Source organism: Ovis canadensis, chromosome 6 (assembly GCF_042477335.2).
Source record: "Ovis canadensis isolate MfBH-ARS-UI-01 breed Bighorn chromosome 6, ARS-UI_OviCan_v2, whole genome shotgun sequence".
Lineage (NCBI taxonomy): Eukaryota > Metazoa > Chordata > Mammalia > Artiodactyla > Bovidae > Ovis > Ovis canadensis.
This window is the reverse complement of record NC_091250.1, coordinates 129,715,877-129,776,824: the sequence shown is the minus strand read 5'-3', so window position 1 is coordinate 129,776,824 and position 60,948 is coordinate 129,715,877. Positions and strand designations below refer to the sequence as shown.

At 51.6% G+C, this 60,948-nt stretch overlaps 4 long non-coding RNA genes and 1 other non-coding gene across 7 annotated transcripts; 3 read left to right on the top strand and 2 right to left on the bottom strand.

Annotated features, from left to right (window-relative positions):
• Positions 1-7,467: 7,467 nt before the first annotated feature.
• On the top strand, positions 7,468-7,539 carry TRNAS-GGA (transfer RNA serine (anticodon GGA)). The gene has a single exon. It is a non-coding gene; the product is annotated as a tRNA-Ser (tRNA).
• Positions 7,540-9,709: 2,170 nt separating this feature from the next.
• On the top strand, positions 9,710-11,325 carry LOC138442756 (uncharacterized). Its single transcript, XR_011257874.1, has 3 exons — positions 9,710-10,064; positions 10,198-10,409; positions 10,863-11,325. It is a non-coding gene; the product is annotated as an uncharacterized lncRNA (long non-coding RNA).
• A 2,481-nt stretch (positions 11,326-13,806) lies between these two features.
• LOC138442757 (uncharacterized) lies at positions 13,807-18,156 on the top strand. Of its 2 annotated transcripts, XR_011257876.1 has the most exons (4): positions 13,809-13,870; positions 14,570-14,644; positions 14,799-15,087; positions 16,982-18,156. It is a non-coding gene; the product is annotated as an uncharacterized lncRNA (long non-coding RNA). The 2 variants fall into 2 exon arrangements; XR_011257875.1 differs by lacking the exon at positions 14,570-14,644 and having other exon boundaries at positions 13,807-13,870.
• Positions 18,157-34,333: 16,177 nt separating this feature from the next.
• LOC138442755 (uncharacterized) lies at positions 34,334-35,113 on the bottom strand. Its single transcript, XR_011257873.1, has 2 exons — positions 34,993-35,113; positions 34,334-34,906 (listed from the first exon to the last, which is right to left on the bottom strand). It is a non-coding gene; the product is annotated as an uncharacterized lncRNA (long non-coding RNA).
• A 4,149-nt stretch (positions 35,114-39,262) lies between these two features.
• On the bottom strand, positions 39,263-50,810 carry LOC138442754 (uncharacterized). 2 transcript variants are annotated; one of them, XR_011257872.1, is made up of 5 exons: positions 50,727-50,804; positions 50,306-50,408; positions 42,926-43,102; positions 42,104-42,343; positions 39,263-40,224 (listed from the first exon to the last, which is right to left on the bottom strand). It is a non-coding gene; the product is annotated as an uncharacterized lncRNA (long non-coding RNA). The 2 variants fall into 2 exon arrangements; XR_011257871.1 differs by lacking the exon at positions 50,306-50,408 and having other exon boundaries at positions 50,727-50,810.
• Positions 50,811-60,948: the final 10,138 nt, after the last annotated feature.

Here is a 60,948-nt window from a genome sequence, read left to right as displayed (position 1 = left end):
GGCCTTGTAAGCTATGGCAAAGAGTTTGGAATTTATTCATAGTGCATGACTCTGTGATGAGTGTGCTAGGGAATAATTCATTCACCTTTTCAGTGCATTCAGATTGAGCCCATATTATATGCTTCATGCTATGGTTGGTTTAAAGCAGAGAAAGACTAGTTCTTGGGTTTGTGAGGAGTTTCCGGTCTCCCAGATGCCAGTTCAAGTATCAGTTCAAAAATGCCCCCAAAACAAGGCCACCATTCAGGAGCTGTGCAGAGAAGAAATCTGGAGAAAGAGCCAGGTTTCCGAGTCTCACCAGCTGGTGATCCTGGGTGAGTTATGTCCCTTCCTGGGGCTCCTGCCTCCTCCCTTGCAGAGCTGTTTGTGGGGTGTGTTCCTAGAACCTCTGAAAGAGAAAGAAAAGCTTCCTCTCAGTGATCCTCTGCCCTTGACTTCTAACCGTATCTCAGACTCCTGTGACGTAGCAAGTGTGTATCGTGCCAAGGGCCAGACTGTGGCCAATGCTGTCTGGGTGACCACTGAGCCTCAGTTTCCTCTTCTGTAAGAGAGGCTTAATAATATGTGCCTGGTGCAGAGAATGAGCATTCAGAACGTTTGCTACGCCTGGAATTACCTCCAGGAAGGCTGTACATATTTGGACTGTTGGCAATGGATGCTTTTACTGAGCCTACTATGTGCACGGTCTATGCAAAGACCGTTTGACTATACTATTTCCCTTCAGTCTCACCCACTGCCCCACGAAAGCCCCATTTTGCAGGAGAGGACACTGAGGCTCAGAAAGATGAAGTGACTGGTCCCAGGTGACTGGACCAAGCATCATAACCCATCTTCCCCCTTCTGGCGCTCCATCACTTTAAATAGCCACAGGGGACTTCCCTGGTGGTCCAATGGCTAAAACTCCAGGCTCCCAGTGCAGGGGGCCCCGGTTTGATTCCTGGCCAGGGAACTAGATCCTGCGTACCACAGCCAAAGATGCTGCGTGCTGCGCCTCAGACCCAGCACAGCCAAAAAACAAAACAGAAAATACAGCGTGGGTGTCCCAAGATGGGCCTGAGCTTCTGAGGGTTGGTGAGAAGCTTCTAAGTGGTGTCTGTATGCGGTCTGATCATTCAGCTGAGATCCTACAGGAGGAGCTACTGAAGCACTTGGTGTGGGGTCTGGGCTGAATAAGCCCCAAGGGCTCCTTCAGTCCTGCAAGTTTGGGACAATAGGGTTGAAGACTGGCTAAAGAGAGCACCAATTAAGCTACAGCCTGCGGAGGAGGCAGAGAGGGTTGTGGTTACAGCTGGAGTCTGGAGGCCTGGGTCCCAATCAGTTAGGATATAGCCAGAGGCCTGGAAACTTCTGACACCAGACAGGACACTGTAGAGTCTCCCGGCTGCACTTGGTCACTTCCAAGGCCACGTGAAAACTCAGTGAAAAGGGTGATGGGCAGGCGCCTTTGCCAGCTCACGCCTGTGCAAATACTTAGCGACGCTTCCCCACCTCTGTCCAGCTGAAGCTAAATTGACACTCTCGCCCAAGTTCAAAGGACTGACTCCTCTCTTTGTCAGATGCATGGCCTTGGGCAGAGTCCCTGCCCCTCTCCAAGCCTTAGCTTTCTCATAAAACAGGTATGAGGGTTGTCGTTTCCACTTCCTAAGATGTTATGAGTTTGGAGGGAGACAGATAATCTACCTAACTGCCTGCTCACGGTCTGGCTCCCAGTCTGAACCATAAGCAGATAATGTGGACAATGATAAGCAGGAAGGCTGGAGTCATTTCCCAGGGTTTGCAGGAGGCTTTGTTTGGCCGTAAGAGACTTGGGAGAGAAGGAGATCCAGTAGTCTGTCAGGGAAGCTCAGAAAGGAACTGAGAAGCATAAGGAGGAAAGCAGGGGCCTTGCTGGGCACTGTGCCGCGTAACTGCCCTCTGTTTTCCCGTCAAACCTTCCATAAACCATAAGGCCTTGCGATGCTTTTGGAGTTGTGTTTGACTCGGAGCTCACGTCAAGGGGGCTTCCACAGCCCCACTCCCTCAGTCTACTCTCATCTCAGCTGCCAGAGTGGTCTGATTACAAATCACACCAGCTCATGTTACCCCTCCTACCCCGAACTCCCCAGCAGCTTCTCATGTCACACAGTAAATCTCAGTCCTTTCCCCACCAGGCCACTTCTGATCGTCTCTGACGTCTCCCCCCGCACCCCCCACACCCTCTGCTGTGGCCGTATCAGCTTTTTGCTGTTCCCTCATTCTGCACAGTCAGCCTCAGGGCCTTTGCGCTTGCTATTCCTTTGACCTGTAATACTTTTCTTCCACACACTTGCATGATTACTTCCTCATTGCTTCTGAGCCTCAGTTAGAAATTATGCGTGTCCCTCTGCTGTGTTTGAAGTGGATAACCAACAAGGTCCTACTGTACAGCACCGGGAACTCTGCTCAGTGTCATAGCCTGGATGGGAGGGGAGTTTGGGGTAGAATGGATGCATGTATGTGTATGGCTGAGACCCTTTGCTGTTCATCTGAAGCTATCACAACACGGTTAATCAGCTAAATGCCAATATTAAATAAAAGGTTAAAAAAAAGGGAGTTAATTACATCAAGATCATACGCACATACACACGAGTGTATATAGCTGAATCGCTTTGCTCTGCACCGGAAACTAACGAAACTTTACAAATCAGCTACCGCTCAATAAAGAAAAAAATTTTAAGGAAAAGAAAAGAAATGATGTGTGTTTATTTCCTGTGGCTGCTGTGACAAATGATCACAAATGGGGTGGCTTTAAACAGCATAAATTGGTTCTCCCACAGTTCCGGAAGCCAGAAGTCCAAAGTCAAGGTGTCATCAGGGGCCATGCCCCCTCCAAGGCCTCTGAGGACAAGTGCCTTGTCTCTTCAGCTTCTGGGGGCTCCAGGCATCCCTTGGCCTGTGGCCACATTGCTCCAATCTCTGCCTTTGTGGTCACATGGGGCCTTTACATGGCCTTCTCTGTCTTCTCTTCTTCTTATAAGGACACTTGTCATTAGCTTTAGGGCCCACCTGGATAAGCCAGGATGAACTCATCTTGAGATTTGTATTACCAATTTAATTTCATTGGCAAAGACCCTTTTTCCAAATACGGTCGTATTCACAGTTTCCAGATGGACGTATCTTTGGGGGGCACCATCAGACTCATTACACTATGGCCCTAAAAATCCTTCATGGTCACAAAATGGCACAGCCCCTTTTCCTCCCAGGTGTGTTGTCTGGTTTTGTTCTTCACAGCGCTAATCATATGTGCTTTCCCGCATATGGATACGTGCATCTCTTGTTTTTTTTTTCTGTTTTGTTTTTAAAATTTTGGCCGGCTCACGGGGATCTTAGTTCCCTGACCAGGGGTTGAACCCATGCCCCTGCAGGGGCCACGTGGAGCCCTTACCACGGTACCTCCAGGGAAGTCCCCAGGGCTCTGTCTATGCTGAGCACGGCTGCGTTCCCAGCCCCTAGCAAAGGGCCTCCCACACAGCAGGTGCTCACAATAAATACCAGTTGAGCGAATAAATAAAGATCAGAGGATGCCAAAGATTTACAGTCCAGTTCGGGTCAATCCTAAGAGACAGAGCTGTCCCTCACAGCCCATGTGTTTATAGGGGAAACGAGTGTAATTGATGCCTGTTAAAATGGATATGATATTACAGCTTGTGTGCCATAATTATGTCACAGTCTGATGACAATGCTTAAGTACTCTTAGCAGAAGCTGGCATCTTCCAGAAAGTGGTGACCTGAGGTGAGAAGACATGTCAGGTAAGGCGCTTGGCACACAGCCTGCTGCAGAGCAAGCCGCCAGAGGCAGGGGTCTCCAAGTCTCGGAGCCTCTGCTTCCCACGTGGACAAGTTGGACTGGGCGGCAGATCCCCGAGGCCCCTTCCATTCAGCCTGGTAGACCTCGTTAGCAGGAGGTCCACCGGCCCTGCCTGTCCTGACCCCAAGCCTTTGGGGAGGCGGGCACTTCTCAGCTCTGATGAGCACATCCATCCTCCAAACCTTGGCTCACGTGTCTGTTTGCCCAGGAAGCTCTCCCATCAGACTGTCTGCCGCCTCCCCCCGTTCCCGCCCGCAGTTCTGCAGCAATGCGTTTGTTGCCGTGTCTGTCTGCCCCGAAAGACTGGGCCCCCGACGTCTTTATCTCTCGCACGTCCGGTTGGCTGGCACAGTCTGTGCTCAGTACGGGCTTGCGGAACCAGGTTTAAAGTTGGGGGCCCAAATGCCATCTCCTCCTGAACGCCTCCCTGGGGCCCCAGGGAGGGCCGCTTCCCTCCCCAGGAGCTCTGCTGGCCCTGCCAATGAAGACACCCTGCCGTCTTATTCATCTTTGTTTTTCATAGACCCGATTTCTGTTTATTTGTTTATCTAGCATCTGTTCTCCCCAATAGGACACCAGCCCCAGGGCAGGGACCTGGCCCAGAATGGTGCTTGGTATTAATGCATGGCAGGTTCCCCCGGGGGGAGGGCAGTCTCCAGCACCCAGCAAGGACCTTCAGGTGGGGTGGGCACTCAGGCCTGCTGTATCTGTCAGCATGTCCCTGGGTGTCTCACCTCACTCCTCCCTAGACCTTAGAGCTGGACACATCCGGATGCCCTCTGACCTAACCCTCATCCAGAAGTGCGGAGAGGGTGAGTGGTGTGCCCAAGCTCACGCAGAAGAAGTCGCCTGACACTCCACCCCCCTCATGTCATGCCCCCTGACTGCTCCTCTCTCCCAGGTCACCTTTTGTGTGTCTTTCCTCAGTAATATATTCAGCAGTCTGTCTTGGCCCCACCCTCTTCCCCTGAATTGTACCCACTGATCAGACATACGGCAGGGAGGTTTTGTGTTGGGGAGCCACTGGCTGGGTAGGGCGTCACTCTGTCCTGAGTCCAAACCCTGCCTCTCACACTTCTCAGCAGAGGAAGGGACCTGGGCAAGTTGGGTCATTTCTTTTTCTTTTTTTTTTTAAAGTCTGGAGGCTCAGATGGTAAAGAATCTGCTTGCAATGTGGGAGACCTGGGTTCAATCCCTGGGTTGGGGAGGTCCTCTGGAGGAGGGAATGGCAACCCACTCCAGTATTAGTGCCAGAGAAATCCCATGGACAGAGGAGCCAGGCGAGCTACAGTTCTACAAATATTTCTAACTGTAGTAAAATACACATAACATACTGTCTTAACCATTTCTAAATACACAGTTCGGTGGTGTTAAGCACACTCACAATGTCGTGCAACCATCACCACCAACCGTCTCCGTAATCTTCACCTGGCAAAACCGGGACTGTATGTATTGAACAATAACTTCCACCCCTCGCCCCTGGCCCCTGAGCCCTTGGCAGCCATCCCACTTTCCGTTTCTATGAGGGTGACTGCTCTAGGGACCTCGCGGAAGTGAGATCATACAGAGTTTCTCTTTGGGGAACTGGATTATTTCAGTTAGCAAAATGGTCTCAAGGTCCATCCGTGGAGCTAGTGTCGGAATTTCCCTCCTTTTTAAGGTTCTGTAACATTCCATTGTACGGATCCACTTTGTTTATCCATTCATCCTCAACGGACTGTTGATGGGATTCTCCTTGGCAGGAAAGTTATGACAATTCTAGAGAGCCTATTAAAAAACAAAGACATCACTCTGCTGACAAAGGTCCGTACAGTCAAGGCTATGGTTTTTCCAGTAGTCATGTACAGATGTGAGAGTTGGACCATAGAGAAGGCTGAGAGCTGAAGAATTGATGCTTTTGAACTGTGGTGTTAGAGAAGACCTTTGAGAGTCCCTTGGACTGCAAGGAGATCCAACCAGCCCATCCTAAAGGAAATCAACCTTGAATATTCATTGGAAGGACTGATGCTGTAGCTCTAATATTTTGCCCTCCTAATGCGAAGAACTGATTCATTGGAAAAGACCCTGATGCTGGGAAAGATTGAAGGCTGGAGGAGAAGGGGAGGACAGAGAATGAGATGGTTGGATGGCATCAACAACTCAATGGACATGAGCTTGAGCAAATTCTGGGAGATAGTGAAGGACAGGGAAGCCTGGAGTGCTGCAGTCCATGGGGTTGCAAAGAGTCAGACACAACTGAGCAACTGAACAACAAGCAACTCAATGGACCCTTGGGTTGCTCCCCACTTTTGGTTACTATGAGTAGTGGTTCATTTCTTTTTAAGCCTCTTTCCTTATTTGGAAAATGGTGTCCCTGTCCTGATATTTTAGATGAATTAATTTCCTCGACATTTGCTTAATAAGCCACGGAAGTCTCATAAACGGGGTAAAAATGCTTGTATTTGCCGAGTACTCTCTGCCTGCCTGGTGCCCTTCTGGACTTCACGTGTGTTGACTCATCAAATTCACACAACCCTGCAAGGCAGGTGCCATTGTTATCCCATTTTACTGAAGCAGAGAGAAGCAGTGACCTTGCCCAAGGTCGCAGCAGGGAAGTGGCAGAACTGAGACAGAAAGTCACGGGCTCCAAAGTCCAGTATCTGTCAATTACATATTCTCCCACATGATTAGGTTTTTCCTGTCCACGGTGCCTAAAGGCAGTGTGTCCACAAATTCACAGGGAACTGTCCTTATGACCCCTGGCTGCTGACTCCCTGGCTCATCCCAAGCATTCCTGGTGGTGGGGAGCAAGTCACTGAGGGGGTCAGTCCTGGAAAGGAAGATGGAGAAAAGCACCAGGGGTCTCTGTGGACAATCTAGTCGGCAGAAACGTACCGAGATGTTCCGAAAAGTAGAAGTGGTATGGAGCTAACAGAAGCAGAAGATATTAAGATATTCTTTTAACCCAACTTTTCTTTTAGTTTAAAATTAAAAAGAATTTTTTTTTTTTGCCATGCCACGTGGCATGTGGGATCTCAATTCCCCCACGAGGGATTGAACCTTCCCCCCTTGTGTTGGCAGTGCAGGGTCTTAGCCACTGGACCACCAGGGAAGTCCCTCAACCCAGCTTTTGGAAAGCAAAAGAACAACAAAACGCATTCCAGAATCCCGTAGAAACTTCTATTTCACGCATCTCCTTTGAATAAGAGGCTAAAAACCCATTCCATCTAGTTGACACCATCAAGGGGAATATCTAAGAATATTCTTAGGGAATAGCACATTAATTTAATGCCAAGAAACATAATACTCCATCATCTAACTTTATTTCCACTGTCAAATGGGAGGAAGAGTACACGTTTCCAGGGACGACTCACCTGAAGGGGAAAGTTGATGTACAGTCAGACATCCTTCCCATCTGGGGCTTCAAGAAGAGGCTTGGGATTTCTCCTTCAACACCATCTGGCCTAATTACTCTGCTGGCTGGCACAGGGCCCACTTTTAGGACAAAGGTGCCTGTGAGTCCTCTGAAGAGCCCTCTCCTTCTCCTGTGTTGGCCCAACATTTCAGCTACCTTCTGACCTGTTCTGGGATAACTGTCAGTTGCACCAAGCTTGGAGAAGTCAGCTGGTTCTTGGCATCCAGGAAACTAACATGCTTCTTCTTCCCTGGTGGCTCAGAGGTTAAAGCGTCTGCCTGGAATGCTGGAGACCCGGGTTCAATTCCTGGGTAGGGAAGATCCCCTGGAGAAGGAAATGGCAACCCACTCCAGTACTCTTGCCTGGAGAATCCCGTGGAGGGAGGAGCACGGTAGGCTTCAGTCCATACGGTCACAAAGAGTCGGACAGGACTGAGCGACTTCACTTTCACTTTCAGCCCCCTAAGCGGATTGGCAGTTCAGGGTGGTAGCAAAGCAGTTGTTTATTTATCATTGCTATTTTCTGGAGAGGAGATAGTAACCACCTAGGGCTAGAACCACCTGGTCCCTGACAACAGCTCCTGTTTCCTGAGAGCCCTCTGCGCCCTAGGCACTTTCCACTCTCTAATCTACTTAGTGACCCCTTGAGACCCCTCCCTCCTTTGCCTGGTGAGGACAGGCAAAGGGCAAGGAAGCTGCAGAGGCAGGATTTGAACCCAGCTCTGGCAGTGGGAAAGAATCCACCGGCAATTCAGGGGACATGGGTTTAAGCCCTGGGTCGGGAAGACACCCTGGAGGAGGAAATAGCAACCCCGCTCCAGTATTCTTGCCAGGGAAATCCCATGGACAGAGGAGCCTGGAGGGCTACAGACTATGGGGTTGCAAAAGAGTCGGGCACGACTTAGCCACTACACAACAGCTGGCAGTGACCAACCCTGAGCCCTTTTCTCATCTCAGGTGTGACTCCAATTCTCTGCCTGGCTTTTCACCTTGGTTGTCCTAGATTAAGAGAGACTTCAAGGGCTGTGGGCGAGGCCTTGGTCAGGGGGTGTGGACTTGGAGGAGGCAATTCATGGTGAAAGGTCAGCTAAACCCAGTGTCTGTTGGAGCTGAACTGCCAAGATTCTCAGAGAAGGGGGAGCAATGCCGACTAGAGCTGGGGTATGAAGAAGGGGGCCAGATGCCCTCAAGTAAAGTTTGGCATCTTTAGTTTAGGGCCCCCATTTCAGACCTTGGGGCAGGGGTTTAAGCGCAAGTGGCTTAGTATCGAGATGGGTCAGTAGAATAATGGCTCCCAAAGGTGTCCACTTGCTCCTCCCGGGAACCTGCGAATGTGTTAGGTTACAGGACAAAAGGGACTTTGCAGATGTGAATAAAGTGTGGACCTTGAGAGGGGGAGATTATCCTGAATTATCTGGCCAATAACCTAATCACATGAGTCCTAATATATTGACAGAGGGAGGGGGCTTCCCCGGTGGTCCCGTGTTTAAGACTCCCGAGCTCCCAATGCAGGGGGCCTGGGTTCAATCTCTGGTCAGGGAACTAGATCCCACATGCCACAACCAAGCATTTGCATGCTACAAAGAAAGATCCCGTGTGCTGCAACGAAGCTGGAAGATTCTGCATGCTGCAGCTAGGACCCCGCGGCAGCCAAAGAAATAAATAAAAATGAATCTTTCCTTTAAAAAGTGGAAGAGGGAGGACAGAAGAGTGGGTCAGTGAGAGGAACTTGACCTGCTGGCTTTGAAGATGGAGGGAGAGGCCACCGAGGCAAGGATTCAGGAAGCCTCTGGAAGAAAGTGAAAGTGTTAGTGGCTCAGTTGTGTCAGACTCTTTGCGTCCCCATGGACTGCAGTCCGCCAGGCTCCTCTGTCCGCGGCATTTCCCAGCAAGAACACTGGAGGGGTTTGCCATGCCCTCCTCCAGGGGATCTTCCCAACCCAGGGACTGAACCCGTGTCTGTCTCTTGCATTGGCAGGCGGGTTCTTTTCGGCTGGTCCCACCCGGGAAGCCTCAAGAGCTGCAGGTGCTGAGAACCAGAAGAGGCCTCCGCAGCGCCTGGGGCAGGTACACCAGGGACGGGTAGGGGACGGTGGAGTCTCAGCCTCCGAGAGGCTGCCTCACGGAACGCGGGAGCCCACAGCCTTTCTAAGATGCTGATCCGACGTCTCCTCCCCTGGTTGCACGTCCTCTCGAGGCTCCCTACTCCCCACAGTCCACCCCCAGCAGGCCCCCCACCCTCTAGATCTCGTGGCTGAGAGCACTTCTGGCCTTTGCAGGCGCTGTTCCCGCTGCCTGGAACGTGCCCCACCCCCCTTCCCCGCCTCCCCGTCCACACACCTCTCCTTAATCCCCGCGTTCACCCACATGACCTACTTCTGGAAACCTTCCCGCCCCACCCCCGGGGCTGGGCCAGAGGCCTCTCTTGCACAGTCTGCTGCACCCGGCCAATGCGGCCCCTCCCGGCCCCCGCCCCACCGCAGGGCGCTGCCCCGGACGTGGCCCGCCCCCGGGCAGCTGGGCCTGACTCAGCGCGGGCCCTGGGGCCTGGCACGCAGCAGCCTCGGGGAAGGACTCTGCTCTGCAGAACCCAAGTCATGGGAAAGGCACGCCTTGCTGCCCGCAGCCCGGTGGCTGGCCGCTCGGCCCGGCTATTTTTACTTCTTCCCCTGCAGAGCTGAGGCCGGCGGGGCAGGTTCTCAAACAGAACCCGCGAGACCTGCCAGACCCAGCGAAGACACTGCCCCCTCCACCGGGGAGGCCCCTCCTCGGGACGGAGCGACCGCAAGCAACCCGGAGAGCTGAAGGCTCCGAGCCGCCAACCCGAGGCCCCAGGAGAGTCCTGTAATATGGAGCTGGGTTCGGGGCCTGGATTAGCCATGTCTTCCCTGAGTGACCTTGAGCAAGTCATGGCACCGCCCTCCTCTGCCAGGTGGGCGGGAGCCTAGCCCACGCGCTCTCTCTCTCTCTCTTGCAGGTTATCCCGAGGACAGAATGATCAGAATGATAAACAGATCCGTCTAATTTGAATGAGACTTTAAATAAGCAAGTAGAGTCTTCCCTGGAGGCTCCGATGGTAAAGCGTCTGCCTGCAATGTGGGAGACCTGGGTTCAACCCCTGGGCTGGGAAGATCTCCTGGAGAAGGAAATGGCAACCCACTCCAAGAATCCCACGGGCGGAGGAGCCTGGTAGGCTACAGTCCATGGGGTCGCAAAGAGTCGGACACGACTGAGCGACTTCACTTTAAACAGGCAAAATGGTCACATGATTCAAAATTCAGAATATAGAAGGGCTATTTACTCCCAAGTCCAGACCTTGTGCCCAGACACACAGCTACCCTCCCTAGAGTCCTCTTTCCCTGCCTCCCTCTCTCCTTTTCTCTCTGTCTCTCTATAGATATACAGATGTAGTTAGATAGAGAAATATAGATAGGTACATAGATAGAAAGGCTCAGAGAGGGGTCTCCTTGGTGGTCCAGTGGTTAAGACTCTGCACTTCCACTGCAGGGTTCAAGGGTTCGATCCTCGGTTGCGGAAATAAGATCCCACATGTTGCACCATGTGGCCTAAAAGAGGGGGAAAAAAGGGACAGAGTCAGTCAGAGGTTGTTATGAGAATCCGTGTGTTTATGTTTATACACAGGTAAACAAGCCCCAACTGGGGTGCTAGAGAAGACTCTTAAGAGTCCCTTGGAATGCAAGGAGATCCAACCAGTCAGTCCTAAAGGAAATCAATCCTGAGTATTCATTGGAAGGACTGATGCTGAAGCTGAAGCTCCAATACTTTGGCCACCTGATGCGAAGAACTGACTCCTTAGAAAAGACCCTGATGCTGGGAAGGATTGAGGGCAGGAGGAGAAGGGGACGACAGAGGATGACGTGGTTGGATGGCATCACTGACTTCATGGACATGTGTTTGAGCAAGCTCTGAGAGATGGTGAAGGTCTGGGAAGTCTGGTGTGCTGCAGTCCTTGGGGTCACAGAGTTGAGCACGACTGATTGGCTGAACAACAGCGACGCGCACGCCTCGTTACTGGGGGAGCTATTCTGTGCCACGCGCTTTGGCACGTAGTTGCGCTCATAAATGTCAGCTTTGATGCTTCACCCTCTGACATCACCAGCTCATAACTGTCAGTGTCAACTACTGTTTATTTACTGAGCACCTACCAGACACTGTGCTGGGTTCCCTGAAAATATTCCCATTTTATGGATGAGGAAACGGAGGTTCAGGGAGGCTGGGTGACTTGACAAAGTCACATAGCTGGCTGATGGCAGAGCCAGGAATCAGCCCTGGTTTTTGATTCCAAAACCTAGTGCTCAGAGCCACTTGGCTTCTGATGACCGGGCTCCAGGCAAGTGTCCCAGGCTCCAAGAGTGTCAGGCACACCCAGGCTGTCCCTGTGAGGGCCCCACGTCTCTGGACAAGCTTTAGGGAGGAATGTGTCTGCCCAGCCACCCACACATCCAGTGGGGCCCCACCTTCCTCCTGAAGTCACCAGGGTCAGGCTGGAGGGCCCCGTGCCAGGCGGCCCACACCCTTGTGGTGCCCAAAAGTCCAGAGATGACAAAGCCTCGCCCCAAGTCACATAGCAAGGGAATGACAAGCCCAGAACTAGGTTGCAGGGCAGGCCCTGAACAGCCCTGTCATACGGGAAGTGTTTAATCAACACCAGTATGGAAAGGTGTTCACCCATGCCTTATCAGAGCACCCCCAAAGCATCACTGGGACGCTGGTTCCCATCTAAGGTGCCCTCATTAAACCCTGAACTTCTGGAAGGCAGGGCCACCCACAGCTTATTCCTCATGGTGGGTGCCCATCTCCACCCTGCCCATGCCAGGACTCCTGGGACAGGGCCTAGAACCGGGCTGGATGGGTGCACGAAAGAATTCTACTCCCCAGACATTAGGTATCGCTGATTTGAATCTTAAACTCAAAAAATAAGAACTCTCAGCATGTTTAAATCCTGTAACATCGTGTTCCCTCCACAATAGGATGTCCTAGACGTCTATGAATTCAAGTTGTCCCATTTACCAGCTGTGTGACATTGGGCAAGCTGCTTAACCTCTCTGAGTCTCAGTTCCTCACCTGCAAGATGCAGTTAATAAAATCTACTATATGGGTTGTGGGGAGGGCAAAATCAGATAGTACAGGTAAAAGCACCCGGCAGATAAGGCCAAAATCATATTAACCACAACAACCCTAATACACTTTGGGCCCCATTTCTGAGCAGATATTGTGGTGGGCTCTCGATATCCTTTCTGTGGAGGATGAGGTCATTCATAGAAACTTTGCGGTTTGCTCTGATGCTTTCTAACTGTGGTGCTGTAGAAGACTCTTGAGAGTGCCTTGGGCAGCAAGGAGATCAAACCAGTCAGTCCTGAAGGAAGCCAACCCTGAACGTTCATTGAAAGGACTGAAGCTCCAATATTTTGGCCACCTAATGTGGAGAGCCAGACTCATTGGAAAAGACCCTGATGGTGGGAAAGAGTGAAGCCAGGAGGAGAAGGGGGTTGACAGAGGATGGGATGGTGGGATGACATCCCGGACTCAGTGGAGGTGAATTTGTGCAAATTCCAGGAGATGGTGAAGGACAGGGGAGCCTGGAGTGCTGCAGTCCATGGGGTCACAAAGAGTCAGACGTGACTTATTGACTGAACAACAACAATGAGTATTTGCACCACAGACATTATCAGATGCTGCAAATCAGGGCTTCTCCCACCCTGCCCCTATCCTGCCTGCTCACTGGTGTACCGCTGGCTGTAAGAATACAACAAGGGACCAACTTAGATTAGGGGCTGAGGGGACTCAAGGAAGGCTTCTCAGAGTGACTGGCATCTGAGTGAGGCCCGAAGACGAATTGGGACTGAACTAGGTGGGGAGTGAAGGGAAGGGCAACTGGGCAGAGGGAACAGCATGTGAGGAGACCCTGAGACGAGAAAGAGCTTCCTTGTCTCGTCACCATCTCTCTCATCTGCATTTTCCTCCAGACTGGAGGCTCCTGGCACGGGCAGGGAACCTGTGGTGCCCGGCAGAGCTATGCTAAGCTAGGTGACCTTGGTCTCATCATCACACCCAGGTTCCTCGTCTGAAACCTGGAGGAGTGGCAGGAGCTGAGGGTGGAAAGATCAGCTTGAAAGAAAGAAAGTGAAAGTCGCTCAGTCATGTCTGACTCTTTGTGACTCCATGGACTATACAGTCCATGAAATTCTCCAGGCCAGAACACTGGAGTGGGTTGCCTTTCTCCAGAGGATCTTCCCAACCCAGGGATTGAACCCAGGTCTCCCGCATTGTGGGAGGATTCTTTACCAGCTGAGCCACCAGGGAAGCCTGAGGTCAGCTTGAGGTCAAGGAAGGTGTGCAGGTTCTTTCCCAAGGTCAGCGGGAAGTCACAAGGCGGAGACACGATCTGATTAATGTTTGTAAAGCAGCACTGAGGCTGCCGGGAGGGAAGCGGAAGCCAGGGGAGCAGCTAAGAGACCTGTCGCATCCCGGGGGGAGGAGCAGAGACTTGGTCAGATGAACAATGACGGGAAAGAGGAGAAGTGGTTGCATCAGGGATTTATTAACAGGACTGCTTGTGGGGCTCACAGATGAGAAAGGGCAGGTGGAGGATGTCACCCGTTTCTGGCATAAGAAACTGAGGGATGCTGGTAGGTTAACAGAGATGGGGAGGGTATGAGGGGATATGGGATTGGCATCAAGAGTTCTGAATAAGCTGGGCAAAGCTGAATGCTTTATGCTTGAGGTAGATAAAGGTTAAGCCACCAGTCTGCCTGACAGCCTTGGACTGCTGGCCACTGGCTTGGGATCAGGAACAACTGACCTATCTCTTTGCTCTGCTTGCTTGAGTCCTGGCCTCTAGCCTGGGTGTCACTTCAGGGTCCCAAATAGCTGTTGGAGCGCCAACCATCATGTCTTCATCCCAAGTGTGAAGCAGGAGAAAGAGGAGATGGGCAAAATAAGCCTTTACCAGCTCTCTGTCCCCTTTTCAATGAGCTTTCTGCAGAGTCCTACCAAATTCTCCTATGGCTCACTGGTCAGAACTAGGTCACAGGCCACACACCTGGATGCAAGGGAGGCTGGGAAATGTAGTCTTTGGTGGGACAGATTTAAATCAGGGTTTCATTGGAAGGGAGAAGAAGGATGCAGCCATCTCTGCAACACTGTCTTTCTCCCACAGCCCTCCCACTCCCTGGCTGAAGCATCCCCTCTGCCCCTCATGTGGACACGTAAAATTCAGACTTCTTGCTCAGAGCAGCAAGCTCTTCACTATTGAGCTTCTACTGCCATGCCCCACCTCTCCCTAGGACTTTCCTTTCCTTGTCCCCGGGCCTGATTTTCATCCCCAGGTGAAAGTCTCGTGGCGGTCACTCCATGTTATCTTCAGTGTTCTGGCCCGGCACTGGAAGCAGGCCAAGGCCAAGGTATACAGAAGGAACAGTGTGGAGGTGCTTTCCAGGGCAGTGAGTGCTCCCGGGGTTATTGGTGACGTGGAAGAAGCCGTTCTGTTCACTGTGGGGGAGTTGTCACCACGTCCCCTCGGGGTTCCCCCCTCCCCCCCCCCCCCGCCCCTTGCAGATGGAAGCAGCCGGAGGACTGTGAGAGATGGGGATGGAAGACCGAGCCACGAGCCCTGGAGCGAGGAGCGAGGAGGAGCTGCCGACTGCACGGTCCCAGGAGCTGAACACGGCTCAGCTGCGGATAGCTGTGAACTGCAACGCACACGTGGAGCGCAAACAAGGACCGTTCTCCGGGTCGATGTGGCCGGGGCAGGCGGCGCGATCCAAGGCTGGTTTGGGGCAGATGATCCTTGCGGAGCCCACGGGGGCCTCTCTTAGCTGCCATCAGCCCCTCGTCCCCATTCACGGTGAGGAGGGTGTGGTTCAGAGAGGAGGGGAGGGAGAAGCCAGAAGGGCCCTGGGCACCAGGCTCTGTGCAGGGATCAGGTCTTACGGATGTAGCAGCTGGGGTTCAGAGAGACTAAACGGCCTAGCTGAGGTCACTTGAGGCCGACTCCTTCCATTTCTTTCTCTTTTATTTGTTTTTCTGTTTTTGGCTGTGCTGGGTCTTTGTTGCTGCCTGAACCGTCCTCTAGCTGGAGAGAAGCGGGGCCGCTCCCCGGCTGCGGTGCGCAGGCTTCTCACCGTGGTGGCCTCTCTTGCTGTGGCGCGCAGGCTCTAGGCTCTCGGGCGTTAGTAGTCGGGGTGCGTGGACTCGGTATCTGAGGCTCCCGGGCTCTGGGACGCCGGCTCAATAGTTGTGGCCCTCGGCCTTAGGTGCTCCATTATCTCACTGCCTTTTTCTTCCCTCCCTCCCACTTTCCGTCTCTCTTTCCTTTCTTTCTCCCATCCTTCGCCCTCTCCCCTTCCATCTCTCTCCCTTTTATTTTGCTTTTAATTAATTCATTTTTACTTGGAGGAGAGTTGCTTTATACTATTGTGTTGATTTCTGCCATACAGCAACATGATTCAGCCATAGGTGTACATGTGGCCCCTCCCTCCTGAACCTCCTCCCCACCTCCCGCCCCGCGTTCCTTTTTGTAGGAATAATTTTATGCAGTAAAATGCACAGAACTTAGCTATTTGACAAGTCTCTCCAAACATATGCACTCTGTAACCTCCGCTCCCAAGAGAAAGAGTGTTTCCACCACCCGAATGACTCCATTGCCCTCACACCCCTCCTAGTGGACTCCCCTCCTTTTCCAAAAGCCACCCCTGTTCCGATTCCTGCCCCATGGGTTTGGTTTTGTCTGTTTCTGAACTTCATATGCATGGATGTAGGCTGGCTCTTCTTTTGTTTCCTGGCCAAAGCCTTGGGGAATAGCAGGGTTTCTGCAGAAGGGCTGTGGTCAGGGATGGTCAGCTAAGGGCACAGTGTGGTCTGCCCAGAGCATCCTTCAGGCCCGGCTCCCCCAGGACTGTGCGTCCACATCACGCCTCTGCCTCCCTGCCAGCCGGGCTCCTGGCCTCCGCAAACACACCGCCCCACTTTCTCTCTGGGAAGCTTCCCTGACCGCCCGCCCGCTGCTGTTTGCTTCCCTCACCCAGAAATTTCCTTCAGGGCCCTCGGCACAATCGTGATAATATCACTGTGTTCATTTTTTTTGAACACCTGTGTCCCCCACGCGAGGTCAGATGTGTGCTGGTCAGATGTGCCTAGGTGGAGTTGCCCCAGTGCTCACACACGCTCAGTGAAGATTCATCGAGCAGTTGATTGTAGGAGAAGGTGTGTATGTGTGTAAGGGGCGTTCCTGTGTTGTTGTCGTTGTTCAGTCACTCGGTCGTGTCCGTCTGTGACCCCACGGACTGCAGCCTGCCAGGCCTCCCTGTCCATCACCAACTCCCAGAGTCTACTCAAACTCATGTCCATTGAGTCGGTGATGCCATCCAACCATCTCATCCTCTATCGTCCCCTTCTCCTCCCGCCGCCAATACACTTTACCCTCTGAGCCACCAGGGAGGCCCTACTGTATATCAGATTGCTGAAAAAATATCTAAAACTGTATTGCCTGCTCACTCAGAGGCAGGCTCTGGGCTAAATCTACTTGCACAGATCATGTGATATAAAATGTACATTTATATTTGACATTTAAAATGAATAAATGCAATTAGGGTAAAATCTGCAAAAATACTGAATCACTACGCTGCACGCCTGAAATTAATATTGCTGTACCCTTGAAATTAGTATAATACTGTAAATCAACTATACTTTAAAAAAAGTAAACAAATATGGAAGTAAAATCACGCATATAACACTTACAGGAGCTGGGCTTCCCTGGTGGCTCGGTGGTAAAGAATCCACCTGCTGATGCAGGCGCCTCGGGAGACGTGGGCTCCCTGGTTTGGGAGGAAGCCACGTGCGGAGGAGCCGCTAAGCTCGTGAGCCACAACTTCTGAGCCTGCGCTCCCCAGCAAGAGCAGCCACTGTAGTGAGCAGCCAGCTCAGCGCCACCGGAGAGCAGGCCCCGCTCCCCACGCCCAGCGAGAAGCCCAGGAAGCAGCGAAGACCCAGCGGCACAGCCAGAAATCCACAAACGAGTACAGTTACTTCTGAAAAATGACAGGAACTGCTCTTCCTCTACTGGACATGCTGGTCATGGGGACATAGTGTTTGGGGAACCTTCTGGTCCCCACATGTGCCTGTGTCCAGGGTGGCCCAGCTCAGCTCAGCCCAGCCCAGCCCTGCCCTGCAGGACACTCTATTTCAGGTGGGCTGCCCAGCTCTTGATGAATCAGAGCCTCAAGCCCCCAGCCTGCATGTCCCCCTCCTGGCCCCTCTCCCTGCTGACTGCCAGGCCCGGCTTGGGGAAACTCTGAAGGCTCTTGGTGCATTCCTGATGCCGGAAATGGATCAGCTGCCTGAGTTCAAGGCTCACCCCAGCCTCGAGGCCCGGAGGTGGGAACCGGGGGCTGGGTGGTTGAGAGGTCAGGGCTGCACAGTGAAGCCGAGTAGCCACTGGGCTGGGGGACAGAGCTGCCTGTGTCCTTGGCCTGCCAGGAGGTGCCGCCCCTTGGAGGCTGGAGGACAGGTGGAGTTTCCCTGTCCCCAAAGTGGAGAGGGTGGGGACAGTGGGGTGGCAAGAACCACAGGGAGGTTACAGGCCACTAACACTAGCCACAGGGAGTTACCTAGTCACAGGCAGGTCAGTGAGTAGAAGGTGTCACGGCCATCTGGGCGTGCCTAGGAGTGGGTGTGGGTAGAGAACACTTGAGCCATACTTAGGTATATCCAGCATCATCTACCCCAGCCTCCCTACTTAGCCGTGAAATTTAAAGATGCTTGCCTTTTGGAAGAAAAGCAATGACAAACCTAGAGAGTATATTAAAAAGCAGAGACATTACTTTGCCAACAAAGGTCTGTCTCATTAAGGCTATGGTTTTTCCAGTGGCCATGTATGGATGTGAGAGTTGGACTATAAAGAAAGCTGAGTGCCAAAGAATTGATGCTTTTGAACTGTGGTGTTGGAGAAGACTCTTGAGGGTCCCTTGAACTGCAAGGAGATCAAACCGGTTAATACTAAAGGAAATCAGTCCTGAATGTTCATTGGAAAGACTGATGCTGAAGCGCCAATATTTTGGCCACCTGATGCGAAGGGCTGACTCATTAGAAAAGACCCTGACGCTGGGAAAGATTGAGGGCAGGAGGAGAAGGGGGCGACAGAGGATGAGATGGTTGGATGGCATCACTGACTCAATGGACATGAGTTTGAGCAAAGTCTGGGAGTTAGTAAAGGACAAGGAAGCCTGGCATGCTGCAGTTCATGGTGTTGAAGAGTCAGGCACAACTGAGTGACTGAACCGCAATCATTCTGCTTTTGAAAAGGGGAAGCTGAGGTCCCCCGAGAGAAAAGTCTTTTCTGGGCTCACACACCAGTGGTTTCCGGGATCCAGTCCAGGCTGCCGTACACTGGGTCTGGTCTACCCCTCAGCGACCCGGTGCTGTGTGAATTGCCTCCCTTTTCAACAGCCCACCCCTTCAAGGCTCCAAGCAGGGGTTGGTAGGGTGGGGAGGAGGAAGTGAACTCTGACCAAGGGGTTCTTTGTCTCCCAGCAATCTGAGAAGTGAAAGTGAACGTGGAAGTTGCTCAGTCATGTCCGACTCTGTGACCCCGTGGACTATAAAGTCCATAGAATTCTCCAGGCCAGAATACTGGAGTGGGTAGCCGTTCCCTTCTCCAGGGGATCTTCCCAACCCAGGGACCGAACCCAGGTCTCCCACATTGCAGGCGGATTCTTTAGCAGCTGAGCCACCAGGGAAGCCCAAGAACACTGGAGTGGGTAGCCTATCCCTTCTCCAGTGGATCTTCCTGATCCAGGAATCAAACCGGGGTCCCCTGAATTGCAGGCAGACTCTTTACCAGGTGAGCTACCGGGGAAGCACTGTGGGCATGTACTCAATTCTTTAGAAAGGAAAAATATATACATTTATTTAGCTGCACTGGGTCTTAGTTGAGGCACAGGGGTCTTTGGTTGCAACAGGCAGAATTCCTACTTGCGGCACGTGAGATCTAGTTCCCTGACCAGGGATCGAACCCAGGCCCCTTGCATTGGGAACAGAGTCTTAGCTGCTGGACCACCAGGGAGGTCCCACTTACTCAGCTCTAACAGCCACCTGACGATGGAATGGGCGCATGTGCTCTCACCCCATTTTACAGATGCAGCCTGAGGGTGAGCTCCGATCACCCAGGGGCAGGGAGTGTGCAGCGGGGGGCAGGAGCTGGGGGCAGGCAGGACCAGAGCACAGATGGCGGCTGCTGTTCAGTCGCTCAGTCGTGTCCGACTCTCTGCGACCCCATGGACTGCAGCACGCCAGTCCATCTCCTGACTTTCCTCACACTCATGTCCATTGAGCTAGTGATGCCACCCAACCATCTCATCCTCTGTCGCCCCCTTCTCCTCCTGCCCTCAATCTTTCACCGCATCAGGGTCTTTTCCAATAAGTTGACTCTTCCCACTAGGTGGCCAAAGTATTGGAGCTCCAGCTCCAGCATCAGTCTTTCCAATGAATATTCAGGACTGATTTCTTTTAGGATTGACTGGTTTGATTTCCTTGCAGTTCAAGGGATTCTCAAGAGTCTTCTCCAACACTACAGTTTGAAAGCACCAAGTCTTTGGCGCTCAGCTTTCTTTGCAGTCCAGCTCTCATATCCATACATGACTACTGGAAAGACCATAGTTATGACTCTATGGGCCTTTGTTGGCAAAGTGATGTCTTTGCTTTTTAATACACTGTCTAGATTTGCCACAGCTTTCCCAAATTATAGGCTTTTATCTCTAAATTCAAAAAAGAGAAATAAAACCTACCTTAAACCTCACTTTAACTGTAAACAATATTCACCCATGGATATCATGAGCTAATTCAGCCTTAGCAAATTTAAAGCAAAATTTTACTTTTATGTTCAGTAATTATTTATCAAAATGTATCACATATGACATTTTTATTAAGCATTTTGGTGTTGATAACTCACCCCATAAGTAAGTTTTTTTTTAAGCCCATAGAGTTTTGAAGTGAAATGAAATTAATTTCAATTTATATAAGGATTTTTTGTTAGAGGAAAAAATAATGATTGGATAACTGTAAATTACTCTAAACATGCAAATATCTTCTATTAAATTAGAATAAAATTCTGGAGGGAATAGGATGAAAATATAAAGTTACAGAGGAAAAGAAACAAATCTATATATTTGATTGTCAAAGAGCTTGTCGCAAATTTTTAAGTGGATGATAAGTGGGTATCAAAAAGCTATGGAATTTAGAGTGCATGGATTATATTTGAGTGATGTAACAATTTTATTTTAAAATGTCAATATTGCCAATACTTTGGAAGTTACATTATTTGTAAATTGAGGGCTAGAAAATTGAGAGAGTCATGTTTACAAAGGAGGATATTGAAGGGAGCGGGGTCCCTCCTCCAAATTTTTTAAGGCTTTATATGAGCAAAAAGAAAAAAAAATTGAATCACGACTCAAAAGGATAACTCTTCAAAAGTCAACCACAGAAGGATGAGCTTATTTCCTTGAAATCTCTTCAGTCCAGATTGTGACCCGTGCTTCGTGGGTCTCCGTTTTAAAGCACCCAGATAAGGGACTTCCCTGGCAGTCCAGTGGCTAAGATTCTGTGCTCCCAATGCAGGGGACCCGGGTTTGATCCCTGATCGGGGAACTAAACCCCACACACAGCAACTGAGTTCTCATGCTGCCAACTAAAAATCTGAATGCCTTAACTTAGACCCGGAGCAGCCAAATAAAAAAAAAGTCGGGGCGGTCAGGGGAGACAGTCAGCTGAAAACACGTTTGCTAAGCACAGTGGGAGGCTGAAGTCAGCCTGCTCTGGATAGGCCTGGCTCTCCGGCAGCGCTGATGGACCAGGGGCCAGCTGTTGGCCTTTGGGCAGGCAGGCCAGTCGCCAGCAGGACCAAAGGGCAGCAGCCAGGCCAGGTGCTGCTCCTGAGATGGGCAGAGCTCCTGGAGGCCCCCGGCCCTTCTGGGCAGAGTTGGAGGCTGGTGTGGCTCAGCTGGTAAGGAATCTGCCTGCAATTCAGGAGACCTGGGTTCGATCCCTGGGTTTGGGAAGATCCCCTGGAGAAGAGAAGGGCTACCCACTCCAGTATTCTGGCCTGGAGAATTCCATGGACTGTACAGTCCTTGGGGTTGAAAAGAGTCGGACACAACTGAGTGACTTTCACTTTCCCAACTCTCTCTGCGATGGCGGGGGGTGGGGGGGGGGTGAGATGTCAATTTTCCCACAGGGCAGATGAGCAGATGCTGCGAAGATCACCAGGAAGGACACACGGACCCCAAGCTCCTGTCTCTGTGCCCATAGCCACCAGCTTCCTCTGAGCCGGGCACTGGGTGGGGTGCTTGTGCCAAATCCTCCCACAGCCTGTAAGTGAGAAGTGATTGGAGACCCAGGCAGCCCAACTCCAGGAACATTGTGTAGCAGGTGCCAGCGTGAACCCAGACATGTTCTGGACTCCGAAGGGTCTTTTCTCCTCTACTTACAACTCTGTGATCTGCAAGTGAGGCATTAACCCTCTCTGCCTCAGTTTCCTCATCAGCAAAATGGTCCAGGCTAGGGCAACGTCTCTGCCTGGGAAGCGAAAGGGAAAAAGTGAGGTGAAAGTGTCAGTCGCTCAGTCATGTCCGACTCTGTGATCCCATGGACTGTAGCCCGCCAGTGTCATCTGTCCATGGGGATTCTCCAGGCAAGAATACTGGAGTGAGTTGCCATTCCCTTCTCCAGGGGGATCTTCCTGGCCCAGGGATCAGACCCAGGGATCAATCCCAGGTCTCCTGCATTGCAGTCAGATGTTTTATCAACTGAGCCACCAGGGAAACCCAAGGAAGGACTCTGCCAAGTCAGAAAAGCTTGAGCTGAGACTTCCCTGGTGGTCCAGTGGCTTAGACTCTGCACTCCAGTGCAGGGGGCCTGGGTCCGATCCCTGGTTGGGATCCCACGTGCCACACCTGAGAGTTCGTAGGCCACCACCAAAGATCTACATTGCCATAAGCAAAGATCCTGCATGCTGCAACTAAGACCCAGCACAGCCAGGTAAACAAACACAAATAAACATAAAAAAATAAAAGAATGAAAAGTTTGTGCCTAAATTTAGAAGGCTGAAATCTCAGTTTTGAAGTGTCAGATAATACAACATAGGAGGACAGACCACCCTTGTTCCTGTGGCTTTTCTACTCGGCTCTGCTGGGAGCAAAGTCTGGCATTTTCCATGCCCGGGGCATCCCCAGGTGCCTCTCAGGGCCTGAGCAACCTTTCCTCCCAAATCCCAAATCCTGTAGCAGCTGCACCAGGGCTGGCAGCCATTTGGATGATTCTCAGGCGTCCTCTTTGGGAAATTTATGGTAAGTGGGCAGGAACTGTGTTCCTACAACCTGGAGGATGAGGCCTGTCCCAGGGACATGAGGGTGTGTGTGTGGGGGAGGGCAGTGGAACCCAAGTCCAGAGACCTGGGTCTCATCTGACAACACCACTCTCTGTGTCTTCTTGGGCAGATGCCTTAACCTTTCAGAGCCTCATCCCTTCACTCAGCTGTACTCAAGGCTGGGCCCTGGGGATGCAGGCATGAGTCACACAGGCCCTCCCCTGCAGGTCCTCCTAGTCTCACAGGAGAGGCTGCCAAGGAAATAGACAGTGACAGGCAGTGGGTTCCTGCCTCCTGAGAGGCAGCGTGCCTGGACACCAGGAGGACTTCTTGGAGGAGGTGAGTTTGGGGCACCATTTTCCTCTTCTGTTAATTGAGAAGGCTAAAATAACTAACATTTTTAAAATTTGGAGAATTTTAAAATTTTAAACTATTGTATCATAAACGTCATGAGTGGACTTCCCTGGTGGCCCAGCGGTAAAGAATCCACCTCACAGTGCAGGAAGTGTGGGCTTGGTCCCTGATCAGGGAAGGTCCCACATGCCTCGGGGCAACTAAGCCTGAGCACCACAGCAGTGAGCCTGTGCAGCCTAGGGCCCGTGGTCCCCAGCAGGAGAGGCCACTGCAGGGAGAAGTCGGAGCACCACACTGGAGAGCAGCCCCTGCTCGCTGCAATCTGAGAAAGCCGGAGCACCGCAATGAAAACCCGGTGCAGCAAAAAACAGACAAACAGAAAAACACAATACAAGCTCCCGATGAAAACTTCCCAGAGAACAGAAGGGTATTGGGTGCAAAGCCTCCTTCCCAGCTCACTCTAGAAGGAAGTAAGTAGCGTCCACAGCTTCTTGTGTAGCGGTCCAGAAATGCTCTATGTGCATGGAAACCTGTGTGGGCAAAGCATTAAAAGCCCCAAATTGCTCAGTGGTAAAGAGTTCGCTTGCCGATGCAGGAGACGCAAGAGATGCAGGTTCGATCCTCGGGACAGGAAGATCTTCTGGAGAAGGAAATGGCAACCCACTCCAGTATTCCTGCCCGGGAAATTCCATGGACAGAGGAGCCTGGCGGGCTACAGTCCCTGGGGTCACAGAGTCAGACATGACTGCACAGGCACAGATGATAACAATAGCTCCCAGTTGTTGTGTGTATTTCTCAGGCGCCAGGCTCAACAAGGAAGCTTGCTTACTCTTATCAATTAACATCTCTCAGACATATTCCCTCATCCATAACCAGCTCTTCAAGACATTGCAAAAGTATGGGACTCCAGGCTTCACACTACAGGGGGCGTGGGTTTGATCTCTGGTCAGGGGTCAGGGAACTGAGCCGGTACACAAACAGTGGTATAGCCAACAACAACAAAAGAGAACATTTTTCAGGGCCTTTTCCGGAACTGTCTGAATCCCACTGAAACCTTCCTATGGTTGAGTCACTGTTACCTCGATTTTCAGAGGGGGAACATATGCCCAGCAAAGTACTGTGAGGATTTGAGTTCTCACGGCAACCAGAGGCAACTTCATGTCCTGATTAACCACATGGGCCTCTGTGGGCAGTGGGAAGCCACCCTGTCCTCACGTCCTGGTTTCTGGATGAGAGCAGGGTTAGAGACAACCCTGGCAGGTAGGAGTCGAGTGTCCAGAGCCCTGGCTTCACCGGAAAGTGCAGGCCAGACGGCCGGCCCGTCCTCCACCCTCCCGGGCCTACCTGCACTGGCCGAGCTCTCAGGGTCCAGGCTGGTGGCCCTCGCTCCGGCCCACCCAGGTGCCCACACAGGGTGAGGCTCTGTCCCCAAATGCGTCACTCTGCAGCTGTGACCCCGTGACTCTGCTTCTGGAAATTGGGGTCAGGGTGATGGGAGTAAATCTTGATAAACCAAGGGCTCTGCAGCGTGGACTGAAAGTGGGTCCCGCAGGAGAATCGTCTTGGCTACTTTGATCGTCACTGGCTGCGTGACCCCGATGACCCCGAGCCTGGGTGTGTCACTGGCTTTTCTTGTTTTCCTTTTTCCCCTTTGTTTTTAAAAATGGCGGTCCAGTGGTTAGGACACTGGGCTTACACTGCAGAGGGCAGGTGTTCGATCCCTGGGCAGGAAACTAAGATCCGCACGTCTCTTGGTGTGGCAAAAAAAAAAGTTGAGGTGAAATTCTTCCAACACCAAATTCACTGTTTTCAAGTGTCCAATTCAGTGGAATTCAGCTCATTCACAATGTGCAGCTGCCCCTCTATCTGCTTCCAGAACATTTTTATCCCCAAGGGAGACGAGCTTGTGGAGCAGTCACTCCTTGCCCCCCACCCCAGCCCCTGTCTGTGTCTGTGGCTTTGCCTGTCCTGGTTGTTTCCTATGAATGGAACCACAGGGCTTCCCAGATGGCTCAGTGGAGAAGAATCCACCTGCCAAGCAGGAGACTCAGGGGATCCTCCGGAGAAGGAAATGGCAACCCGCTCCAGTATTGTTGCCTGGGAAACCCCATGGACAGAAAAGCCTGGTGGGCCCTGGTGGGTCCATGGGGTCACAAAAGAGCTGGACACGACTTAGAGACTAAACGACACAGGAACATACTATGAGTGGGCTCACACGGTACACGGCCATCTGTGATGGGCTTCTCGCACTAAGCTTCACGTTCTCCAGGCTCATCCACATCGAAGCGCGTGTCAGTGGTTCATTCCTTATAAGGGAGGAATATCGTTCCACTGCACCGATAGACAGAGAAGGCGATGGCGCCCCACTCCAGCACTCTTGCCTGGAAAATCCCACGCGTGGAGGAGCCTGGTGGGCTGCAGTCCATGGGGTCACTGAGGGTCGGACATGACTGAGCGACTTCACTTTCACTTTTCACTTTCATGCATTGGAGAAGGAAATGGCAACCCACTCCAGTGTTCTTGCCTGGAGAATCCCATGGATGGAGGAGCCTGGTGGGCTGCTGTCTATGGGGTCTCACAGACTCGGACACAATTGAAGCGACTTAGCAGCAGATGACGCGGCCCTTTCTCAGCCTCTGTTCCCACATCTAGAAAATTCGGGTAATGAGAGCCCACCCCACGGTGTCCCTCTCCTCACGGGGGGGAGGGGCCGTACAGGGGTAGGGAGGTAACAGGTACAAAGTATTAGGTATGAAATAGCTATAAGCTGGGGCTTCCTCGATAGCTCAGAGGGTAAAGAATCCGCCGCAGTACAGGAGACTGGGGTTCGATCTCTAGGTCAGGAAGATCCCCAGAAGAAGGAAATGTTGGTGGTGGTTTAGTCACTCAGTCGTATCTGACTCTTGCAACCCCATGGACTGTAGCCCACCAGGCTCCTCTGTCCATGGGATTCTTCAGGCAAAGATACTGGAATGAGTTGCTATTTCCTTCTTCAGGGGATCTTCCTGACCCAGGAATCGAACTCGGGTCTCCTGCACTGCGGGCAGATTCTTTACAGACTGAGCTATGCAGGAAGCCCCTGAAGAAGGAAACGACTCTCCAGTGTTCTTGCCTGGAGAATTCCACGGACAGAGGAGCCTGTCGGGCTACAGTCCATGGGGCTGCAAAGAGTCGGACACGACCGAGCGACTAACACAGACACACACACCAGGTATAAGCTACGCAGTATATTGTGCAACACAAGGAATGCAGGCAGTGGTTTATAATAACTATAAATGCAGTATCATGTTTGAAAATTGTGAGTCACTGCATTGCACACCTGAACCTTATATAATATTCTATAGCAACTGTATTTCAATTAAAAACTTTTTTTTTTAAATGTATCTACTGTGTGGGGGTTCTGGGAAGATAAATTGAGTTATGGCTGTAAAGTTATTACCTGGCATGCCATGGCAGTGCACCGCAGCGTCTGCTGGGTGTTTGCTGCACAAGCTGACATTGATTGAGCACTTACTGTGTACTCTTCTAAGCACTTACCTGTTTTCAGTCACTTATGGAAATACTTTTCATTCATTCGCTAATTCCTCCAGCAACCTTATGGGGTAGGTCTCTCTGATCAAGCCTGCTTTACAAAACAGTGCGCCCAGAGGGGTCAGTAACGAGCTGCCTGTGGCAGAGGGATCTGAAGCCAGCCGCCCTGATCCTGAAGCCAGCACTGGTCTGCTCTGGTGAGGGGAGTGTACGCACCTATCCGTTGTGACCTTCCAGGTAGTTGCCTTCTGGCTGGAGACTGTGGGGGCACTTTCACTTTCTCTTTTCCCATGGACTTTCTCTGTTGCACGTCTCTGATGGTGCCTGATTTGTTTCTTTTTGCCATGAGCAGATTGCAATTTTGTGATCGGGAAGAAGTTGTAATGATTTTAGATGCTAGCATGTTATATGTTATGTGAGAAGAGCTGAACACAAAATTCCAGGTACAGCTTGATCCCAGCTATGTTGAAAATTGTACAGGAAATGCCCAAGGTGGGCTGACTGTCCACATATTCATATGGTTTGTCACTAGAGGGCCGGATCAAGTGGTTACATGATTTTTTGGATGAGTTTGGTGTCTTTCTAGCTTTTCCAACTGAAGTTTGACATCAAACAAGTGTCCCCCTTTTAAACGAGTGTGTGTCTGCTTAGTCGCGTCTGACTGTGACCCTATGGACTGTAGCCTGCTAGGCTCCTCGGTCCTTAGAATTCTCCAGGCAAGAACACTGGAGTCAGTTGCCATTTCCTTCTCCAGGGGACCTTCCCCACCCAGAGATTGAACCTGATTCCCCTGTGTCTCCTGTCTTGTAGGTGGACTCTTTACTGTTGAGCCACCCCGGAAACCCTTCTTTGAAAAATATTTATTTTCATGGATTTAGCTGGGCGTGCCAGGTCTTCATTCTGGCACTCGGGATCTTCGAGCTCCATTGCAGCATGTGGGGTCTTTAGCTGTGGCATGGGGGATCTAGTTTCCTGATCAGGGATGGAACTCAGGCCCCCTGCACTGGGAACGCGGAGCCTCCGCTGCTCACGAGACCACCAGGAAAGTCCCCAGTGTATCACTCTTATATTTAGAGAGAAAGTGATTCTAAAAGCAAAGGACAGAAGTTCTCAGCTGGGACCCATGGCTGTTTCTGCTTTGGACCTGTGCAGCCAGGTGGGTTTGACCGGCTGACAGGCCAGGGAACTCCTGGGGCAGCCGTCAGATCGGGGTTCCTGCACCGAGCATCATGCCCAGGGCTTGCCAGCCTGACTGCCATCTGTCACCTCCTCCCCTCCCCCCGCCCAGGGACGCAATGAGGACACACCCACCCCAGGGCTCCCAGCACAGCCCCCAGAGGAGGGGCACCTTGGCCCTGGGCTGTCCCTGTGCTGCCCACTGTCCAGCCGCCTTCCTTTGCTTCCGCGCCACCTCCCACCTGGAGTCCCCCTGCCCCTGGGGTGCACCGTCCTCAGGCACAATCAGCAGGGCCCTGTGGAGTCTCGATGGGTGCCGGTGGTGAAGAATCCACCTGCCATGCAGGAGACACCAGGGACGCGGGTTCCATCCACCCCACGTGGGTGGGGATGATCCCCTGGAGAAGAGAATGGCTACCCACTCCAGTATTCTTGCCTGGAGAATCCCACGGATGGAGGAGCCTGGTGGGCTACAGTCCATGGGGTCACAAAGAGTTGTACACGGCTGAGCACATCCACTTCTGTGGAGCGTTAAACAGGGCTGTGTGCCTCTGAAAGTATGTGTCCTGGCTGGGGTGGACAGGGCCGTCTGCTGCCCTCGGGTGGTCCTCCCCACCTCCCCGGGGGGCAGGCCTGCCCTCATCCCACCCATGTTCCTGGTGCTGGAACAGGGCCTGGCACAAAAAAGGTGCTCGGTACAAGCTGAGTGCATGGTACCACCTCCTTCTTACTCTAGAATGCAGACAGCTGAGGCCCAGAGAGGTTAAGCAACTTGCCTAGAGCCACACAGCCAGCAGGATGCTGGACCATGGAGGCCAGACTGTCAGCTTCGACCCCAGTGCTCCAGGCCCCACGCCAGCCCTCCCTGCTCTGGGTTCTGATTCTAGGCTGAGTTGGTCCTCGGTGATGAGCAAAGGGCTCGGTGAAGGAGCCGGGCAGCAGTACGTGGACTTGGCACTGGGTGGCCTGTTTCCACCTCAGTTCTGCCAAACCAGCAGGGTGACTTTGAGGAAGCTTCCTTACCTCTCTGTGCCCCAAGTTGCCGAATCTATAAAATGGGCTTCACTGGTTTGTTGTTAAGTCACTAAGTTGTGTCTGACTCTTTTGTGGCCCCAGGGACTGTAGCCCATCAGGCTCCTTTGTCCATGGGGTTTCCCAGGCAAGAATACTAGAATGGGTTGCGATTCCCTTCTCCAGAGATCTCCCCTGACCCAAGGATCGAACCCAGGTCTTCTACATTGCAGGGAAGCCCTGGGGTGGGGGGGTCACTTTAAATCAGGACATGTGAGGCATGGGGATTCCAGACTCGTGTGGGTCAGGCAGAGAGGGGCCTCTGGAGAGGTCCAGTGAGGGGGCCCAGTGGTCACTTCAAGATGGGAGGAGGCCTGGCTGCCACCACACGGCCCAAATCCAACAGCCTCAGCTGCGATTGCTCAGGGTGCCCTGTTCCTCCCAGCAGCTCAGCTGACCCCTCAGAAGCTCAATTTCCTTTGATCAGCAAACAGCAGACTTACCCTGGACCAGGCACGGTTGGAGTGCTCCTCACAGCAGTCGCGTAAGGAGGGTGACGCCACTGTGCCCACTTTACAGGCCTCCCTGGTGGCCTCGTCTCTTGCGTCTCCTGCTTTGGCAGGCAGGTTCTTTACCGCTGGTGCCACTGAGAAGTCGAGGGGCAGGCTCCATCCCTGGGTTGGGAAGGTCCTCTGGAGTGAAAAATGGCAAACAGATTCAGTATTCTTGCCTGGAAAATTCTGTGGATGGAGGAGCCTGGCGGGCCACAGTTCATGGGGTCACAAAAGAGTCAGACACGACTGAGCTGCACTGCCTGCCTGCCTGATGGCGCGAGTGGTAAAGAACCCGCCTGCCAAGGCAGGAGACACAAGAGACGAGGCCACCAGGGAGGCCTGTAAAATGGGTACAGGGGCATCTGGGAAGACCCCTTGACCATTCATGGGATCATAGAAGAGTCGGACAGGACTGGGGGACCAGCACTTGCACTTCACTGTTTCACTTTCCCCTCTCCTAGGAGAAAGCCTCCCTGAAAGGGCAAAGCAAAGCCTGCCCAAGGTTGGGGGCCTGGTTGTAGCCAGGATGGCCAGAGACGGGGCTAACCCATAATGACCATCCAGTGGGGGCTGAGTGGCTAGACTGATCCGGTCTGGGGGGCAGTCCAGAAGATTCCTGAGGGCTGTGCTGTTCTCTCAGGGTCCTGCCAGCTGGGTGGGGAGCTTGACAAGAGAGACCAGGATGGGAGACTTCTCAGCTGCCGAAGGGGCCGGTGTGCACCCTGGCCAGGAGGGCAGAGGACCGCAGCTCTGACCCCTGGGCCACCTCCGCTCTGGCAGGACACCCAGGGCTGGCCTGACCCAGCCCTGCCGGTGGCTGCCAGGAAAACAGGTCAGAGCGGGTCGGACCCTGGCGGCTTCACACACGAGCGAGCTCGGCGGGGACACACACAGCCCGAGCGGGAGGAGGGGGAGGGCCGGGCACGGAGGGTGGGCCCGGGCTGCCCCGCTGGCGCTCCGCCTCCCTGGGGCTGTCACTCCCACCCTGCTGTCCAGCCCACCCAGGGAGCCGTGGCTGGCCGGCCGGCCGGCCCAGGAGGGGAGGAAAGGGCGCCGGCAGCGTGGGTGGGAGCCGGTTCCCACGCTGGAAGCCGGCCCAGCCTCGCGGAGGGCTGGGTCCGCCCCCTCCCACGGGCGGGACCTGGCCAAGCGGGCAGCCCCGCGGGTCCGCACCGCACTGCACTGGGCTTGCAGGGAGGCAGCTGTCTCCAAGCGGGGGAGCGAGGCTGCGGCTGCTCCTCTGTCTACAGGGAGGTGCCTCCCGTCACTGGGAGGTCAGCCGCAGCTGGATTCCACATCCCCGCGGCTCCTGAGAAGCTGCGGATCTGCACGGATTTCTTCTTTGAACCTGAGTCTCCCCCGTCTCTGAACACCTCCCGGGTCAGGGGCAGGGGCTGGGGTGCGTCCCTAGGCTCTGCCGGTGGGGGGCGGGGTGGCCGGCCTCCAGGAAAGGCCAAGGTCATCCCCGGAGGGCAGGGCCCCCCAGCTGGGGACGCTCCCAGCCCAGGCCACCGCCCAGGCCTCCTGACGCCACCCCTCCCGCCCCCACCCATCTGCAGTGCGTTCACAACCGGTCACCCCTGCGTGAACCCTCCCTGTTTACCAGGCGGTTCACCTAAAAGACGCTGTCGTCACTTCTTACACAAACAGCACCGTTGAGCTGCTGCTGGGGGCAGGCCCTCTTGCTGCGCCCGCAAGGCCGCGGGCCAGGGGACACAGACAGACAGTGAGAGCCGGTGCCCTCGGCCAGAAGGAAGGCCCGAGGGGTCGGGGCTTGGGGAGGGGTGAGGCAAGGGGTTTAGAAAGCAGCGGCCTTGGGCTGGGCCTTGGAGGGTCATGCCCAGGGCTTCTTCCCCTGGGACCATTTTTTCAGTCCAGGCTCCCTTACTGGCCCCCAGGGCCCAGTGCATGCCTGGGGATTGGGAAGGTCCAATGAGTGTTCCCTGGTGGCTCAGACGGTAAAGCGTCTGTCCGCAATTCGGGAGACTCGGGTTCGATCCCTGGGGTGGGAAGATCTCCTGGAGAAGGAAATGGCACCCCACTCCAGTACTCTTGCCTGGAGAATCCCACGGACGGAGGAGGCTGGTGGGCTACAGTCCATGGGGTGGCAAAGGGTTGGAAACGACTGAGCGACTTCGCTTTCACTTTTTAGTGAGTGTTCACGCAGGGAATGAATGAGTGAATGAGAACGTTTTAGTGTCTTTCTGTCAGACTCAAGAGTTCTCAGGGAGAGAACTCAGCTCCGGGAGGTTACTTGGTCGAGCCTCTTAGGTGGTAATGCAAGCTTCAGGGGACGCAGTGTCTGAAGGGTGGACAGCCCCCCCACCCCCAGCTACCAGGCCTTCTCACTTGAGAGGCGAGTAGGGCCCTCCGCCGCCCAGACAACCCATGGGCAGGGGAGTCCTGGCAGCCGGCCAGAGCTCTTACTGGGCCGTGTGGCCTCAGTCTTCCCATCAGTGAGATGGGTTGTGACTGCAGTGTTGCCCCCCGCAGTGCTGGGTGCGGCTGCGAGCAGTCAGCAAGGCTCCGCTCCTGCAGATGCTTGGTCTGGGCTCTCTGGAGCCCCAGGCTCCGTGGGCAGGCTCACGGGGGTGTCCAGAGCAGGCAGCTCCTCTCTGCATTCCTGCTCCCGGGGCACCCTGGTGCCAGCCATGCTGGCTGCTGGCACCCTCTGTAATTATCCCGTCAGTCCCCAACCCAGTCCACCTGAATGCATGCATTGAGGCCCCGTAAAATTGATGCAGACAATCAGCGGCATCGGACGTGAGGAGAGACAGCTCCCCAGAGAACAGGCACTGGGAGGGGAGGCTAGGCTCCCAGGTTGTGGCTGCCAGAAAGCCCAAGCCCTTCCTTCCAGGGGGAGGTGAGTGAGAGAGGCAGAGAGAGACACAGAGACAGACAGAGGGCGGGGGAGGGAGAGATGGAAGCCCGCAGATGGAGCTGGAGACAGAGACACGAGGACACAGCGCCCAGAGGGTGTGGGGAGAGGCGGGAGGGGATGGGGGGAGCGGGCGATCTTGAGAGAGGCAGCCTGGACTGAGCCTCCTGGCCGCTGAGGGTTGGGCGGCCCTGCAGAGCTTGCAGAAGCCTGGGCGGAGGCTGGAGAGGGGAAGGGCCCCCTGCAGCCCGCCAGCAGGCCTGCCGGCTCTGTTCCCAGCCCTGGACGAGCTGTACCCTCTCCCCCTCCCCATGACTCTGCTTTGTGCGCCCCTGGCAGTCACCCACTCACACGCACTCAGCATCACTCATGATTGCATGTGTCCCCATGCTCAGCTCAGCCTGGTGCACACAATGGCTGGCAGGACCCAGGGGCTCCCGGTCTGCCAGGGAGGCGAGACAGACAGGGGACAGCTCCATGCCTGGGACCCTGTCCCCTGCGGCTGCTGGGGCCACAGCCACCACACCCCTGGAGCACCTGGACCTTCAGCAGGATGGACGTTTCCCTGGAGCCGCTGCTTCAGAGTGGATCCTCTCTCCTACCCCTGCTGTTCTTTCCCTACTGCAGACAGCAGCCAGGGCCCCGCCCCTCAGAGAGCCTCTCCTCGGGGTTTCCTTTTTGTGGGTCCACTGCTGGGTTCAACCGACTGCTCCCCGCTGTTCCCAGGGTGACATGCAGTTTCCGGTTCACACTGGACCCCAAGAATCCACTCCCACCGGCACTGTGGACAGAGTAGGATTCTAGGGATCTAGGGAGGGGCAGGCAGAACGGCCTCCCAGGACAGCAGGACTGACATGCCCAAGCCAGCACCGCCCAGCAGCCACGCTACATGCAGACGCGGAAGGCCAGCTGAGCGCACAGCCAACGTGGTCTGTGCCTGGCCCACCCCGTCGGCCCTTCGCCCGAGGGCAGGGCAGGCCACATGTGCTGGGTCTACCCCACCCTAGCAGTCCTTGGTCCCTGACAGAATGTTCTGCCTTCAGTGGACAAGTGAGCTCTCTCGCTTCTTTTATATATATATATATATATGTATCTTATATAATATATATAATATAATATAAATATTTGGTCACATCATGCAGCATGTGGGACCTTAGTTTCCTGACCAGGGATCAAACCCATGTCCGTTGCATTGGAAGCTCGGTGTCTTAACCACTGGATGGCCAGGGAAGTTCCCTCACTTCTTGTGATAAAGTCATCTCTGTGACAATGGATTTGTAACAGAAAATCCACGCAGCAGAACGACTCAAGACGCAGTCATTGAAGAGGGTTTCCATGGGTTGGAAAAAGTGATGAAAATGAAAGCTGCTCAGTTGTGCCCGACTCTTTGCAACCCGTGAACTACACAGTCCGTGGACTTCTCCAGGCCAGAACACTGGAGTGGGGAGCCTTTCCCTTCTCCAGGGGATCTTCCCTACCCAGGGGTTGAACCCAGGCAGGTCTCCCAAATTGCAGGCGGATTCTTTACCAGCTGAGCCACGAGGGAAGCCCAAGAACACTGGAGTGGGTCCCCTGGCCTGGAGGATCACAAATAACTCAAGGTGGTCATCTCGGTACATTCACAAACTGTTTTCCACATTCACTCCTTTCAGCTATACTTTTACAGTCCATGGGGTTGCAAAGAGTGGACACGACTGCGCTTTCATGATCTATTAATAGTTCTGGAACCTTTTCCTCACGCTCAGGAGAAACCTTGTACTCATTAGCAGTCACTCCCCATCCCTTCCTCCCCCAGCCCTGGGCAGCCATCAGTCTACTTTCTGCTGCTATTGATTTGCTCCTTCGGACAGTGCTGATAAATGGAGTCCTGCAGTTACGTGGCCCTTGGTGTCTGACCTCTTTCACTGACCATTGGCCCCTTCTTTTGAGGGCTTCTCCGGTGGCCCAGATGGTAAAGAATGCGTCTGCAATGTGGGAGACCTGGGTTCGATCCCTGGGTTGGGAAGACCCCTGGAAGTGGGCATGGCAACCCACTCCAGTATTCCTGCCTGGAGAATCCCCAGGGACAGAGGAACCTGGGTGGCTACAGGTCACGGGGTCATAAAAAGTCGGACACGACTGAGCACATTAGCACACATCTTCATATATACCAGGGTTTTGACAGAATAACGTTCCATGGTATGGCTATGCTGCATTTTGTTACCCATTCATCTGGCAGTGACTACTTGGGTTGTTTCAAACGAACTTTTTTTTTTTTTTTTACTTTTGTGAAGGATAATTGCTTTACAATGTTGTGTTGGTTTCTGCCATACATCAACATGGATCAGCCATAGGAATACATATGTCCCCTCCCTCTTCAACCTCCGTCCCACCCCATCCCTCCCTTCTTGGTTTGTCACGGACCACCAGTTTGAGCTCCCAAGTCATACAGTAAATGCCCACTGGCTGTCTATTTTTCATATACTTTGGCCATCTGATACAAAGAACTGACTCACTGGAAAAGTCCCTGATGCTGGGAAAGATTAGAGGCGGGAGGAGAAGGGGAGGACAGAGGACAAGATAGTTGGATGGCATCACCGACTCGATGGACATGAGTTTGAGCAAGCTCGGGGAGTTGGTGACGGACACGGAGGCCTGGCGTGCTGCAGTCCATGGGGTTGCAAAGAGTCGGACACGACTGAGCGACTGAACCGAAGTGAATGTGTAAATTTCAATGCTGCTCTCTCTGTTCCTCCCAGTGTCTCCTCTGCTCCCTCACTGAGTCCGCAGGTCTGTTCTCTTCGTCTGTGTCTCCACTGCGGCCCTGCAAATAGGTCCATCAGTACCATTTTTCAAGATTCTATATGTAAGCATTAACATTCAAGACGTGTTTTTCTCTTTGTGACTTACTTCACGCTGTCTTATAGGCTTTAGGTTCATCCACCTCATTAGAACCGACTCAGATGTGTTCTTTTTTATGGTGAATATTATCCATTCATCCGTCGATGGACATCCAGGCTGCCTCCATGTCCTAGTTATTGTAAATAGTGCTGCAGCGAACACTGGGGTGTATGTGTCTTTTTCAATTATGGCTTTCTCTGGGTATGTGCCCAGTAGTGGCATTGTTGGGTCATATGGTAGTTTTATTCCTAATTCTTAAAGGAATTTCCACACTGTGTTCCATAGTTGCTATATCAATTCACATTCCCACCAATAGTGCAAGAGGGTTCCCTTTTCTCCACACTCTCTCCAGCATTTATTGTTTTTAGGTTTTTTGATGATGGCCATTCTGACCAGTTCAAACAAACTTTTAAGGTACTTTGTTCCAAAATTATTTTGGAAACAGCAGTGTGCAGTTGACAACTCTTTCCTATTATTTTCCCTTTTCTGAGGTTCAGTCACTCAGTCATGTACGACTCTTTTCAACCCCATGGACTGTAGCAGGCCAGGCTTCCCTGTCCATCACCAACTCCCTGACTTTACTCAAACTCATGTCCATTGAGTGGGTGATACCATCCAACCATCTCCTCCTCTGTCATCCCCTTCTCCTCCTGCCTTCAATCTTTCCCAGCATCAGGGACTTTTCCAGTGGGTCAGTTCTTTGCATCAGGTGGCCAAAGTGTTGGAGTTTCAGCTTCTGTATCAGTCTGAGGTTAAATCCCTCCTATGTATAAATGCTTTTTTCTTTTGGGAAATGGGGGTGAATCTAGATGAAAGTTGTTTTTTTTGTTGTTGTTGTTTTGGTTTTATTCTGACCTCACCACATGGCAAGGTGGCCTGTGGGATCTTAGTTCCCTGACCAGGAATTGAACCCGTGTACCCTGCTGTGGAAGCACAGAGTCCTAATCACTGAACTGCCAGGGAAGTTCCTAGAGGAAAATCTTTAACAGAATGTCTTTGGTGGGGAGAAACATGGTGAGAGCTCTAAATGGATTCCCAAGCCTTTTCTCCTCCCCTGATCTGGGAGCTGTGGGTCTGATAAGCCGGTAGGTCTTGCTGGGCTGTGACATTAGCTGGGGAGCACACCGGGTTTCATCAGGGTGGCCTGGATCTGCATCTGGGTGGAGGAGGCGACTCGGAGCCTATGAGGAAACAGGCATTCTTTGCGCTCTTCCTCCCCACCCTGAGGGCAGCTCTGCACAGGGCAGGGGGTGGGAGGAGGCAAGGGATCATAGCCACTGAGTCACCAAGATGTGGGGTGGGGGTGTGTGTCAAGCCTGCCGGTTTCACCTGTGTGCCCTGTTCCCTGCCTTGACTCAGAATAACAGGAAAAGACAGCTGTCAATTGCAAGCTGTGGTCCCCAGATAAGTGTAGGTCCCAGGCATCTGGGCTTGGGGTGGATGGTGGGAAGGTAATAGGGAAAGGGGCTTCACTGGATGCTGGCAATTACGTGCACATGGAGTTTATTGTAACAATAATACAATGAAGCACATCAATGTTTTTAAAACAGGAAAAAAGTCACCTCTAATCTCACCCCCAACAGGAGCACACTGACTTGCATTCTGATGAACTTTCAATTTGTCTGAAAGAAAAACAAGATTTAAGAAAACACCGGAAAAAAAAAAAAACACCGTAGGGAGTTCGCTGGTAGTCCGGTGGTTAAGAACCTGCCTTGCAATACAGAGGACATGGGTTCGATCCCTGGTCTGAGAAGATTCCACGTGCCACAGGGCAACTAGACCATGCACCATAGCTACCAAGCCTGCGCTCTAGCGCCCGTGAGCCGAAGCAAGAGGAGCCGCTGCGATGGGAAGCCCTGGCCCTGAAACTGGAGAGCAGGCCCTGCTGGCCGCAACGGGAGAAAGCGCGGGTGCAGCAATGAAGACCTAGCACAGCCAAAAAGAAATACAATTATTATTTTTTAAAAGTTAAAAATCATAATAGCTGTACAGGCTATGCTGTGTAACCATCACCATTATTGATTTCTGAAACTTTTTTCACCATCCCAAACGCAAACTCTGACCCACTGGATAACAAGTCCCCACTCCTCTCTGCCCTCCACCCCACGTAACCTCTATTCTACTTTCCGCCTCTGTGATTTTCTCTATTACAGGTGCTTCGTATAAGTGGGACCGTGCAGTGTCTATTCTTTTGAATCTGGCTTATTTCACATGGCGTGATGTTTTCAAGATGCGCTCATGTTGTAGCATGTGTCAGCAGCTCACTCCTTTCTCTGCATAGATAATATTCCATCACACACCTTTCCCAGTTTGCAGCCAGTCCTGAACATTCATTGCAAGGACTGATGCTGAAGCTGAAACTCCAATACTTTGGCCACCTGATGTGAAGAGCCGACTCGTTTTAAAAGACCCTGATGCTGGGAAAGATTGAAGGCAGGAGGAGAAGGGGATGACAGAGGATGAGATGGCTGGATGGCATCACCGACTCAATGGACATGAGTTTGAGTAAACTGTGGGAGTTGGTGATGGACAGGGAGGCCTGGCGTGCTGCAGTCCATGGGGTCGCAGAGAGTTGGACACGACTGAGTGACTGAACGGAACTGAATATTCCATCATGTGGATAGGTCATGTTTCATTTACCTGCTCATATGCGGATGCACAGCTGGGCTGCTTCCGTCTTTTTAACTGTTGTCAATAATGCTGAACACTGGAATACAAGTATCTGAGTCCTGCTTTCAGTTTTCCGGGTACATACCTAGGGGTGGAATTGCTGGGTCACCTGGCAATTCTATGTCGCACCTTCTGAGGAACTGCCAAACTCTTTCCCACCACAGATGCATGATTAAGTTAAGTTAGTTAAGTCACTCAGTCGTGTCCGACTCTTTGTGACCCCATGGACTGTAGCCCACCAGGCTCCTCCGTCCATCGGATTCTCCAGGCAAGAATACTGGAGTGGGTTGCCATTTCCTTCTCCAGGGGATCTTCCTGATCCAGGGATCGAACCCAGGTCTCCTGCATTAAAGGCAGATGCTTTAACCTCTTAGCCACCAGGGAAGGTTAAGGACTATTGATTAAGGACTATTTAAAAATTTTATCTTTAATATTGTTAAGATGTCAATACTGAAAAAAAAAAAAAAAGATAATATTGGCCTTGCCTGGTAGTCCAGTGGTCAAGAATCCTCCTGCCAATGAAGGGGACGTGGGTTCAATCCCCTGTTTCGGGAAGACTCCACATGCTGTGGGGTAACTGAGGCTGTGTGCCTGGAGCCTGTGTTCTGTAACAAGAGAAGCCACTGCAATGAGAAGCCCACGTGTGGCAACTAGAGAGGAGCCCCCACTTGCCACAGCGGGAGAAAGCCTCCGTGCAGCAACAAAGACCCAGTGCAGGCAAAAATAACTAGCCAAGTAAATAAACATTTTAAGAAGTCAATGCTACCTAAAGTGATTTACAGATTCAGTGGATCCCCACAAAAATCCCAATGACATTTATTGTAGAAATAGAAAAAAATCCTAAAATTCATATAGAATCTCAAGGGACCCTGAATAGTGAAAACAATCTTGAAAGAGAACAAAGAAGTCTCACCCTTCCTGATTCCAAAACTTTCATAAAGTTACAGTTATCAAAACAGTGTGGTAACGGCTTGAAGACAGGCATGTAGACCAGTGCAAGAGAACAGAGCGCCTAGAAATAAAGCCTCTCCTGCTGCTGCTGCTGCCAAGTCACTTCAGTCGTGACCAACTCTGTGCGACCCCAGAGACGGCAGCCCACCAGGCTCCCCTGTCCCTGGAATTCTCCAGGCAAGAACACTGGAGTGGGTTGCCATTGCCTTCTCCAATGCATGAAAGTGAGAAGTGAAAGTGAAGTCGCTCAGTCGTGTCTGACTCTGTGCGACCCCATGGACTACAGCCCACCAGGCTCCTCCGTCCATAGGATTTTCCAGGCAAGAGTACTGGAGTCGGGTGCCATTGCCTTCTCCAGAGCCTCTCATACATGGGCAAATATTTTCAATAAGGGTCAAGATCATTTAAAGGGGAAAGGACAGTCATTTTAAGAAACGGTGTTGGGGAAACTGACTATTCACATACAAATGAATTAAGCTGGACCCTTACTAATACCATATACGAAGTCTAACTAAAAATGGATCTCAACATAAGGCCTGAAAGTGTAAAACGCTCAGAAGAAAACTTGGGAAAAGCTCTATGACATTGGATTTGGCAATTATTTCTTAGATATGACACCAAAAGCAAGGAGACAAAAATAAAAAATAGATACACTGGATTTAATGAAGATGAAGAACTTTTATGCATCAAAGAATGCCATCAACAGAGGGAAAAGCAACCTGAGGAATGGCAGAAAATATCTGGAGAACACACATCTAATAGGAGGTTGAGGTCCAGACTATGTAAAGAGCTCCTACAACTCAACAACCACGTCCCCAAACAACAAGATTTAAAAATAGACAAAGGGCTTGAATTGAAATCAGTAGGTCTCATCTTCTGGTCCCACCTGGCTCTGCGCACCCTGGATTTTCCACTGATGGAGGTTTCCTCCAAGGAGCGAGAAGCTGGCTAGAAGCTGGCAAGAAGCAGGCCTGAGCACACCTTGATCCCCGGGTGATGGGCTGGAGGCTTTGAACGAAAAGCAAGAACCTGGAGAGAGCTCGTGGGCTCCTCTGTCTGCCTCCTCTTGAGGGGGCTGGCACCAGATGCTCCTAGAGGACTCTGCCCAGCCCCAGCTGCGGGAATGGCTCACCTGCAGGGGGTGCACCCCGAGCAGCAGCCACCCTGCTGGGGGAACCAGCCCTGGGATCTGAGCAGGGTGCAGTGGACCCCGCTGGGTGGCCACCCCAGCCTCCCTCCACATGGGGTGCCAGCTCCCTGGGAAGCCACTTCCTCAAGAGCAGGGACACCAAGTCAGGGCGAACGAGGAGCTTATGAAGGTGAGAGAGATGCAGGGTCCTTCCTGAGGTCCCTTCTGATCACCAGCACTTCAGGTTTAAGCCAACAGGAGAGCTTGTCCCTTGGATTTGATGTCAAGAAAGTGGCAGGCGGCTTTGGAGAGGAGCCTTGGGATGGTGGTCCTCAGGGTGGCCGGAGAGAAGCCGCAGCAGGAGCAGGAGTGATGATGAGAAATAATAGCGCTGATGCTCACTGGCCTGCAGGCACGGCGCCTTCAACACCATCTGCTGCTAGTCTCCTTCCCAGACTTCTGCAGGGTACTGTTGCCAAAATCTTGGATGCCTGACCACCGGTGCCAATTAAAAAAAAAAAAAATTGGGAGACAGCTTGGAGGAAATATCTTTATTTCCTTTGCCTTGTCTTTGCTTGGCAAAGGGGAATACACAGCAGGCTAGTGCCTTAAGAACTGTGCCCCCTCCCCAGGGGAATGGTGGCGGTGGCGGTTTAGTTGCTCAGTCATGTCCAACTCTGCAACACGATGGACTGTAGCCCACCAGGCTCCTCTGTCCATGGCATTCTCCAGGCAAGAACACTGGAGTGGGTTGCCATTTCCTTCTCAGGGGATCTTCCGACCCAGGAATCAAACCCAGTTCTCCTGCACTGCAGGCAGATTCTTTACCAACTGAGCTATGAGGGAAGCCCAGGGGAATAGGGACACATTTTATATCCTCATGAAGGTCTTGTACTTTTTTTTTTCCCCTGTAAATTTACGGCCCAAACTCTGGGGTCAGGCGGCTCAGCAACCCCGGGCTGGTGTCCCTGAAGTTATCCGCTGTGTCTCCCTTCTGAGATGCCAGCATCCGACAGGAGTGGGGGTGGGGTGGGGGTGTTGTAGGTGAGGTGGTGGAGAATGCCAGGTGCAGAGCAGCATGCACACGGACTCAGAGAGTAGTTAGCTTTGTGCAGGGCGAGTCCAGCTACAAGTGTTTGCCAGTTGTACCAGCTGAGGAATAACCAAGACTGTTCAACTCCTGCAGGCCTCTGTGGCTGGTATGCACCAAAGGCTTTTTACTCATTTCTGTGTTGGCTGCAACAGGCGCCCCTGCAGAGAGACCACCCTGACCGCCTGCTGGCATTCCCCCGCTTCCCGTGTGTCCTTCGCGAGGGTGATAGATCTGTTCCCTGCCCTGTCCTCAGTACCTACAGCAGCGCCTGGCACCTTGAAGGTGCTCCAGAAATATTCAGCGGAGGAATACATGTGTCCTGGGAAGAAAGTTCGCTTCCAACAACTTTCAACATTTTTTTTTTTTTCCAGAGAGGTTGTGTAACTTCTCCAAGAGCACACAGCCAGAAAGAGGGAGGGCTGGGATTTGAACTGGGCCTCCTCATGGCTCAGATGGTAAAGAACCTACCTGTCAATGCAGGGGACCCGCGTTCGATCCCTGGGTCAGGAAGATTCCCTGGAGAAGGAAATGGCAACCCACTCCAGTATACTTGGCTGGAGAATCCCATGGACAGAGAAGCCAGGGTGGGCTACAGTCCATGGGTCGCACAGAGTCAGACACAACTGAGCTACTGACACCACACTCCTCAGAGCAGGATTCAGAACTCCGGGAGCCCTCTGCCGGGGTGGGTGATGCCTGCACGTGCATCCCTTGGTGGGAGCTGCCAGGACGCCCACACAGGCACATGCTCCCTGCAGTCGAGCCCTGGGACTGGCAGGTCCTGTTTTGTTCTCGAGGGTGGTGGTCTGCTCCTCTCCCCTGTGAGGGTTGACCACCCCTCCAAGCTCTGGCTTAAGCTCGGCCTCCTCTAGGAAGGGGCTTCTCACATAGCTCAGCTGGTAAAGAATCTGCCCGCAATGCAGGAGACCTGGATTTGATCCCTGGGTCGGGAAGATCCCCTGGAGGAGGGCATGGCAACCCATCCAGTATTCTTGCTGGAGAACCCCATGGACAGAGGATCCTGGTGGGGTACTGTCCATGGGGTCACAAAGACTTAGCAACAAAACCACCACCACCACCACCACCTCTAGGAAGGCTTCCCTGGGTGCCTCCTTCCTCTAGAATCTTGTACAAATGACTACCCGGTGATCATCATGGCAAACTATAGGTCCGGTGGGAAGGCTTGGGGCAGGCCCGCCTGGACTGGAATCTGGACTTGCTGGTGTCGAGGGGACCCTGGGAGCTTCCCTCCGCCCCCCTGAGTGCGGCTTTCTCACCAGAGCAGCTGAGACACGGGCACAGGGCTGCCATAACAGAGGGCCAGAGGCGGAGCTCATGCAGAGGAACCTATGTTCTCGGAGTTCTGGAGGCTGGAAGTCCGAGGTCAGGGCGAGGGCGGCTTGGTCTCCTGCAGCCTCTCTGCTTGGCTTGCAATGGCTGTCTTCTCCTTGGTGTCCACGTCACCTTCTCTGTGTACATCTGCGTCCTGATCTGGCCTTTTCATGAGGACACCAGACCTGGTGGATTTAGGGCCCAGCTCAGTGACCTCATCTTAACTTGATCACCTCCTTAAAGGCACATTTCCCAATACAGTCACATTCTGGTGTACGGGGGCTAGGTCTCCAACACGTGGGTTTGTTATTTGGTTACTAAGCCATGTCCGACTCTTTGTGACCCCATGAACTTCAGCAAGCCAGGCTTCCCTGTCCTTCACCATCTCCTGGAGTTTGCTCAAACTCATGACCATTGAGTCACGATGCCATCCAACCGTCTCATCCTCTGTCATCCCCTTCTCTTCCTGCCCTCAATTTTTCTCAGCATCAGGGTCTTTTCCAATGAGTTGGCTCTTCACATGAGGTGGCCAAAGTATTGGAGCTTCAGCTTCAGCATCAGCCCTTCCAATGACTATTCAGTGTTGATTCCCTTTAGCATTGACTGGTTTGATCTCCTCACTGTCCAAGGGGCTCTCAATATGGATTTTGGGGGAACACTATTCAGTCCTTGGCACTGCCCCTAACATGACCCTTGAATTCCCCACATAATGCCCCCAACAAGGGGTTTCCCTGTCTTGCTTCACATATACAGTGTCAAAGAGTTACCTTCCCGGTGATAAACGGTGATGATGATTTCCAGTGGGTGGCCACCATTCTGTAGAGCAGCCCTGCAGTGAAGGCTAACTCCCTTTGGTCATGGAGGAACCGGAGAGGACCATCTCACAGTCTTAAACAATTCAAAACAGGCTTGTTTCTCCCCAGCAGTGAGAGAGCTTGCTTGTTCTGGAAGACAAATTCAAAGGCAGAGTCCTGTCAGTGGAGTTATCTGTGTTTTGTTATCTTCCTTGAGCAGAAGTGCTTGGGAACACCCAAAGAGCCTGGATGCCTTGTTTGCACAGATAAATGTCAAGTCTGCACCCAAAGAAGGTTATGGAAAAGCCACCCTGAGAGGAGGGGGTGGCTGTAGGGCTGGCCACCACAAAACTGGAATTTATTTCTTTTCCCACTCTGCAGAGTTGGGCTGTTCCTGTGTCATCATAGCCAGATGGAAAAAGGCTGCCACTGGGGACCTTCTGATAGTCTTACATGATTCAGTTTGCCTTTAAAAATCCATTCTCAGAGTTCAGCAAATCAAGCTCCCTCCCTCTCTCTCTCTTTCTTTTTTACCCTGATGTCATTCTATTTTTCTCTTGAAAAATTTTCACACTCGAAGCATAATACATTTTTTATAGATAGTACAACACAGAGGAAAATAAACATTACCTTTAGTTCCATCTCCCAGAAACAGTTACTGTCAACATTGATGTATCTCTTGCATTTCTCTAGACTCTCCCCATTCTTGTTATTAAAAAATACAAGAAAAATGTGTCCTGTATTTGATTTACCCACTAGATCTGGCAGATAGAGCAGTGAAGAGGATAGACAAGTTCCTATCCTCTTGGAGCTCAGCTTACAGGGAGCCAGAAAGTAAACATATAAATGAACTTCCAGGCTGTCTCCAATTTTTCTCTCTGTTACAAATAACATTGCATTGAGCATTCTTACAGGTGAGAGAGAAATATCAACAATCTCAGATATGCAGATTATGGCTGTTGTTTTTCAGTCCTACAACGTGTCCAACTCTTTGCAACCCCATGAACTACAGCACCCCAGGCTTCCCTGTCCTTCACTGTCACCCAGAGTTTGCTCAAACTCATGTCCATTGAGTCAGTAAAGCCATCCAACCATCTCATCCTCTGTTGCCCTCTTCTCCCGCCTTCCATCTTTCCCAGCATTGGGGTCTTTTCCAATGAGTCAGCTCTTCGCATCATGTGGCCAAAATATTAGAGCTTCAGCTTCAGCAACAGTCCTCCCAATGAATATTCAGGGTGGATTTCCTTTAAGATTGACTGGTTTGATCTCCTTGTAGTCTAAGGGACACTCAAGAGTTTCCTCCTGCACCACAGTTGGAAAGCATCAATTCTTTGGCCCTCAGCCTTCTTTATGGAGGGCTTCCCTGATAGCTCAGTTGGAAAAGAATCCACCTGCCAATGCAGGAGATACAGATTCATTCCATCCCTGGGTCAGAAAATCCACTGGAGAAGCACATGGCAACCCAATCCAGTACTCTTGCCTGGGAAATTCCATGGACAGAGGAGCCTGGCGGGCAACAGTCTATGGGGTCACAAAGAGTCAGATATGACTTAGCAACTAAACAACACTAATGATGCTTTTCATTATTAAAATAAAAAGACACTGTGATGATCATCTGTATGCATATTTATATTAGCAGTATATGGATATTACCTGATGAATACCTTCTCTGCCTGTATTTCTTTGAGGCCCTTTTTTTTGGAGGGTGGCAAGAACACTGGAGTGGGTTTCCATTCCCTTCTCCAGGAGATCTTTCCGACCCAGGGACTGAACCCTTATCTCCCGAATTGTAGGCAGACGCTTTACTGTCTGAGCCACCAGGGAAGTCGTGAACTCAGATCATGAACTCCTTATTGCCAAATTCAGACTTAAATGGAAGAAAGTAGAGAAAACCACTAGACCATTCAGGTATGACCTCAATCAAATCCCTTATGATTATACAGTGGAAGTGAGAAATAGATTTAAGGGCCTAGATCTGCTAGACAGAGTGCCTCATGAACTATGGACAGAGGTTGTGACATTGTATAGGAGACAGGGATCAAGACCATCCCCATGGAAAAGAAATGCAAAAAAGCAAAATGGCTGTCTGAGGAGGCCTTACAAATGGCTGTGAAAAGAAGAGAGGCGAAAAGCCAAGGAGAAAAGGAAAGATATAAGCATCTAAATGCAGAGTTCCAAAGAAAAGCAAGAAGAGATAAGAAAGCCTTCTTCAGCGATCAATGCAAAGAAATAGAGGAAAACAACAGAATGGGAAAGACTAGAGATCTCTTCAACAAAATGAGAGATACCAAGGGAACATTTCATGCAAAGATGGGCTCGATAAAGGACAGAAATGATATGGACCTAACACAAGCAGAAGATATTAAGAAGAGGTGGCAAGAATACACAGAAGAACAGTACAAAAAAGATCTTCATAACCCAGATAATCACGATGGTGTGATTGCTCGCCTAGAGCCAGACATCTTGGAATGTGAAGTCAAGTGGGCCTTAGAAAGCATCACTACGAACAAAGCTAGTGGAGGTGATGGAATTCCTACTGAGTTATTTCAAATCCTGAAAGATGATGCTGTGAAAGTGCTGCACTCAATATGCCAGCACATTTGGAAAACTCAGCAGTGGCCACAGGACTGGAAAATGTCAGTTTTCATTCCAATCCCAAAGAAAGGCAATGCCAAAGAATGCTCAAACTACCGCACAATTGCACTCATCTCACATGCTAGTAAAGTAATGCCTAAAATTCTCCAAGCCAGGCTTCAGCAATACGTGAACCGTGAAGTTCCTGATGTTCAAGCTGGTTTTAGAAAAGGCAGAGGAACCAGAGATCAAATTGCCAACATCTGCTGGATCATGGAAAAAGCAAGAGAGTTCCAGAAAAACTTCTATTTCTGCTTTATTGACTATGCCAAAGCCTTTGACTGTGTGGATCACAATCAACTGTGGAAAATTCTGAGAGAGATGGGAATACCAGACCACCTGACCTGCCTCTTGAGAAATCTGTATGCAGGTCAGGAAGCCACAGTTAGAACTGGACATGGAACAACAGACTGGTTCCAAATAGGAAAAGGAGTACATCAAGGCTGTATATTGTCACCCTGCTTATTTAACTTATATGCAGAGTACATCATGAGAAATGCTGGGCTGGAAGAAACACAAGCTGGAATCAAGATTGCCGGGAGAAATATCAATAACCTCAGATATGCAGATGACACCACCCTTATGGCAGAAAGTGAAGAGGAACTAAACAGCCTCTTGATGAAAGTAATAGAGGAGAGTGAAAACGTTGGCTTAAAGCTCAACATTCAGAAAATGAAGATCATGGCATCTGGTCCCATCACTTCATGGGAAATAGATTGGGAAACAGTGGAAATAGTGTCAGACTTTATTCTTTTGGGCTCCAAAAGCACTGCAGATGTTTATTGCAGCCATGAAATTAAAAGACGCTTACTCATTGGAAGAAAAGCTATGAGCAACCTAGATAGCATATTCAAAAGCAGAGACATTGCTTTGCCAACAAAGGTCCGCCTAGTCAAGGCTATGGTTTTTCCTGTAGTCATGTATGATGGCCATGGCCAAAGAATTGATGCTTTTGAACTATGGTGTTGGAGAAGACTCTTGAGAGTCCCTTGGACTGCAAGGAGATCCAACCAGTGCATTCTGAAGGAGATCAGCCCTGGGGTTTCTTTGGAAGGAATGATGCTAAAGCTGAAACTCCAGTACTTTGGACACCTCATGCGAAGAGTTGACTCATTGGAAAAGACTCTGATGCTGGGAGGGATTGGGGGCAGGAGGAGAAGGGGATAACGGAGGATGAGACGGCTGGATGGCATCACAGACTCGATGGACGTGAGTCTGAGTGAACTCCGGGAGTTGGTGATGGACAGGGAGGCCTGGCGTGCTGCGATTCATGGGGTCGCAAAGAGTCGGACACGACTGAGCGACTGAACTGAACTGAACCTCCCTGACTATATGTGTGTGCTTAGTCGCTCACAGGTGTCTGACTCTTTGCAACCCCATGGACTGTAGCCCGCCAAGCTCCTCTGTCCATGGGATTCTCCAGGCAAGAATACTGGAGTGGGTTACCATTCCCTCGTCCAGGGGATTTTCCTGACTCAGGGATTGAACCTGGGTTTCCTGTATTGCAGGCAGCGTCTTTACCATCTGAGCCACCAGGGAAGCCCACCTGACTTCTCCCTAATCACCAGGCAAGGGCGCACAGGCCCGAGGCTCTGCACACTAAGTTGCTTCAGTTGTGTGCGGCCTTTTGCCGCCACCCGGCTCCTCTGTCCGTGGGTCAGGGATACTGGAGGGGATTGCCATCTTGAGGCGCTAGCCCTCGTGTTTCCCCTTTGTATGGCAAAGTAATAAAGCCTCTCCTTCCTTCTCCTCCACGACTCTGTCTCTGTATCTCTGTTTGGCATTGGTGCACAGTGAGCCATGATATTGGCAACAATTCCATCTTTGCATGGCTCTGCCCTGGGACATGTTCCCCTGAACTGAAATGATCGATCCTCCTGGGCTTGCACCCCAACCCTGGCTCTCGAGACTGTGCAGAGGAAACCCAGATCCCATTCCTGCAGCAGTCCTCAGAGCCCCAGGCTAGGCCCACATCCCCTCAGAGGGCTGCTCACGCGCCTTCCACTCCCTGTGGCCTGGCAGTTGCTTTCTTGGGACTCCACCCACAGGGAGCCTTCCCTGACCAGTTCTGCCCAAGAGAGTCTGTCCCAGGTCCCTCTTCATGGGAGCACTGGCCTCTTTCCTGCCTGTCTCCTTCACTCTGGGCTTTAGCTCCATCTCTGCATCCCCTTGGCCCACCACTGCCCTGGAAGGGCTTAGAAGCTAGTGGGGGAAGATCAGATGATTTAAGATAGACATATTAGGTAAGGATTAGATGATTTAAGATAGACATATTAGGTAAGGATTTCTGCCTGTGCACCCGCCCTTATCTCGTGAACCAAGTAATTGATCCATTGACTCATGGACTCCCTGACTCACAGGTTGATTTCTCAATAGGGCAGTTGGTTTATTCATTGGTTTACCTAGCAAATCTTGATTGCGGCCTTCTTTTTAAAAATTTTATTGAAGGATAGTTTGGAAAGACTGGTGAAGCTGAATCTTCAATACTTTGGCCGCCTGATGCAAAAAGCTGACTTACTGGAAAAGACTCTGATGCTGGGAAAGACTGTGGGCAGGAGGAGAAGAGGGGCGACAGAGGATGAGATGGTTGGATGGTATTACTGACTCAATGGACATGAATTTCAGCAAACTCCAGGAGACAGTGAACAACAGGGAAGTCTGGCATCCTGCAGTCCGTGGGGCGGCAAAGAGTCGAACATGACTTACTGGAACAACAACAATAGTTGATTCAATGTGCGTTAATTCCTGCTGTACTGCAGAGTGATTCAGTTATACAAATATATATATGTATTCTTTTTCATATTCTTTTCCATTATGGTTTACTACAGGATAGTGAATCAAGTTGCCTGTACTCCACAGTAGGACCTCTTGCTTATCCATTCTATACGCACCAGTTTGCACCTGCTAACCCCAGCTCCCACTCCGTTCCTCCCCAATCCCCCTCCCTCTTGGTGGCCACACGTCTGCTCTCTACGTCTGTGAGTGTGTGTCTGTTTCATGAAAAGTGAAAGCGTTAGTCACTGAGTCGTGTCTGACTCTTTGGACCCCATGGACTGTAGCCCGCCAGGCTCCTCTGTCCATAGAATCCTCCAGGCAAGAATACTGGAGTGGGTTGCCATTCCCTTCTCCAGGGGATCTTCCTGACCCAGGGACTGAACCCAGGTCTCCTGCATCGCAGGCAGATTCTTTACTGTCTGAGCCACCAGGGAAGCCCTCTGTTTTGTAGATAAGTTCTTCGTGTCATATTTTAGGTTCAGCTGTGGCCTTCCAGGCACTGTGCTGGGCTTTGGGGACTAGGCATGAAAAAGACAGCACTTTGATCCATGAAGCTTACCCTCTCAAGGGACAAGATAGATGCTAAATACACGTGGAAAATCAAACAGGGCTGAAAGATAGTGGTCAGTGATGGCAGATCCCAGCTCAAGGAGGAATCACTTAAGCTCGGGCTTCCAGGCGAGGAGGAGGAGCCCCAGGAAGACCAGAGAGAAGCAGCCCACACAAGGGCCCAGCGCCGGAGGGGACTCAGCGCTCTGCAGGCTCAGAGGGGAAGCCCGCTCTCAAGCGAGTGAACAGCAGCCCTGCCTGATGAACACGGGTTTTGCTCCTAACAAATCACCCCTAATTCTAAGGGCCGCCAGCGAGGAGGTGCCCCCGTCCCCGGCCACACACAGCGCACATGTCTTCCTGGAAACCACCGAAGGCAGCCTCTCCGCAGCTGGCACGGACTCCTCCCGGGGCGGCTGGCAGAGGGGAGAACAGGGCCGCATTGTGAGCATCCCACAGGAGGGCGTGGGGCGAACAGAAGGCCCGAGTGTGTCCAGGGTGGGCAGGCAGGAGCTCAGAATTGCCCACTGAGCCCTCAGTCTCCAGGCCAAGCGTGCGGCCAGGAAGAAACAGGTCTTTATTACGGGAGGCCCGGCACAGCCTGAACCAGAGCACACTCTGGGCCATCCATCTGCAGGCTTCCAGAGGCTTCCAGGGACTGGGGACTGGACACAGAGTCATGGGCGTGTGCAGACAAAGCAAGTCTAATCTGTGGTCCATGGGGGGCTCACACACACACACACAAACACACACACACGCACTCACATACACACAGAGTCTCTCTTTCTCATGGGTGCCCGGCCCCCTTTCCTTCTCCCCTCTCCCCTAGCACAGAGACATTTTAAACAATTCTTACACTCTGGGGCTTCCCTGGTAGATCAGATGGTAAAGCGTCTGCCTGCAGTGCAGGAGACCTGGGTTTGGTCCCTGGGTCGGGAAGATCCCCTGGAGAAGGAAATGGCAACCCACTCCAGTATTCTTGCCTGGAGAATTCCATGGACAGAGGAGCCTGGTAGGCTACAGTCCATGTGATCGCAATGGCTGAGCGACTTCACTTCTTTACACGATGGGGCTGGCTGGTGCCACTTGAGGGCCTGTGTGCCCCGGGTTCAGGGATCCTCAACAGTCCAGTGGAGCAGGTGCCTTAGTGATCCCCACGCTGCTGCTGAGGAAGCAGAGGGTCAGAGGGTGTCGGGGACTCGGCCAGGTTCACGGCTGGAAACAGATGGACATGGATGGAGCCAAGGCCTGTCTGAGCCCAGCACCCGTGTAATCTCACTGCCCTGGTGGGGGGTGTGTGTGTGTGTGTGTGAGGTCCGGGTGTTCCTTCAGAAATCTGGCCTGGTCAGGACGTGCAGCGTGGGCTTAGCCACCGCAACTGTCAGGGAAAAGTACCTCGAAATGCCCTCCGCCGGTGACCAGAACAGAGTCCACTTCAGGCTGGGGCATTTCCTTCATGGGGTCAGAGTTCTGGGGAGCTGGGTCGGCCCCCGGAAGCCTGGTGGGCAGGAAAGGGAAACAGCACCAGAGAGAGGGGAGGAGGGGAGGAAGGGGAGAGGAGAAGGGGGATTGGAGAGGAGGGGGAGAGGGGAGGAGGGGGAAGGGAGGAGGGGGAAGGGAGGAGGGGGAAGGGAGGAGGGGGAAGGGAGGAGGGGGAAGGGAGGAGGGGGAAGGGAGGGGAGGGGTCTGCGGAACCTCCCACCCTAAGGCAGGCCCACCTGCTTGGGAAGAGGGATTCAGTGATTTTGGGGATGTGACCTGCTCGTGGTACATTGGCCTCTGACCCCCCCCCCCCCACCACCCATTCCCACCATACCGCTTCCATCCCCCGTCCTCAGAGAGTTTTTCAGTCAAATCCACCTGCCCTTCCCCTGGTGCAGGTTCAGAGCTGTCTGAGGACAGATTCCAAGGCTGCTGGGCCTGCCCTTTCACTCCCCTTGCCTCCCGCCTCCCCTGACTTTGGACTCGTTTGCATTCAAGGCGCTCCCCATGCCCCGCCCCCGCCCCCCCCACCCCCCATGCTCCTGGGATGCTCTGCCGGCATCCTCCCCCTGAGGGCCCTCCTGGCAGGGCAGGGCCTCTCCCTCCTCCAAGGCTCCTGCAGGCTCCACCCCAGCTCCTGGCCGTGCACTTGCCCTGCCCAGCTCTGGTCACCGTGGAGATGAGTGACCACCCCTGGGCTGCTGCCCTCTCAAGGGTCGGGGCGGGGTGGCCATTACTCCGGCAAGTTACAGCCATGTCTTGAGCTCACAAATTTCATGAGCTGGGAGTCTGAGCTCTTTGGGGGCTTCAGCCAGAGCCGGAGTCCCCTGAAAGTTTGATCAGGTCGAGAGGTCGGTGCCGGCTGTCTAGTGGGGGCTCCATTTCTGTCCAAGCAGGCCTTCGGTGTGGGCCAGCAGGGGGGCCAGCTTCCCCCAGAGTGAGCACCCCAAAGATGGAGGCAGGTGGAGGGGTGCTCCTAGAGGAGGGGGGGTTCCCCACCGCTTGGTGGGAGCTGTGTAGGGAGGTAGCTGTGTAGCTGTTTAGGAAGACACAGGGCCCCCCAGCAGGTTCTCTAGATGTTTCTGTTACTCTGTTGAGCCCACATACTGGGAAAGACCCTGATGCTGGGAAGGATTGAGGACAGGAGGAGAAGGGGAGGGCAGAGGATGAAATGGGTGGATGGGATCACCAACTCAATGGACATGAGTTTGAATAAACTCCCGGAGACAGTGAGGACAGGGAAGGCTGGCGTGCTGCAGTCCATGGGGTCGCAAAGAGTCGGACAGGACTGAGTGACTGAAGGACAAGCCCAGGTAGTTCCGCTGCAGCTTCCAGAAAAGGGAGCTGCTGCCCAGGGAACCTGCTGAAGGCCCTCGGCTCTGAGGATGCCGGTTCAGCGGCAGGACTCCGCCCTCTAGTGACGGCGGCATGTCCCTTAGCCGAGGCCTGAGAACCTGTGTGGATGGCGGGGGGCTGGCCCTGCCCTTCCTGGACAAGTAGGAAGACTCTTGAATCTTGGCTGCTTCTGCACAGAGTGGGGTCAACGCACATTTATGTCATCAGGCTTGGTCCAACTAGTGGCCCAAACTCTCACCAGTGACACCCTTAGAGATCTCCACTAGGGGACAGTATGGTACAGACTGCAACGGCTGCCTGCTGAGTGGCTGGCCAAATGGCCACAGAGTTAAAGTCCACTCTCAACTTCTCTGGTGAAAGTGAAAGTGTTAGTCGCTCAGTCACGTCCCACTCTTTGCAACTTCATGGACTGTAATCCGCCAGGCTCCTCCATCCGTGGGATTTCCCAGGCAAGAATACAGGAGTGGGTTGCCATTTCCTTCTCCAGGAGATCTTCCTGACCCACGGACAGAACCCAGGTCTCCTGCATTGCAGGCAGATTCTTTACCATCTGAGCCATCAGAGAGAAACCATCAATGACTCCCATGGTCCCCAGAGTAAAGGCTACAGTCTTTGAAATGTCTTGGGAGGCCTCACCCAGTCCCTGCCCCACCCCCCACCACAGACTCAAACTGTCAGCCCTCAGAGGTTCCCACCAATTAAGTCCACCGTCAGCAGAGGCCCAAGCTCTGCATGCCTGTGGGAGTTAGACCAACAGCCCAGCTGTGGGTTCCTTGCTCCCATCGCGCGCTTAGCCAATTTTTTCTCTTTTAAAAAAAATGTAAAAGTTGTTTGCCAAGCTGAATTTTCCGTAAGTTAATTGCGCAGTGATGACCCCACTTTATTTCATGTTCTCCATCTGTGTGTTTGCACATGCTGTTCCTTCTGCCAGGAGTGCCCTTCCCTCAGATCTCTCTCGGGCAAACTTCAACTCATCTGCAAGGTTCAGCTCAGTCACACCTCCTCCAGGGAGTCATCCCTGACTGCCCACTTCAATCCCGGACCTCATGCAGAAGGTCAAGGTTTTTTCTCGTGACCACTAGATGACTCTTTAGCAGTCTCTGCCCCTTGCTGTACCTTGAGGTCAGAGACTAGGTCTTATTCACCTTTGTATCCTCCATGCCCAGACCGGTACCCAACATGTTATTATGAACTCAAAACAGTGTTGGGTGAATGAATCAAGAATTTCATGTATAAATGAGGCCATCCAGGGGTGTGGCCAAGGGCTCAGATGCTGGAGCCAGCCTGCCTGGGTCCAACTTCCGTTTTCCACCACTTACAGGCTGTGTGGCTTTAGGCAGTTTCCTTGGCTTCTCTGGGTCTCAGTCATCTCAAAGGCTGGAGAGTCGGAAAGGAGTTGGCCAGGTTCTATACAGGCATTTTCATCAAACAGTGAGTATTTTTTTTAAATCCCAGCTGATTCTAAGACTGAATTTGGCAATAAGGAGTTCATGATCTGAACCACAGTCAGCTCCTGGTCTTGTTTTTGCTGACTGTATAGAGCTTCTCCATCTTTCGCTGCAAAGAATGTAATCAGTCTGATGATATGGGTGTTGACCATCTGCTGATGTCCATGTGTAGAGGCTTCTCCTGTGTTGTTGGAAGAGGGTGTTTGCTATGACCAGTGCGTTCTCTTGGCAGAGCTCTATTAGCTTTTGCCCTGCTTCATTCTGTACTCCAAGGCCAAATTTACCTGTTACTCTTGACTTCCTACTTTTGCATTCCGGTCCCCTATAATGAAAAGGACATCTTTTTTGGGTGTTAGTTCTAGAAGGTCTTGTAGGTCTTCATAGAACTGTTCAACTTCAGATCTATTCAAGATAATTAGAGATACCAAGGGACCATTTCAGGCAAAGATAGGCTCAATAAAGGACAGAAATGGTAGGGCCTAACAGAAGCAGAAGATATTAAGAAGAGGTGGCAAGGATACACAGAACTATACAAAAAAGATCTTCATGACACAGATAATCACGATGGTGTGATTGCTCACCTAGAGCCAGACATCTTGGAATGTGAAGTCAAGTGGGCCTTAGAAAGCATCACTACGAACAAAGCTAGTGGAGGTGATGGAATTCCAGTTGAGCTATTTCAAATCCTGACAGATGATGCTATGAAAGTGCTGCACTCAATATGCCAGCTAATTTGGAAAACTCAGCAGTGGCCACAGGACTGGAAAAGGTCAGTTTTCATTCCAATCCCAAAGAAAGGCAATGCCAAAGAATGCTCAAACTACCACACAATTGCACTCATCTCACATGCTAGTAAAGTAATGCCCCAAATTCTCCAAGCCAGGCTTCAGCAATATGTGAACCGTGAACTTCCAGATGTTTAAGCTGGTTTTAGAACAGGCAGAGATCAAATTGCCAACATCCGCTGGATCATGGAAAAAGCAAGAGAGTTCCAGAAAAACATTTATTTCTGCTTTATTGACTATGCCAAAGCCTTTGACTGTGTGGATCACAATCAACTGTGGAAAATTCTGAAAGAGATGGGAATACCACACTACCTGACCTGCCTCTTGAGAAACCTGTATGCAGGTCAGGAAGCAACAGTTAGAACTGGACATGGAACAACAGACTGGTTCCAAATAGGAAAAGGTGTACGTCAAGGCTGTATATTGTCACCCTGCTTATTTAACTTATATACAAGCTACATCATGAGAAACGCTGGGCTGGAAGAAGCACAAGCTGGAATCAAGATTGCTGGGAGAAATATCAATAACCTCAGATATGCAGATGACACCACCCTTATGGCAGAAAGTGAAGAAGAACTAAAGAGCCTCTTGATGAAGGTGAAAGAGGAGAGTGAAAAAGTTGGCTCATAGCTCAACATTCAGAAAATGAAGATCATGGCATCTGGTCCCATCACTTCATGGCAAATAGATGGGGAAACGGTGGAAACAGTGGCTGACTATATTTTTCTGGGCTCCAAAACCACTGCAGATGGTGATTGCAGCCATGCAATTAAAAGACACTTTCTCCTTAGAAGGAAAGTTATAACCAACCTAGATGGCATATTCAAAATCAGAGACATTACTTTGCCAACAAAGGTCCGTCTAGTCAAGGCTATGGTTTTTCCAGTGGTCATGTATGGATGGAGAGTTGGACTCTCCATCCATAAAGAAAGCTGAGCGCCGAAGAATTGATGCTTTTGAACTGTGGTGTTGGAGAAGACTCTTGAGAGTCCCTTGGATTGCAAGGAGATCCAACCAGTCCATCCTAAGGAGATCAGTCCTGGGTGTTCATTGGAGGGACTGATGTTGAAGCTGAAACTCCAATTCTTTGGCCACCTGATGTGAAGAGCTGACTCATTTGAAAAGACCCTGATGCTGGGCAAGATTGAAGGCAGGAGGAGAAGGGGACGACAGAGGATGAGATTGTTGGATGGCACCACTGACTCAATGGACATGGGTTTGGGTGGACTGTGGGAGTTGGTGATGGAGAGGGAGGCCTGGCATGCTGTGGTTCATGGGGTCACAAATAGTCGGACACGACTGAGCGACTGAACTGAACTGCTTCTAAGACTGGGAGGAAACATGAAAATGTATAAAGTACGATGGGAACACCGAGATAGAGAAAGAAAGAGCACTGGCAATGGAGCCCGACAAAGTTGGGTGTGACTGAGGCCAGGTCCATGCCCTGTTCCCTTCCGGGACATGTGGATCCTGCCTTTCTGAAATTAAATTATCTCACTGAATCCTCACGTGGTCCTTTGTGAGTATGATCATAGACGTTCTATTGATGGGGAAACTGTTTCCCATGGTAAGGCAGCTGCAAAGTGGTGGAGCTGGGATTTGAACTCACACATCCTGGCCCTTTTCCAATGAGCCAGCTCTTCCCATCAGGTGGCCAAAGTATTAGAACTTCAGCATCAGTCCTTCCAGTGAATCCTTCCGACTCACTGGAAAAGACCCTGCTGCCAGGAAGGAATGAAGGCAAAAGGAGAAGAGGGTGGCAGAGAATGAGTCGGTTAGATAGCATCACTGATGGACATGAATTTGAGCAAACTTCGGGAGATAGTGCAGGACAGGGAACCCTGGTGTGCTGCAGTCTATTGGGTCGCAAAGAGTCGGACACGATTTAGCAACTGAACAAGTCTGGCCCTTGAACCGGTCACTCAGCCTCTTCACGACCACCCTTTGTTTGCCGTTCCCTGTCTTCCGGAGATTCAGCCTCTCACCCTCCATGGCTGAGGTCTCCGGAAGCCCCCACACTCCTCTCTACATTGGTAAGCAGTGGACTGTGTCTCAACATACATGCAAGTCCATGCACACGTGTGCAAGCTGCGCAAGCATCTCTGCTTGTAAGAACGTGGCTTCCTGTCCTCTCTGTGCAATGGTCCTGGGTGAGCTCCACTGTGACCGGCTCAGGTTTACCCAGCCAGAGTTGGGATGAATGGCCAGGAAGTGGAATCCCCAACTCACCGAGGCACTGGGTGCCGCAGCTGCTCTGCTCCTGATCAGGTTGGACTGTCTCCCTCTCCTGGCTCAAGTCTCAGTGTGGATGCCTCCTCTGGCCAGAGGTCTTTCATCCTGGACTATCCTGGGGATGGAAACAGAGCATCCTGCATGGGGAGTGGGCTGGCGTGGTGGTCTGTGGGCGTGGTGGGGCTGGGTGTCCAGCGTGCAGGGTGCCTCTGCTCACAGCCAGGTTCAAGGCAAATGACGGGGACTTCCCTGGTGGCACAGTGGATAAGGGTCTGCCTGCCAATGCAGGGGGACACGGGTTCGATCCCTGGTCTGGGAAGATACCACATGCTACAGAGCAGCTGAGCCCGCGCACCACAACGACTGAAGCCAGAGCGCCTAGAGCCTGCCCTCCCCAGCAAGAGAAGCCGCTGCAGAGAAGCCGCAGCGAGAGAAGCCGCCGCAGAGAGAAGCCGCCGCAGAGAGAAGCCGCCGCAGAGAGAAGCCGCCGCAGAGAGAAGCCGCCGCAGAGAGAAGCCGCCGCAGAGAGAAGCCGCCGCGCCCCGATGAAGAGTGGCCGTGCTGGCCGCAACTAGAGCAGGCCCGCCAGCAGCAGCGAAGGCTCAACATAACCACAAATACACAAAATAGATTATTAAAAAACGACATCGTCTCTGTGCTTCTGCTCCCCATCAGAAACGTGGGGGTCCGTGGGGGTCAACTCTGGGTCCTCACCTAATGGAGTCTATGCTGGCTGTGGAATGTGGAGACAGGTCGAGGGGAATCACTGCCCAAGGGTCCCTGGGAGCTCAGGGTCCTGCTGCCTGGAGCAGAGCATCCAGCTTGCATGGAGCCTGGAACCTGGGGGAGAGGAAAGGGGTCAAGGCCTCTTCCTGAGGCAGGAACAGAGACAGCAGGAGACCAAAAGGAATGAATCCTGGACTCAGCCTGGATGGAGCTCAGGGGCTGTGCTGTGTGGACAATGCCACTCTCAAAAGATGGCATGCTGTGATTCCATTTACATAAGCTCTCAACATTACAACAAAATTATATATATATTTTGGAGAAGGAAATGGCAACCCACTCCAGTATCCTTGAGTAGAGAACCCATGGACAGAGAAGCCTCACAGGCTATAGTCCACGGGGTCTCAAAAGTCAGACACGACTTAGCAACTAAAGATATATATATGTATATGTATACATATATAAAACTGTGAAGAGCAGATCAGTGGTTTCCATGGGCTGGGATGGGGAGGTGGATGGCCAGAGGAAATAGCATAAAGGAATTTTTTAGAATGGTGGGGCAGCTCTGTATCCTGATCAGGTAGGTGGTTACACAAATCTGTGTGCAATGAAATTCACAGGAGCATATACAAAGAGAAAAACTCAGTGTATGGAGAAGTGGGAGAAATCCAAATAAACTCTGTGGTTTCGTTAGCAGTTTCATGCTAGTGTCAATTTCTAGATCTTGCCATTGCCTTACAGTTTTGTAAGATGCTGTCATGCGGAGCTGGGTGAAGGGCACATATGAACTCTCTGAATTATATTTTTGCAACTTCTCTGCAAGTCTAAAACTACTTCAAAGTAAAAAACATTAATACGACTTCATCCAACAACAGAATATACATTCTTCTCAAACTCGTATGGAATATTCGCCAAGATAGATCATATCTAAAACAAGCCATAAAACACACCTTAAATTTAAAACAAAACAGATTAGGACCTCCTTGGTGGTCCAGGGGTTAAAACTTCACACTTTCAATGCAGCAGGCATAGGTTCAATCCCTGGTCAGGGAACCAAGATCTGGCAAGTCTCATGGTACAGGCAGGAAAAAAAAAGTTTTTAATTTAAAAATAAAAGAACACAGATAATACAATGTATACTCTCAGACCTCACTGGAATTAAAAAAGAAAGCAACAATGGAAAGATAGCTGGAAAACCCCAAGAGACTTGGAGATTAAACAACACTCTTCTAAATAGTCAAGAAATTTCAGGAGAATATTAAAACATTTTGAACTAAATGAGAGTGAAACTACAACTTATCAGAATTAGTGGGATTCAATGAAAGCAGTTCGTAGAAGGAAACTTATAGAATTGAATGCATCTACTAGAAGACACTGTCGGAGAAGGCGATGGCACCCCACTCCAGTGCTCTTGCCTGCAAAATACCATGGACGGAGGAGCCTGGTGGGCTGCAGTCCATGGGTCGCCAAGAGTCATACATGACTGAGCGACTTCACTTTGACTTTTCACTTTCATGAACTGGAGAAGAAACTGGCGACCCACTCCAGCGTTCTTGCCTAGAGAATCCCAGGGACGGGGGAGCCTGGTGGGCTGCTGTCTATGGGGTCGCACAGAGTCGGACACGACTGAAGCAACTTAGCCGCAGAAGACACTATCTAAAATCAATCATCTCAGCTTCTAGAAAAAGAAGAGCAAATTCAATCCAAAGTAAGCATAGATGTAACTCATAAGTTACCTAAAACTAAGTAACTTATAACTTATATGCAGAGTACATAATGAGAAACACTGGGCTGGAAGAAGCACAAGCTGGAATTTTTCCAGGAGAAATCTCAATAACCTCGGATATGCAGATGACACCACCCTTATGGCAGAAAGTGAAGAACTAAAGAGCCTCTTGATGAAAGTGAAAGAGGAGGGTGAAAAATTTGGCTTAAATCTCAACATTCAGAAAACTAAGATCATGGCATCCAGTCCCATCACTTCAAGGCAAATAGATGGGGAAACAGTGGAAACACTGGCTGACTTTATTTTGGGGGGCTCCAAATGGTGACTGCAGCCATGAAATTAAAAGATACTTACTCCTTGGAAGGAAAGTTATGACCAACCTAGACAGCATATTCAAAAGCAGAGACATTACTTTGCCAACGAAGGTCTGCCTAGTCAAGGTTATGGTTTTTCCAGTGGTCATGTATGGATGTGAGAGTTAGACCGTAAGGAAAGCTGAGCACAGAAGAACTGATGCTTTTGAACTGTGGTGTTGGAGAAGACTCTTGAGAGTCCCTTGGACTGCGAAGAGATCCAAACAGTCCATCCTAAAGGAAGTCAGTCCTGAATATTCATTGGAAGGACTGATGCTGAAACTCCAATATTTTGGCCACCTGATTCAAACAACTGACTCAATCTGAAGAGACCCTGATGCTGGGAAAGATTGAAGGCGGAAGGAGAAGGGGACGACAGAGGATGAGATGGTTGGATGGCATCACCAACTGGTGTCCTGGTGATGGACAGGGAGGCCTGGTGTGCTGCAGTCCATGGGGTCACAAAGAGTTGGACATGACTGAGCCACTGAACTGAACTGAAGCATAGATGGCCAATAGGCACACAAAAAGACGCTCAACATCGCCAGTCACAGGGAAATGCAAGTCAAACACACAAGGAGATCTTGTCTCACTTTGGTCAGAGTGATTGTAATTCAGTAACTCCACCTGGCTGAGAAATGAACCAGAGGTGCCCAAGTCTTGCACTCAGCACCCAGATAAATGACTCCTCCTGCTGGGTGGTGGTGGGGAGAGTGGACTGGAAGAGAGGGGGATGGAGTGTCAACTTCGGTTGTTGTTATTCCTGTTGGCGTTTTCCCCATCATCACCATCATCATCGACCCTGAAAAGCCCCTACCTCCTCACCACCTCATGCCATCAGAGTTTATTTCAGTCGCTCAATCTTGTCTGACTCTTTGCGACCCCATGAACCACAGCACGCCAGGCCTCCCTGTCCACCACCAACTTTTGGAGTCCACCCAAACCTATGTCCATTGAGTCGGTGATGCCATCCAACCATCTCATCCTCTGTCATCCCCTTCTCCTCCTGCCTTCAATCTTTCTCAGCATCAGGGTCTTTACAAATGGGTCAGCTCTTCGCATCAGGTGGCCAAAATATTGGAGTTTCGGCTTCAACATCAGTCCTTCCAATGAATATTCAGGACTGATTTCCTTTAGGATGGACTGGTTGGATCTCTTCGCAGTCTAAGGGACTCTCAAGAGTCTTCTCCAACATCACAGTTCAAAACCATCAGTTCTTTGGCCCTTAGCTTTCTTTACAGTCCAACTGTCACATCCATACATGACTACTGGAAAAACCAGAGCCTTGACTAGATAGAGCTTTGTTGACAAAGTAATGTCTCTGCTTTTGAATATGCTGTCTAGGTTGGTCATCACTTTCCTTCCAAGGAGTAAGCGTCTTTTAATTGCATGGCTGCAATCACCATCTGCAGTGATTTTGGAGCCCCCCAAAATAAAGTCAGCCAGTGTTTCCACTGTTTCCCCATCTATTTGCCATGAAGTGATGGGACCAGATGCCATGATCTTAGTTTTCTGAATGGTCACCATCAGGGTGGCCATTGTCTAGAAACTCTGAAAATAGCAAGCGTTGGTGAGGATGTGAAGGCACTGGGACCCTCGCGCACTGCTGGTGGGGATGACAGTGTTGGGACTGCGTGGGCAACAGTATAGCGGGCCCTCAAAAAAGAGTGAAAATGGAGCCGCCGCTTGGTCCGGTAGTTCCACTTCGGAGAATAAGAAAGTGGAAAGTGAAAGTCGCTCAGTCATGTCCGACTCTTTGCGACAGTCCATGGGGTTCTCCAGGCCAGAATACTGGAGTGGGTAGCCTTTCTCTTCTCCAGGGGGTCTTCCCAACCCAGGGATTGAACCCAGGTCTCCCGCATTGCAGGCTGAGCCACCAGGGAAGCCCAAGCACTCTTCTGAGTATATACACCTTTGAACTGACACCTGGGCC